Source organism: Vigna angularis, chromosome 8 (assembly GCF_016808095.1).
Source record: "Vigna angularis cultivar LongXiaoDou No.4 chromosome 8, ASM1680809v1, whole genome shotgun sequence".
In the NCBI taxonomy this organism is placed as follows: domain Eukaryota; kingdom Viridiplantae; phylum Streptophyta; class Magnoliopsida; order Fabales; family Fabaceae; genus Vigna; species Vigna angularis.
This window is the reverse complement of record NC_068977.1, coordinates 11,732,155-11,804,243: the sequence shown is the minus strand read 5'-3', so window position 1 is coordinate 11,804,243 and position 72,089 is coordinate 11,732,155. Positions and strand designations below refer to the sequence as shown.

At 32.3% G+C, this 72,089-nt stretch overlaps 6 protein-coding genes across 10 annotated transcripts in view; 4 read left to right on the top strand and 2 right to left on the bottom strand.

Annotated features, from left to right (window-relative positions):
* The first annotated feature begins 16,947 nt into the window (after nucleotides 1–16,947).
* LOC108345070 (NAC domain-containing protein 83) lies at nucleotides 16,948–19,537 on the top strand. The gene is made up of 3 exons (XM_017583637.2): nucleotides 16,948–17,327; nucleotides 17,968–18,200; nucleotides 19,179–19,537. Exons 1-3 carry the CDS (start codon nucleotides 17,141–17,143, stop codon nucleotides 19,368–19,370), a joined length of 612 nt encoding a protein of 203 aa, XP_017439126.1. The 5' UTR covers nucleotides 16,948–17,140; the 3' UTR covers nucleotides 19,371–19,537.
* A 3,818-nt stretch (nucleotides 19,538–23,355) lies between these two features.
* On the bottom strand, nucleotides 23,356–26,965 carry LOC108344936 (mitochondrial import inner membrane translocase subunit TIM14-1). Its single transcript, XM_017583472.2, has 3 exons — nucleotides 26,811–26,965; nucleotides 25,229–25,407; nucleotides 23,356–23,750 (listed from the first exon to the last, which is right to left on the bottom strand). The coding sequence occupies exons 1-3, from the start codon at nucleotides 26,811–26,813 to the stop codon at nucleotides 23,594–23,596; spliced, it is 339 nt and encodes a 112-aa protein (XP_017438961.1). The 5' UTR covers nucleotides 26,814–26,965; the 3' UTR covers nucleotides 23,356–23,593.
* A 4,480-nt stretch (nucleotides 26,966–31,445) lies between these two features.
* LOC108344427 (uncharacterized) lies at nucleotides 31,446–33,920 on the top strand. Its single transcript, XM_017582872.1, has 6 exons — nucleotides 31,446–31,530; nucleotides 31,589–31,691; nucleotides 31,840–33,103; nucleotides 33,289–33,431; nucleotides 33,504–33,679; nucleotides 33,877–33,920. The coding sequence occupies exons 1-6, from the start codon at nucleotides 31,446–31,448 to the stop codon at nucleotides 33,918–33,920; spliced, it is 1,815 nt and encodes a 604-aa protein (XP_017438361.1).
* Nucleotides 33,921–42,572: 8,652 nt separating this feature from the next.
* On the top strand, nucleotides 42,573–45,000 carry LOC108343782 (uncharacterized). Its single transcript, XM_017582168.2, has 2 exons — nucleotides 42,573–42,763; nucleotides 44,158–45,000. Exons 1-2 carry the CDS (start codon nucleotides 42,691–42,693, stop codon nucleotides 44,808–44,810), a joined length of 726 nt encoding a protein of 241 aa, XP_017437657.1. The 5' UTR covers nucleotides 42,573–42,690; the 3' UTR covers nucleotides 44,811–45,000.
* A 12,235-nt stretch (nucleotides 45,001–57,235) lies between these two features.
* LOC108345585 (elongation factor 1-alpha) lies at nucleotides 57,236–59,953 on the bottom strand. The gene is made up of 3 exons (XM_017584194.2): nucleotides 59,801–59,953; nucleotides 58,532–59,009; nucleotides 57,236–58,432 (listed from the first exon to the last, which is right to left on the bottom strand). Exons 2-3 carry the CDS (start codon nucleotides 58,991–58,993, stop codon nucleotides 57,551–57,553), a joined length of 1,344 nt encoding a protein of 447 aa, XP_017439683.1. The 5' UTR covers nucleotides 58,994–59,009; nucleotides 59,801–59,953; the 3' UTR covers nucleotides 57,236–57,550.
* Nucleotides 59,954–70,455: 10,502 nt separating this feature from the next.
* LOC108346007 (protein REBELOTE) overlaps nucleotides 70,456–72,089 on the top strand; it is a 9,901-nt gene continuing 8,267 nt past the window's right edge. For 4 of the 5 annotated variants that reach the window (XM_017584917.2, XM_052867632.1, XM_052867633.1 and 1 more), the window contains exons 1-3: nucleotides 70,456–70,560; nucleotides 71,118–71,250; nucleotides 71,480–71,540. In XM_017584917.2, coding sequence (XP_017440406.1) covers nucleotides 71,142–71,250; nucleotides 71,480–71,540 — 170 coding nt within the window. In that variant the 5' untranslated portion in view covers nucleotides 70,456–70,560; nucleotides 71,118–71,141. The remainder of the gene's footprint in view (nucleotides 70,561–71,117; nucleotides 71,251–71,479; nucleotides 71,541–72,089) is intronic. The other variant, XM_052867634.1, reaches the window with a different exon arrangement.

The window sequence follows — 72,089 nt, the reverse complement described above, 5'->3', positions numbered from 1 at the left end:
GAACTATTTCAAGGTTTGTTTCTACATAGATTAGTTTCCAAAATATGGTGTGCTTGTCTCCAAGATAGTTTCTTTCTTAGTCAAACCTTTCTATTCTACTTTCATAAAAAAATCTTCTTCCATGAAAAGATAGAGAATGATAAGCAAAGACAGTTTGCAGTTCAAAATATTTGAATGCTTTAAGATGAAATCTTGATAACTATTCTTGAATAGAGAGAGCAAAATCCCAGAAAAAGAAAGAGAAAATATTCAAATAAGTAATCCAGATAAAGAAAAGAATAAAAAACAAAGTCACATATACTCACCCAACTATGGAAGTTCTTGAATGTGTGATGATCGATCCTTCTTCTTCAAGATTCGTTTATTGTTTTGGGTTTTCTACAACAGACACAAAAAAGCTATCAAATTGAAATTCAAACGCTGATTATTGAACGATCCTTTATTATTCTAAAACTGTCCCGGTTGGAATTTAATTGCTTTAGTTACAATGATCATTTTGTCATAACACCTCATTGATTCTAGACATTCTTCTAATTTAAATGTATTAGCATGAGAAAAAGAAAGAAAGTTATGATACGTTGTTGATTTTAGAAGATTTCTTCTGCAACTATAGCACTTTACTATGTCAAAAAAAAAAACTACCAATTATTGTACAGTATAATAAGCTTTTTGATTTATATAATAATTATTTTATAGATATTTTTAGAGTATTACTTTATAGGCTATAACACTAATGGTTTGCATTTGAATGAAGGTATAAAATGTTTTGAAATTACACAATTAGTAACCCCGGTTGTGATTAATCAGGGATTCTCACTTTATGCTACCATACGATTACGAATATTTTTTTCTTCAAAAGGTTATTAAATATGTATTCCTAAAGTTTAAATTTTTAATTGATATCCTATTAAATTAAATATTATTGAAAAATATAAATATCATTAATCTAGCTAAGAACCATCATAATTTAGTATATATATATACATATATATATATATATATATATAACTTCTTTTAAAACCAATTGGAGAAATAAATCTCTACATGGAGAAACATTTGTTAAAAAAAGTCAGTTATTTAAATAAATTTTACTATTTGATGTATTAATCCTTGAAAGTCAATTGAAATACACACCCAACAAATCTTATCCAACTTGCATCTTGAATATAGCTTTCAGAAATTATAACATATTTTCTTTTATTTGTAAAATAAGTGTAAAATATAAATTTTGTACTTGAATTTGCTAATATTGATTAAAACCAAGATGGATATCTTATTCCCAACCTTAAAGACAAGTAAAATTTTGAGGATGATAATATATTAAAATAAGTTGAAGTCTAAATAATGATGATGATTTAAGGAAAATTGTTGAAGAATTAAAGAGATTCATGGAGAATTGTTGAAGAGTTAAGGAATTTTTAGATTCAAGAGTTACGTTAAAAGACTTAAGAGTTAGTTCTTGAAGTCTTGTAATATGTAAATCTTATTTAAGATGGTTAAATTAGTAAGTCAAGAGAAGCGCACTGAGAGAGTTTTAGTTTTGCAAGACTTGTTAGAATAATCAATTACTCTTAGGGATAAGTGATTATCTCAAGAAAAATGTTTTTTGAGAAAAGTCATTGGAATAATCGATTTTCCTAGTGTTAATTGATAAGTTCCTAGTATTAGTTGATTTCAATGTTGAATTAACACTTATCTTGTTTTTAATTATGCGTAAAGTTCATGATAATTACCCCAATTTTACTTTTTTTAATAGGAATAGAAGAATTCATAGTCAAAGTTGCATTTTAAAGAAAAACAAAGAAATTCAAACACTTTTCAAACATTTTGATGCAGCACGACTGTAGCACCAACTTGAGGGCTTGAGCCTCGAGAAGAAAACCCAACATGGAAGGAAACTTCATTCCCTAACCTAAGGCTCAAGTCATGGAGAATTCTTCATCATGTAGTAATCTTAGGAGGCTTAAGCCCGAACTTACAACTAGAGCATTGGAGAAAATTATCCTAAGAAAGAAACCTCACAGTTGGATCCATGGACCACCGTTGGAGCCATAATGTTAAAGTTTATAAATACCAGACTTTCTAAACAAATTCAAGAGCTTTCTGGAAACTTTTTTAAGAGACCTTTCGAGATCACTTTTACAGAGAGAATTTAGAGAGTCTTCTCATACACATCCTCTATAATTAATAGAAAATCTCTAGATGATTAGGAGACGGATTTTCTTCTTTGTTACTACTTCTTTCTATCATTTATGAAGATCTAAGTCTCCTATATGCTAGAGTGAGATGTAACAACTTTTAACTTTCTTATATTATGTACTATCTTTCATTTATGTATGTTCACTTTTAATTTAAAGTTTCTTAGTTGATTTATGCTTAACATTTGATGAACTTATCACTCGTTTTACTTCACTAGCTTAAGATTTGTAGGAATTCATCTTAAGTTGTGGTCTAATCAGTTATCGTGTGAACTAGTAGGTTCTACGAATAGATCTAGGGTGCGCAACTAGAGATAGAGTGTTGATCTTAATGTAGGTGATCCGTTCAAGCAATCACTAAGGAATCATACTGAAGGGTGACAATCCTAGGCTCTAGGTGCTAGGAATGGACCTAGAGTTACACCTAAGTGAACTCCCAAGACTTGATCATTTGTAGCCCCATATTTGAGGTTGGATCTTTTGCAAGAGAGGGAAAAGTTGTGAAGTTGAACTCCAACTCAGTTTCAACCATCGAAAATTCACTCATTTAGTAAACCAAATTGTTTTCTAACTTACTTTATAACTTTTTCACCGAGATAAATCTATTTTCAAGATATTTTAAACATTGATACTACCTTATAAGAGATCAAGATAGTTAAAACATTGTACTTTCTGTCAAATCCCTGTGGATAAGAGACTTGTTATACTACAACAACCTAGTATACTTGTTGGTTGGTTGTCATATGACCACAAATAAGTTTTTGGCACCATTACCAGGGATTTGAGTTAAGAAAATCTTTGTTTTTACTAGATTGATCATTGTATAAAGTTGTAATTAAGTGTAGATAAGCTAACAAATTTGTTTGTTTTTCATGTAATTATTTTTTTTAGTTATTGTTACATTGATTTCTACACTTTTTTTTTGTGTAAACCTTTGTGCTTTAACTTGCTCACCACGGTTTTAGTTGTTTTGTATGTAAAGGAGAAGACAAAAACAGGTTTTATTGTTTGATCTAGAGGTTGAACGCTCAATCAAGAACCATAACAACAAGAAAAGAAAATAGAGGCAAACTTTGACACCATAACTACAGTGACATACCGAAGCTGCAAATTCATACATTAATCTGGAAGCAAATTGTTCTAATCAAGTGGTTGCAAGAAACAATAAGAGGATATTAGTAGGTGATTACACTAAAAAACAAGGGTCACACCACTTCTCAAGCATTGTTAGACCTACAAAAGGAGTGGAGATTAAACATGTATTACTTTCTCTAATAACAAGTCCATTTGCTGGATTAGACAAAAAAAAACCCTTTTAATCACTTAGCCACATTCTATGAACTATGTGGAACACATGGGACTGATTCTGATTACAAAAGACATGTATACCTCAGGCTATTTCAATTCTCACTTAGTGGAAAGGCCAAGAGTTGGTTACAATATCACCCAAATCAAAGCTTATCATGTTGAGAGGATGTGGAAAGAAAGTTTCTGGCTAGATTCTTCTCACCATCTAAATGTATAAGTGTTAAGGCTACCATTACAACCATTTCCCAAGGATTGGATAAACATTTATGCGAAGCATGGGAAAGGTACAAGGCCTTGCTTAAAAATAGTCATAACCATGGATTTGATGAAGTAACACAACTCAACATGTTCTATAATGGACTTAGACCACAAACTAGAATGTTACTGAATGCTTTAGCAGAATGAACTATGATGATGAAAAGTGTTGAGGAGGCTACTTCCATCATTAAAAAACTAGCAACTAGTGATCATCAAACATAATATGACAGAAAATAGTCTTCCAAAAGAGGAATACTAGAGCTATGAACGCAAGATGGCATATGGGCACAGAACAAACTCATTTCTCAACAAATGGAAGAGTTGAAAAAGCATATGGCAAAGTTGCATCTTGAGTAGAGATCTCACGACTCCGTGTAGTAGATTTTAAAATGTGATTTCTATACAAGTGAATGTTCGATGTATGATTGCAACCCAAAATATAGCAGCAAGTTTACTAGGCTTTTGTAGTAAAAAATGTTAAGATAAAATCGTCTATAAGACTAAAATTTCTAACCAATCTCATATGTTATGAAGTTTAACAAAACAACATTAAACTAAATGAGCTTATAAAGATTATATCATTGGGTATTAGAATAGCTAAAATATAAGTGATAAATAAAACACTCTAGAAATCAAGAAACTTAGGAAAGTCTTAGAAAATCACCTTGACATAAAATGGGCGTAACACTAAACGATTCCCAAGCTTAAACGTCTATGAGAGTCTTGCTACACACAAAAGTTATACTACTCCAAATGATAACTCAATTTAGTTAAGAAGGTAAAAGTGTCTAGAATATGTTTTTGGAAAAGCCTTTGAAAGTCTCAATTAATATTCTGAAAACATGTGATAGAAGACAATATGCTAAACGCCCTTCCTAAATAAGACAAAACCTAAAAGCTTTTATACAAAATAGATGATATTATGAGTTAAACGATCTACTTCATCCAAAGATGAAGTCTTCAGTTAATTTTTGGTATCTTAGTGAAAAGCTTAAATGATAAAATCCTACCTGAGTGATAGAAAATGTAAAACGCACTTTGTTATTCTAAACAGACATTAAATGTCATTAAATGTTCAACGTTTAAAAACAATAATTGATAAGAGAAAATACATATTTTTTGCATGCATATCTATATTACTTTGTCCAGATTGTCTATATTACTAGTAGGATTTTCTAGTGGAAACCAAGAATGGGTGATACTCAACTAGACGGTGTATTAGGTGGATACCAAGAGCCTGGACACATGGTGAAGAATACTGCACAACTAGGAGTGGGTGAAACTCGTACTAGTTAGGGTAACAAGGGTTATTCGTTGACTATGGATACCAAGAGTAGTAAGAATACTCAGTTGTAATCTTGTTGAAGATTATAATTGAACCCTCTAAGGTGTTAGAGGAAATTGGATGTAGCTCAATGAAGTGAACCAATATAAAAACGATTGTGTGTTTACTGCTTTATTCTCTTAAACACTTCTCTTACAAAACTTGAAGTTGCACTTAATTTTGATATAAATGTTTCCTTCGTTAAACAAGTCATTATTAAAAAGGAAGTTTTATTAAACCGCTGCATCAAAAACATTCTAACAACTGAAAAACACTTAGAAAAGATTTTATTGTTCTCCAAAGTTGAGCATCTAACAATTTATGTAAAATCTTTCAATCCTCGACTAAAGTGTTATTACAGTGTAAAAGTTTTCCATTTACACTATTCAACCCCACCTTCTAGTTCTTTTTCAGATACTTCAGTTGGTATCAGCTAACCTCAGGGAAACGATCTTGAGGCATGGAAAACGAAAGTTATGTCGTCAACCATCCTCCTCTATTCAAAGGAAAATGAATTAAAAAAGAAGAAAATTAAAGAAAAATTATGGTAATGTCAAAATAAATGAAAAGATTGAAAATGATTTAATTGATATAGTATAATAAGTAATTTTTATATATTAATATCTTCGAAAAAATTTGTAAAATAATTTTTTAAAAATAATTTAAATTATAATTAATTTTTAAAATATAATTAAAATAAAAAATTTAATATTTTTTACTTAAGTTTACTTATCATAAAAATCATAAATATTAAAATAATAATCGGTTATATAAAATATGTGGTCGATTATCTTTTGAAATGCACAATAAATCTTCTCATTCTTGTGAGAAATGTTTAACTCGTCAAATTTTCCTTAGTTTACATAAATTTTCAATTTTCCATAGTCAATTTTCATACTTTCATTACTTTAGTTTCCTTTTATATATAAAAGGAATAAAATTAGCTGTCGGAGGACACGTGTCGTGGTAGTTACTAGTACAAAAATTAAAAAAATATAAGTAATTTTATAAACTCAGTCAACTCTGACCAGTTCAGTGTAAACACCAAACCCCAAAATCAAAAGCAACAGGAGTTGAAGTCAAAAGACCGAGTGAACTCGCGGGTACTAACTCTTACTCGGAAACCAATTTGAGAACGTGGTACACATGATGTACACTGTTACGAGAGCATGGTTGTTGACCAAAACCAGGAACAGTACGTGTTTTTTCAACTACAACAATCTAAACACTACACGACAAAAAAAATATAAATAAAAGGTAAATGAGTAAATATTATGAAAATTTAGTAATTGAAATCACAAAAATTATCATCTTATCCTTAATTATAAAAAACGAGTGAGTATCGTTATTAGGTTTTACGATACTACTTTTCTAGTAAACTATACTATCTCTCTTTTTATTTATTGAGAAAAAGGTAACCAATTTATTACAATCAATGAAAAAGTTTAAGTTGGTTATTTTTCAAGGCTTAATTATAATTGTGGTTTCAATATTTTTAAAAATTCTTAATTTGTATTTAAACTTATTTCATGGAATGTTGATTTTTACATCGTATAAAATTTACAATTTCTGTCCTAAACGTTTGTTCTATGTAATGTTTATTTCTTAATTAATTATAACTTTATTGAATTTTTAATTTTCAAAACTTTCATAGTTATACTTAATATTGAGTAATTAAGTGGGTTTCGTTTAATAGTTTGAAATTAGATCTAGATATTTTTTGTTTATCAAAATAAAAAAATTGAAGAATGATATTTGTGTTTACAATATTTCTCCTCCGCTACTTTAATATGATATTTTCCTTTAACACTTAAAAAAAAACTTTAGTGATATCAAGTTGATGTTAAATGCTTACCATGATAATTCATAATTTTGTTTAAGTAGATCTCCATACATATAAAGTATCCTTCTTTATAATAATAGGATGTTTCTAAAATAATATATATGCATATAATTACCAATAATTAAAAATTAGGAGACTAAAATAATAAACAAATGAGGGAGCAAAATTACAATTAAAGTTAATTGTAATTGATTATAGTGTATTGTATAGTTTTAATTTAATTGTAATTGATTATTTGTATAGTTTCAATTGTAATTGATAAGTATTCCTACATAACTTATAGTTATATTTATATAGACTTATACTTATCCAGTTCAAATATTAGGGTTTGTTGTATATCTATTCGATCTAATTTTCAGTCCAAAGTTAATTTAGAGTTGGTTCAAGGCCTAAGCAGGTAAAGTCCTTTATACCTCCAAGAAAAAAAGACCTCAAAAACCATAACTTTTTTTAAAATAAAATTATGATGAAAAGACTTCATCCTTAAGTTTGTTTTAGGTTCTCCAAACCCTTGAGCAACCCCTAAGCCAATCTTTATGGAGTAACCAACTTCTCCAAAACCAGACCTCAAAATTTATGCACATTCTCCCCAAGAGAAACGGAAATCCCCTTCTCCTAAACGTCAAGAAAAAAACCCACAAATAATTGTAAAATCCAAAGAAAAATAATAGAATAAAGTATATAATAATAAAAAACAAAATAAAATAAACTTATTTGTGTGTTTTATAGGAAGCCGTAATATTTTTATGTAATGTCGTGGTATTGTATATGAAGTTGTGGTATTTTTATATGTTGTCATAATGTTTTATAGGAAGTCGTAGTATTTTTATATGATGTTGTGGTATTCACTAGTAAAAAAAGGATTTTAACTCACGCATTTGACACAGGTTTAGTTGAAACCGAAGCAAAAAATGGTGCGGTGGCATTTTTGAAATTTTTTGCAAAGGTATATGCCTCGGTTCAAAAAAAACCGATGCCTAAAACTGGCGTAGTGTCATTTTTGTAATTTTTGGCAAAGGTATATGCTCGGTTCAAAAAGAACCGATGCCTAAAACTGGCGCGGTGACATTTTTGTAATTATTGAAAAAGTCTACGACATCGGTTGTTTAGAGAACCGAGGCATAAAGTAACTAAATTTTTTTTTAGAAGGTTTAGACATCAGTTCTTTATAGAACTAAGGTCATAGACCCTTATTGTCTCGGTTAAAAAAATAATCGAGGTAATAACATCTATTTAGGGTTAAATTTTGCGAACAGATGCATTTTCAAACAGAAGCTTTTCTGTTTGTGGTGTGCGCCGCTGCTCTCTTTCTTCCATTTTCGCAGCCATCCTCTTCAACTTTTCTTATTGTTTTTCTTTCATTTTACGTTAATTAAGTGCTTAGGTATGATTTTCTTTCATTTTGATCGATTGATTTTATGCACAGGTGTTCTTCTGCTCTTCAACTTGACGCTTTAGGATGTTCATTTCGTTTCGTTTCAGCCCCAAACTCACCTTCAAGGTTAGTTTCGCTTTAGGTTTTTCAAGTTTTCGTTTGGTTGATTGTTCTTCATACACCATACACATTAAAACATAGGTATATGTAAAACTGAGAGTATACTCAAACGAACTCTAAATGAAATGAAAATTTGTATGAAGAACCAAAAAATCATGAAATCCCTGCACAAAAATTTTCAGCTCAAAATTCAAAATGTAGTTATTCTAAATATTTTTTAAAGTTTGAAAAAAAAAACAATAAAAAATCCCGATAAATAGAACACAATGTTTTCTGCATTTGTTTGTGTTTCTGGGATTTTTTCATATGTTTTATGTGATACAGAAACAATAATTTTTTTTAAAAAAATATATATTTTAGGCCGCGGCTCTGGTAAAAACTGAGGCAAAAAAGGATCTATTACCTCGGTTCTTGATCCAACCGAGGCAATAGACCCTTTAATTAATTAATTTTAAGGGTCTACGACCTCGATTCAAATTAGAACTGAGGCAATAGACCCAATTTTTTATTTTTTTTAATCGCATTACTACTTCAGGTTTTTTGAACTGAGGCAAAAAGTCTTGACTTTCTACCTCGCCTGAATATACCTCGATTGCAGAACCATTGTTATAAACCCAAAACAACCGAGGCAATATCCCTTAGTTGCATTAGTGGTTGTATATAAAGTTGTAATAGTTTTATTAATTGTCGTGGTGTTTTATAGAAAGTTGTATATTTTTATATGTTGTCTTAGTGATTTATAGGAAGTTGTAGTATTTTTATAAGATGTTGTGATGATGTTAATGAATTCGTAGTATTTTTATATGGTATCGTGACATTTTATAGGAAGTCGTAGTATTTTTATGAGGTCATGGTGTCATATGATGTTGTGTTGTTTTATATGAGGTCATGGTGCTTCTCTATGAAGCTGTGATGTTTTATTTGTTGTCGTGCTATTTTATATGATGCCATGTGGTATGAGTTGTGGTGGTAGGTTGACATGTTGGTTCTTGGTTACCGAGTTATGTATGAACTTGGCTAGTTGTTGGTCGAGTTGTTATAAATATTCTTTGTGGTGTTTGTTGTGATTGTCATGTTGTTGTGATTAAGGGCTAAATTGTTCTAGTATGTGTAGTGTTAATTATATTATATTTTAAGGTTTATCATTTAGGTGAACATTGTCTTGAGGGTTGTGCATGTGAATTAGTTTTGGACATGAGACGCTACATATGTGTTGTGTGTATTGAATGTGCTTTTGGGTTTGGTCATATTTATTTTATAGGGATTAAGGTGTTTTATGCCATGCAACCCTTGGAGTGGAACAAAAAATTGATGGAGAATGAGTTATGATGCTTATGTGATGAACCATAGTGTAGTGTTGGTTCCATGTCATTGTTAAAATTTTGTCTCTTATGTACTCATGGTGGTGTGCTCAAGGAAGTCCTACTTTGGTAAGTAGGTCCTCCTTTAGTAAAGAAGAGAGTCCTACTTTGGTAAGTTGGTAAAAAGAATTGTAGAAGTCCTTCTTTGGAGAGTGGCCATGTTTTGGTAAATAGGTCGAGTGGCCGAAGTACGGAAGAAAACATAATGGGTGGTGGTGATAGCATGGTTTGTCTAGATTGAAGTATTGATTGACAATGTTTTATTGTGTGGTGGATTTGATTTAAGTAGGGGTGTTATGATCTTAGAAAATAACTAGTAATCGTATTATTATATGATGCTTTGATGTTTAATTTGTTAGTTCACCCTTACATTGATGGTTTCCACCTACAATGATGTTATCGATGTTGATGTTATGTAGAGCGAGAAACGGGTGGGGAATTATTATCGATGTTTTCAAAACATTGTTTGACAATTAAATGATTTATGTTTTAGTACATTATTTCAAATTCAAATTGGATTAATTATTATTCCCGCATGTTTTGTTATTTTGTGATAAGGAAATAAAGTTTTAAATTTTCACTAATGTGATGTTGTTAGAGTTGTGCTTTTTCTAAATAATCAACGTTCTTTTACTTATACATGACATCCTAAATTGGAATGTTACAAAAACAATTTGACATAGAGAAAGTTTGCCAAAAGGACAAGAAAGGACAATAGAATCTCATCCCCTAATGTTAACTCGACAATGGCCCATTGAGTTTGTTCAATAAACACAAGATCAAATGAAGAACGATCCCATCCTAGACATGATATCCACCAAGAATGTGACTTCAGGCCGTCACAATTGCCTAAGAACACTAGGGATCTTACCTAGGTCAAGGCCTTCGACACCTCGAGAGTCTCGATTATGTCATGTCATTCTAAGCTCATCCTCCTCCATAGCTAAATGAATCCATGCACACACACCTAAAGGGCCTTCACCCTTCATCTCAGACATTGAAGACATAAATGTCCCTTAAAAGGAAATCATCAATGTTAGAGAATACAAAAAAACAACAAATGTAGAGGCTCATGTGAAGGAATATTTTACTTAGGCTAACATTCTCACTTTAGACATAATGGTCCATGATTGGCTTTTTCCTATCACACTCGATAAACATGCCTTGGAGTGGTACTATGTTGTGTGACCTAACTCAACCAATTCTTTTAACACTTCATATGCCATGTTTACCACATGGTTTGTTAACCGCAAACTAGTGGTAGAAACATCAATCCCCCTTAAACATGTGGACGAGGAGACCACGAACCCTTTAACGATTTATGGAGTGCTTCATAATGACAAATTGATAGATTCTCGACTTACATCTTGTCGTGCACGACCTCCTATGTGAGAACGTGGCCCTTTCCTAGACTTGTTCTTCATTGACCCTAAAAGAATATGGATACTCTACAGGTCCGAGCAACTTGATAAATCAATATCGAGAAAAATATATATATAAGCAAACTAAAAAACGACCATACCTTCAAACAAAGGAAGGAAAGAAAGTATAGTACATGTATGCCTCTAAATGCAAGCTGAGATGCTATTTGGCTACCACATCCAAAGAATTCCCCCAATTCGAAGACCTAAATAACGGAATAGTTATCACCAAAATATAGGTCGTATAATCGAGGAATGTAACCAGTTGAACAACATAATCAAAGAACTCATTCATTTAATGGAAAGGATTAATGATCATGTGTTCTCCTTCTATTTGAGAAGTTTTTGCCTTGGTCTCCAAGTTTGTAGAATTAAGATTTTGCTTCTCCTTTTTATGAGACACGTCTATCATTTCTTAAACTATAAATAGAGGTGTCTCCCCATATATAATAACTATCTTTGAATTTGAGTAAAGTTATGCTGCCCATTTTGTATCATACTACTCCACACATGTCACTAAGGCTAGAGCATCCCTTATAGGTTTCCTCTAGTAACTTTTCCTTAAGAGTTTGTCCAACCTCTCTTGAGAGCACCCAAACACCATCATCTCATCACCATTAAGTCATCAAAATTTGAGTCATACATCACACTTCTTATAGCTTCCGTGCACCATCATCATGTTTGGAGTCTCTAACTTAACTTGTGTCGTATAGCTTGAAAGGAACCTTCCATCACATCTAGTCAAACCTGGCACCTCTCCCCTAAAACCTCTTCATCATTACACTCTTCAAGGTTGCAGGGCTATTATACTATAATCTTAATATAAAATTTTATGGGGAAACAAGAAGTTGAATCTGGCAGAGCCGGTTAGACAACTTCTAATCCATCCAACAATACAATATAATTAAATAACAAGAACAATACATGTCTGGGGAAATAAGAAGTTGAATCTGGCAGAGCCGGTTAGACAACTTCTAATCCTTCCAAAAATTGCAATAAAATAAATAAGTAAAGCAATAAATAGTTTGGGGAAACAAGAAGTTGAATCTGGCAGAGCCGGTTAGACAACTTCTAATCCTTCCAAAAATGTAATAAAATAAGTAAGGAAAGAAATAAAAAAATTTGGGGAATCAAGAAATTGAATCTGGCAGAGCCGGTTAGACAATTTCTAATCCTTCCAAACTACAATAAAAATAAATAAGGAAAACAATAAAATGTTTGGGGAAACAAGAAATTGAATCTGGCAGAGCCGGTTAGACAATTTCTAATCCTTCCAAATTACAAAAATAAACAACTAATAACATACAAATGGCATAACATATTCAACATCACAATTTACAACTATCACACTCGGATATCAACACAAAAGCATACTCTCATTTAAATTCAAGATCATACATAAACAAAATATTCCATATTCAAGATTTAAGATCAAACAAAAGCAAAATATAGCATATTCAAGACTCAAGATAATATAAAAGGAATTAGTCAAAGTTAGCTCCCCTTACCTCTATTCCAGACTTAGTTTCCTCTTCTCAAACCGTTCTCCGGAAACTTCCAGAATTTCCCCTCTTCAACTAGAATTTCCTCCAACTCTCTTCTCTCACAATTTCTCTAGAATTTTGGTGTAAATCTTCAGCCTCCCCCCTTGGCTATTTATAGCCAAAAAATTTACTATTCATTTTTACTATTCATTTCTACTATTCACTTTTACTATTCATTTTTACTATTCAAAAATTATTTTTTATTCACCATTCTTTGATTAATTCTACGTGGAGTGTTCTCTTCCACAATTTATTTTAATATTTTTTTTTAACCATTCACTATTCACTATTTACTATTTACTATTTACTATTCACTATTCACTATTCACTTTTTTAAAAAAATCCTAAATAAGTTATCAAAATTTTGAAGCTCTCCCTCTAGAATTACTATAATTTTATATCCAAAAATTTACATTTTTCTATCCATTAAAATTATTATTACTAATAAAATGCTAAAAATTACTATTAGAAATATATATATATATTTTTTTTATGGGTCTTACAAATCCTACTGGTACTTAGACACAGGTTGCTCCAACCATATGACTGGGAAGAAAGATTTGTTGTTAGATCTGAATCCGAGTATCAAAAGCAGCGTGCGATTTGCCGATGATAGTGTGATCATGGCTGAAGGAGCTGGAAGAATCATGATCAAACGTAAAGATGGACGACCTGCCTACATGAATAATGTCTTGTATGTTCCAAACATGAAGAGTAATTTGCTGAGTTTGGGGCAGCTTCTCGGAAAAGGTTATACAATGACTATGCGCCAGAAACACATAAACGTATTTGACGAAAGACAGTGACTTGTTCTTAGAGCCTCACTTGCCAGGAACAAAACATTTAAGGTAAATCATAATACCATTGTTGTTCAATGCTTGACTGTTGTTGATTCCAGAGAAGAAGCTTGGTTGTGTCACTACCATTTCGGGCACCTGAACTTTAGAAGTCTGAAGTTGTTGAAGAGCAAAGACCTTGTAAAAGGAGCTCCTGAGATACAGATTCCTGACAAAGTGTGTGAAGGATTTTTTGTTGGGAAGCAGACCAGAACAAAGTTTAAACAAACCATGTACAAGAGAGCAAAGCAATCACTTGTTGTATACTCAGATGTATGCGGCCCATTTGATGTGGAGACAATAGGAGGTAATAAATACTTCTTGCTTTTCGTAGATGAGTGGACTAGGAAGATGTGGGTTTACTTGATCAAAGAAAAGAAGAACGTATACTTATGCTTTGTAAAATTTTGTGCTATGGCGGAGAGAGAATCTGGTTTGCAGGTTAAGATTTTCAGAGCAGACGGTGGAGGAGAATTCAACTCACTTGAAATGAACGAGTTTTGCACCAACAAAGGTATCGTGCATGAAGTGGTAGCATCGTACACACCCCAACACAACAGTCTTGCAGAGAAGGAATCGGATGCTGCTTGACATGACCAAGTGCATGCTTAAAGCAAAGAAGCTGCCACACTGCTTGTGGGGAGAAGCCGTTTCTACAGCAGTTCATCTACTGAATAGGAGCCCAACCAGATCATTGCCTAACTGCACCCCAGAAGAAGCTTGGTCAGGAGTTAAGCCTACAGTTAAGAATCTGCGTGTTTTTGGGTTTATATGTTACAAACATACATCAGATGAAAGAAGGAAGAAGTTAGATGATAGAAGTGAGATGCTTATCCTCGTCGGGTATCACTCAACTGGTGCATATAGAATGTATGATCCGAGGAAGAATCAGATAATTGTGAGTAGAGATGTTATAGTGCACGAAGAAAACAACTTTGATTGGAAGACGATAGAAGCCGAACCAGACTATGTTCAAGGCATTTTAGAAGACACTCGTGCTGAAGAAAAACAAGTGGCTGGAGGCAATGAAGGCAACAACAAAAGGTCACAGAGAGCTAGATTTCCCTCAACGAGGCTATCAGGGCACAAAGTGTTTGCAGACAGTGATGTATTGGATTCTGGAGACTTGACTCATCTTGCATTCCTGGCAGATGCAGAGCCTATTACTTGGAGGCAAGCCATTGACATGAAGGAGTGGAAGGAAGCAATGATTGAAGAGTTGAGGTCCATTGAAAGGAACAGAACCTGGGACATGGTTGAACTACCTCAGCATAAGCGGGCAATTGAGGTAAAATGGGTCTTCAAGACCAAGTATAAACCAAGTGGTGAGATAGCAAAGCTAAAGGCCAAACTCGTAGCGAAGGGGTTTCTGCAGCAACAAGGAATTGATTATACATATGTCTATGCGCCAGTTGCAAGGCTTGAGACAGTGAGACTCGTGATAGCGGTTGCTAGCTGGAATAACTGGAGAATTCAGCAGTTAGATGTGAAATCAGCCTTTCTCAATGGCCCTTTGGAAGAGGAAGTCTACGTGATGCAGCCACCCGGATTCGAGAAACAAGGTGAGGAGAAAAAGGTGTATAGGCTGAATAAAGCATTATACGGACTCAAGCAGGCGCCGCGAGCTTGGAACAATCATATCAATGCATTATTGATCAAGCTGGGATTTCAAAAGAGCTTTGTTGGATTTGGTGTGTATGTAAGAAGTGTTGGTTTACAGAACAAGCTCCTAGTGTGCTTTTACGTGGATGATCTCCTCGTGACTGGAGATTCTGAAGAAGAAATAGATATGTTCAAGAAGAAAATGAAGGAAGAATATGAAATGTCCGATCTAGGCAATCTGAGTTATTTCCTCGGGCTGGAATTTGTGGAAACAGCGAATGGAGTTATTCTACATCAAGCGAGGTACATCAATGAGGTCTTGAAACGCTTCAACATGAGTAACTGTAACTGTGCTCTAACCCCAATCATTGCAAATTTAAAGCTTGTAGAACAATCTGAAGAGGAACGTGTAGATGCCTCACTTTATAAACAAATCGTGGGATCCTTGAGGTACATCTACAATAGTAGGCCTGACATTAGTTATGGTGTTGGCTTACTAAGTAGATTCATGCATGAACCTAGGACGTCACACTTGACAGCAGCTAAGCACGTCCTGAGGTACTTGAAGGGAACAATAAATTTTGGCCTTCTGTTTCCCAGAGCATCCAGCAGCACGGAAGGTATATTGGAGGTATGGTGTGATTCAGATTGGAGTGGAGACACAGTGGATAGAAGAAGCACGTTTGGTTATTTCATTCAATATGGTGGGGCACCTATCTCCTGGTGTTCCAAAAAGCAAAGTGTGGTGGCACTTTCAACATGTGAAGCAAAATATATATCATCTGCACAGACAGCTTGCCAGTGTATTTGGTTAGAAGCACTCCTTGGAACTTGAAGTTGAAATGTAGAAGACCCATACAACTGATGGTTGACGATAAATCCACAATAAGCCTGTTAAAGAATCCTATGTTTCACAGGAGGAGCAAACACATTGATACTAAGTTCCATTTTCTAAGGGATTTAGTGAGTCAAGGCAGAGTTGAGTTGCTGCACTGCCCAACTGAAACACAAAAGACTGATATTTTTACTAAAGCTCTCAGACAGTCCAGGTTTGAGCAGCTGAGGGATTTGTTAGGTGTAAATTCTTTCACTAGTTATGTTTAGGGGGGTATGTTGATGTAACTGACTTGTTTCTGTCAGTTGTTGTGTGCTCATGCACACCATATATACTTCACTTTTGATTCTTTCAATAATATAGTTCTAGTATTCTTCTTTTATCCTCTCTCCCACTCTCTTCTAAATACATCTTTCTTCTCTGCATAATCATAAAACTAGCTGCGCTAACATGTCATGTTAAATTAATTAAATTAATTAGTTAAATGAAAAAAAAATCATTAAACATAATGGAATAAAAACTAAAAATGAGTTTACTTTAAACAAATTAAAAATACATTTAAATAAACAAATTAAGAAAGAGTTTACAATAAAAAAAACATTAAACTGAAGTCTGCATAACTTCACACTTAAAAATAAAAATCTAAAATCAACGCTCGAGTTGAAACAGAAAAAAAAAATTACTGAATTCTCGTCATTAATGTGAAAACTTCCCTAAAAAAAAGATACACGTTATTCGTCTTCAACTATCTTAAAGTCTTCATCCCTCTTACAACTTAACCCAATTTCCTAAAATTTAAAAAATCAAACCTCTTTACGTAAATTGAAAAGTAAATTGACCCTAAATTAACCTAAATCTTACTCCCCAAATTAGTTACTAAAAAAATGAGCATTTCTAGTCAACATGCCTATTGAGACCAAGCATTCTCTCTCGTACACGTCCTTTACCAGGATGTTGCGTCTATAAATTGGAAACCTTTGCAACCACGACTTCTGCACAACCCAATTATCCTTTGTTGTGTGCTTCCCGTGAAATAACACACGTGGGTATCGTTCTCTGATGCAAACTTGATAGAGAGCTTCTTTCGTTTATCAGTTTTCTCTTTCGTTCCAAAGATGGAAGGGCTCCAAGAAGGCTTTGTTGTAAAAGGGGGCATAAAATTGCCGATTGGGTTCAGGTTTCGTCCCACAGATCAAGAGCTTCTCCTTCACTACCTCAAGAAGAAGGCCTTTTCTCAACAGTTACCTGCTTCAGTCATTCCAATCTGTGATGTCTTTCAGTCTGAGCCATGGCTGCTTCCAGGTTCGTTTCATTCTTTCTTTCTTACTTCTTTCATCAAAATCCCTTCAATTTTCGATCTATCTTTGTTTCAATTTCGCCAATTTTTTGTAGAAAATATTGCTAATTTAATAGAAATGGATATGTGAGTTTATTTTCCAGAATAGTAATAAATGATATGGTTGGTGGGAATTTGGCTTATCAAGCGAATTCTCAGTCCATTTCTTGGGAATCTGATGGAGATTCAGTAATTCAAAACGTTGAATAGAAAGTTAACATTGAAATGTTTCGGTCAATTTCTAGCATAGACGAATAAAAAATATACTTTAATAGAATTTTTGTCTTAATATCGGAGGGTTTATTTAATATTATTTTTTTAATTTATTTTATTCTTAATTCATTTTTCATTTTTTAAAAGAGTTGATGTAGTTGTTTCAGTTAGATTAATGTTAACATATTGGAAAAATGATCAAGGAATTTTGTAATCTTCCAATCTTTTATCTTTTTTCTGTTTCTACTCACTCCATCTCAAGATGAATAGAAAGAATTGAAATAATACAATCTGAAATAGTATTTCTCTTGAAGTGCTAGAAATGGAAAATATGCTTAGTTTCCCTTTGTTGAAGCATGATATTGAACTATTTTTGGTGAATCGTACTTGTAGGTGATTTGAGGGAAAAAAGGTACTTTTTTAGCAATTGTGGAAAAGTGAACAAGAGAAGTGCAGGTTCAGGTTGTTGGAAATGTGTTGGAAAAGAAAAAGAAATAAGGGTTTGTAAAAACAATGAAGTAATTGGGATGAAGAAAACAATGATGTTCTGCAAAGGTTCCCATGAAACAAGAACTCGCTGGGTCATGCACGAATTGCGTCTTCTAACTTCCTACCCATATCATCAGGTAAACACAAATTAAGGACACTTTTAATATTTTCCGGAAATTTTATTATTTTACTTTATGTTTTTTTTCGAAAAAAATTAGGTGTTGAAAATTTTCTTTTCTGGTTAAAAATTATTGTTATCATAAATATATAATATTTTGTTCTTCTTGAACTATTTAATGTAGGAAATATATAATATATTTAAAATTATTGTTATCATAAATATATAATATTTTATTGTTAAAAATAATATTTTATTCTTCTTGTAAAATATTCATTCCTCTAATAATACTCACTTGAGTAATTTTATTAGGAAATTATTAAGCCACGTAACTGGAATGCTTATAGAATCGACAATGATATATATTCACTCTAATGATATTTATGTTAAAAATATGTATTGAGAGAGATTCGTTTCAATTTTTTACTAATATTTATATAAGTTAAGATTTTCCATTAAGTTTTTTGACTGTCTTCTGCTAAACATTAAAGCACTGATATTAATATTTTAAAAATCTTTTTAATATATCTTAAGACATCAAAATCATGGTCTGTCGATGTATTTTAAAGATACACGAGAGAAACCATATAAAAAACTCAACTAAAAATTTCAAATTCTATTTATATCTAACAATTTATATGCAGTGTCCAAGTATAAAATAAAAGAATAAGAGTTAAATATATTTTTTATTCTTAAACTATAATATAAAATTAAAATTATGTTCCACTCTTAAATTAAATTATAAAATATTTACTCTTTATATTTTAAAGTAATGCAAAACATTTTATATTGCAGAAATTAAATGTTTTATAATTTATTTTGGAGAAAAAAAATATAATTTTTTATAATAATTTAGAAAGAAAAATATTTAACTCAAAAAATAACTACTACTCACCATGAAATATATTTAGTAGCTTTAATTCGAACAAGAGGGTAATGTACCTAAGATGCATTATTGGCTATACTTTTCCATAAGAATTCATCCATTCTCCTGCAGATGGCAGTGGCAGATTTTGCTGTGTATGTCATATTTCAGAAAAGGAAGAAGATGACAAAAGCATCTCAGAAGAGACCCTTTTGTAGCAGCAAACTTCAGAGAGTACATGATGTTGAAGCTAGCATAATAGATTTTGAAATGGAATTTGGCCACGATAATAATGTGCTTCCGCCACCTTCTTCCCCATGTTGATGTGAAGACTGTAGTGAAACTTCTTAAGTAGACTAGGATTTAACTTATAGAGTAGAGCAGTGCTTGTCTCATATTTTATGCAATTGTATGAGATACAATTGCGAAGCCTCTAAAGCACCAAGTACGTTTATTTTACTTTGCAATAAATGAAACCACGTTTTAACTAACAGTCGTGTGTTTGTTTTCCCAGTTTCAACATCGTTCAACCATGCTTGTTTACACTTTTCAAGACAAAAGTACAAGTCATATATTCATAGCGTTCAACTCAAAAATAAAACACACTTAGATTATTATTGTTAAAAAACATATTTTAAGTCTATCTCAATCCTATCAATCCATTTGTAAATTGAGATTTATATATATTTATATACTATGAAATTGTCTTATCTCTATTTAATGTGGAACTTTCAACACACTCCTCTCATGTTAAAGTATATAGATATCGGGCTTGAGACTAGACATTAATGAGTGATCCAATAGTAACTCGATAATGGATGGAACTAGAATAAACTTTATTGCATGACTCTCATACCATGTTAAATATAGTAAAAGTAGATATAGGATTAATCTCCCATGTGTATAAAACACATATAGGGTAATATATTTATAATGAAGAATGATACAAGTATATATAGCAACCAAACATAAATATAACAAATAGAAGATATTGTTAAAAAAATATCAATAATATCTACCAATATTAAACAATAGCAAAAGTTTGTGTTTCCCTAATTAATATAAAATGCAATATATCTAACACTCTCCCTCAAGCTTATGCATATAAATCGTATGTACCAAGCTTGTTATAATTATAATCGATTCTTGATCCTCTTAAATACTCAATGAAAATATCTATTAACTGATCATTTGAGTTATCGAATTCTATTTTTATGTTTCTAGATACAATCTTTTCTCGAATGAAATGACAGTCAATTTCAATGTGGTTGGTCATTTCATGAAAGAGAAAATTATAACTGATATGAAGAGTCGTCTCATTGTCACATATAAGTGTCCTTTGAGTGACATCTCCAAATTGTAACTCTCTAAGCAACTATTTAGGCCAAACAAGTTCACAATGTTAAATATAGTAAAACTAGGTATAAGATTAATATAAGGTAATACATTTATAATGAAGAATGATACAAGTATATATAGCAACCAAACATAAATATGACAAACGTTGTACATCACTAAGCGATACTCAAACAAACTCTCAATATGTCTTAGTAGATAAAAGTGTAAAAATATATTTTTGGAAAGCATGTTCAAAAGTCTTAATTGATAGTCCAAAAACTTAGGATAGAAGACACCATGCTAAACTCACTTGTTGAATAAAATGAAGAAAAATCTAAAGCGTTTACATATGCTAGATGATACCATGTGTATCTACTTTATCCAATAGTGAAGTTCTCATCAACTGCTTGGTATCTTAGTACAAAGCTTAAATGATCAAATCCTACCTGAACGGTAGAATACGCAGAAAGAACTTTGTTGTTTTGAACAGGCATTAAATGCCATTAAATGCCCAATGTTTGAAAACAACAAATGGGATAATCCTCCAACTTCATATCCTTCTCCAATTTGTCTTCCTAAACCACGCTCCACTATAACAAAAGATTTTCTATTGAAGGTCATTAAACAATTTAACATTTTGGTTAAGTAGCTTAAGGATGTTAAATTGAAAAGACAATTAGGAATAAAAAGGACAGACTTTAGATTTAGGGAGGAGATGGGGAGACTTGACCTAATCCATTTAAGGAAGTTTTAAAGCCATTTTGAAGGGTAATGAAATTAGATTTTTCTTTGATAGGAAATGATTGAGAATAAAGGTATTACCATGGATGTGATCAGAAGCACCCGAGTCAATTACTTATGAATTTTGACCTTTCATGGATTGAGAAATGTAAGCTATTGATGAACTTGGAGTTTGAGATGTTTGTGTTAAACTATTAGACTTTAGCAATAGATACTATTGATATTTGTCCTTAAAGAACTTGGAGTTGGTAGTTTCAGCCTAGAGAATTGGTTGTTTTTGAAGGAAAACCATGCAAGGTGTAACAATTTTCTTAGGTGCCCATCCTTCTACAATATGTGCACTAAGAACGCCCTCGACCTCCATGTCCTCCTCCTCTAGTGCCACGTCGTCCTCGTCCATTTGTGATAATCATGACAGATGGTTCTACTAGTTCATAAGCTTCGTGAGTTTGAGGCACCGGAACATGAAAAAGGCACGTGGTCAAGGTATCCTTGGAAGAAATCTCATGACTGATCAGAAGTTGATCTCTGATATGATCAAAGTCTAGATGTAAAGCACAAAATTCATTTTGAGAGATGAAAGCTTGTTTGCATAATCATATAAATGTTGGATATCGTTGGCATAGATGTTTTGAGCTTTCTTTCAAAAAAAATGAAATGTTTTGAAAGCTCTAAGGGACATCAGAAGTCTTGATTCCATGGATTGCCATAACAAAGCACACAATTGAAAATCTTCTTGTTTCCACTGTTCAACTTTTTCAACAAGCACATGGTTTCCATCTTGCTTAAGGTGGTGGTCATGATGTTCTTGGCCAAGAAACCACATTTCAATGCTAGTAGACTATGATAAATAATTTTTTCCATTTAGCTTCTTGGAAGTAGTGGAGGGACCTCCAAAGAAATAACAGTTGTAGTAGCCATTTCTAATCACGAGAACAAAAAAAAACAGTGTGGAGATGCTAAAACAGCAAGGGAAAACAAAAGCCCTAGGGTGACTTCCTTAAAGGTGGCTTCTAAACTTCACTATAATGAATTTTCAAGGATCATAACATAGAGGGGGAGTTTGACGACAACTATGGAGGTGGTGCGATGACATTTAAACCAGAGGACGACGATGCACGGATAGCACACGCCTAGTTACAATGAACAGAAATGGCACATGTGGCAGCATGCGAGGGTAAACTGACCCTCGGTATTGGCAGGGTTGGTCATCGCTTTGGGTGGCGATCTAGATTCGGTAAACACCAGACGAAATTACGACGGTGACTAGTGACAAACGATGGCAGATGACGACAAATCGGCAGATAACAATGGTTGACAACATTGGACAGTTTCAAAAGGCAATTGATAGCTGCATATAAAAGTGGACAACAACAAATAGAGCTAAGCAGTCATGAACAAAAGTAACTAGTGCCTATGAATATGACAAAATAGAAATTAGAACGAGAATCAACCTATTCTAATACCAACTTTAGACTAAAAACAAATAATTATAATTTTAGAGGACTACTTGGACTCTTCTCATGTTCTACTATTTATATAGTAAATAGTGAAAGGTCAAGAAACTGTCCTAGACTCCTAGGTACCATAAATAGAAATAACCCACACATTACTCTCTACTTTAGTCTTTCCAACTTCACTAACCTAGATAGACTCAATAATTATTTCAACAAATATCAAGTTTAACCTAGCCAATTTAATTTACTCTATTTTCCTGGGCTTTGTTCCATCCTGATGTTACATGTCAACTTTACTTGTTGGTTCATGAAAAAGCACATGTTTTTGCTAAAACGACTTCAATCCCGTGCTATTTTACACTTCAAAAGCTCAATGTATAGTGTTTTGCATGTGTTTTTACAATTACAGTGGATCCGTTGACTAAAACTTTACCACCCAAGAGTATAATGATAAGTTGTTAACAATATACATTATGGTTATAATGTTTATATTGCCTGATCGTTGTAATTTCCATTATAGATGTCTCTATTCTGTCATTCACATTACTTGGCATACATTATTGTTTTATTTAGTAAAATGATCGAATTTATCTTGAAAGGAAAATTAAAGATATCTATTACAGTTTGATATAAGTTAGATAATTTTTTATACATGGAAGGAAACTTGTTATTGGATAACTTGTTATACAATACACTTCTCCCAACGAACCACACCGAGTGTTTCATTACCACTTATTATTGCAATATTTGACAGGAACTAAATATCCAGGAGCTTTGAGAAGTCTGCGCCATCTATGTACATAGGAAAGGAAACTTCGGATTTTCATTATCTAAAAGGAACCAAAATCACGGGAAGACTACAATGTTTATAAACTAAATGAATTCCTATTTATGTATTTCATAAGAATATATATATATATATATATATATATATATATATATATATATATATATATATATATATATATATAACTTTGGGTTGATGTCTAGAATTAAGACATTGCAACTGTGTTAAAATGCAGATCCACTTCCTTTTCCCTTCCCTAGCATAACATCTTTTGCTTCATTTATTTTGGAAGCAAGGTAATGACTTCCACCCGCATCAGGATGGTTTGCAACCATTACTCTTCTGTGTGCTTCTTTCACCTTATCTGCAGTTGCACTTTCCCTGATGAATCATGGAACAGTATAAGTTTAGAAAAACATAATGAAAAACACAAGATCAAAATTCTGATCTTGGAGAAGAAAAGCATAAGGATTAGTAATGAACTGATAGGATGAGAGCGGCAGGAGGTTTACTTTTGCCGAAAGCGAAGCAGAAGCAGGGGTTTCAACATCAAGAGTAATTGAATATGACACAAATTAGCATGTAGAGAAAGAATAACTTGAATGATCTTGCTGAATTTTCTTCCAAGAATAGAACACCTTTTATGAGTGGTCAAAGGATGGATAATCCTATATAGTTAGAAGATGCATATGTTTTCAGGATTTACATCCGAACTCTCTGGTCACTGTTCTATGGTTTCTGCAAACATAATTTTGTTTCCCTATATCAATCATATGGACTGCTGCTCATGAGACACTTAAATAGGCTTAATAAAGGAATTCCCATAATTCCTTGGTTTACACTAAATGCATAGGGGATTCATCACCTAGGAATTCATCAAACTCCAGCTTATGGTTGATTAAAAACTAAAGCTAACGTTTATTGTTCAATCACCAGAATTCAAAATAACGACTTTCAGCATGCTATGGTTACCAGTAGTTTTTCCTTTTTTTACAGCCATGGTTAGGTTACTAGTAAAATGTTGGTTTTCTTCGCCAATATTTTAAAATCAATAAACTTGTTGCACCAAAATATATATATATATATATATATATATATATATATATATGACAATATAATGATGAGAACAATCAAAACTACCCATTTTGTAAGATATGAAGATCTAGAAAGTTCATTATTGTTTTACCATCAAGAATAATCAAGCATTCAGACGTACCCCTTCCGGTCAGTTTAAGGTTAGCACAGAGGTTAAGAAAGTTGGTGAATAACATTGATGATAGTAAAAAATGGATTATTTAGTGAAGAGAAATTGGGCCTATAAAAGGTGGGATTTGTGTTTGTGGAAATTGTCTTCAAATTATAGACAAAAAGGATGACCGAAAAAATAATTCACAAAATTGATCTTCTGCTAAAATTATTAATATCATCTATATAAAGTACTTGCCATGAATATACACATAGAAGTGGAAAATCAAATTACTACGACCATGATATTATCACGTTACAGAAAAATTGAAACGTGCTTAAACCTCTTAAATGACAGTTATTTTGTGACAAACTTGTCTCCAGAATCACACATGAAACACTCAAAATCACCAAAACAACTCCCTACCTACCTGAACCAACGAATGTGCATGTAAGGTTACTCTAACTTGGTGTAAGAGTATTTGGTCAATCCGCAAACCTTAAGCGTTAAAGAAGTAATTACGTTCAAAGACACAACTAAGCAAGTAACATAACTACATATCATAATACATGAACATAAACAACATATACTTAATCATTTAACTTCAAGAGTCACTCTCCATAAATAACAAAGGTAATTTGATGCCTGATGAGCAATCAAATATCAAGCTTACCGGATGCCTAATATTAGAGATGCTTCTCTCCTAGTCATTGTAGGTTGGAAACCACCATCGTAGAACCTACGCACTCTGGGTATTGGGGGTCGAGCCTTGAATGCTTGCCATGCTTGGACGCCATACCTTCCTGCAAGTGCTGCAGCAGCTACAGCAAGACCAGCAAGAAATGGTGTAGCCTAATATACAAAGCAGTTTGTTAAAAGTTTGATGCTAAAGAAAACTAAATGAGAAAATGAAATAGTAGTTGATATTCTTTATCCTAATTATGACTTTTAGTTCAACAAGAATACCTGAAGACAGTAATAGATAAATGGGGCAAAATCAGGTAAATGTACCCATGTGGTGTACTGTTTTTGGAAAATACCAGAATGGGCAAAAAAATTTTATTACAGGTTTTGGTATAAGTCATGGTATGAGGAAGCGACTTCATTATAGTCAAAGTAGAAGTCTTGGGTTATGGTGACGAACAATATAAGACAAGATTAATCATATAATCAGCCATCACCATATTTTATTTTATTTTTCTTATTTTTATTTCCTAAAATTCCTTATGGAAAAGCTTGTCCAAGTACACTCAAGAAAAAGTGAATTATCCCGTGATTTGGCTCAAAAATAATTATGGGCTACGCCTATGTATAAATGGAATTATTTACTGTATGGAAGTTGCTAGCCTTGGCAAAATGGGTATTTATATGGTGATGGTAGATTATATGATTAAATCATAGTCTTACTGAAACACAGATGTGCGAGCACGTTTGAACGTGGGGTTGTCTATGCCATGTACATTTTGGAAGAATGATAGATAATTGTGACTTTAACAAGCTTCTCCATCAATATTTCTTAAAAATAAAGAAATAAGGAAATTGAAATCCTCATAAGTTAAAATTCACTTATGCATAAGCTAATGTTTACATTTAACCTGTGTAATAAACTAATTTTAACTTTTAGTCAGAAAATAATTGCATTTTTCTTTCACATTTTTCTCTCCTAAAAGTTCTTATGGGAAACTCAGTCCAAACAAACCCTAAACCTAACACAGTTGTTCAAAATACATAGAAATAAGCAACAGAGTAACCGTGCAAAGAACCTTTACACTATCATCTAATTACAGATAGACATGTATGGTAAATTTGTTGAACAGAACTCTTATCACCAACAATACCTAGAAATTAAATTTCCCCCCTCCATATAACAATATTTCATAAGTCCATATAAATTTTACATTGTTGCATTCAGGCACCTCATGGAGGTGGGGAACAGGCGATACAGTGAGCAGTGATAAGAGAGAAAAGGAGAGTGGGAAAAAAATACATTACAAAACACAAATTTGCTACTGAGACAACAACATCAATAGATCATTTCAATGACAGTCCATTCTACCCATACTCTTCTTGAATGCATTTTCAAACAATTACAAAATTATGACCTAAAACAGATAACCATGAGGCCAATTTGAATATAAAAAGGAAAACAGGAGTCAGCAAAGTTTCTAATTAGTTTCAAAACTACATGAGTCAAATTACTGAGGAGTGTTGCAAGAAAAGAAAACAAGGGTGAACAAGAGAGAGGATCTGCTTACCATTCCCGGGGAAGTTGAAGGACTAAGAAATGTTGGCGCTTTTCATTCACAGGTTCTGAATGCCTCTATCTCTCTGCTAAGGGAAGAAGAAAGGCTGAACACACGACTCCGGGATTTGCTTCAGGGTTCGCGTATATTCGATCTTCTATATTTTCTTGAACGAAGGAGGAAAATTATTTTAATATATATATATATATATATATATATATTTTAATTTTGTCCTAAATTAATTTTGTTTTAAATTTTTTTAATTTGATCTTTTTTATTGTTGTTTAAATAATTAATCCACAGTAAATCATGTCTATTTTTTTGTTTTTTTTATGTTTTAGAATTTTTATTTTTTACTTTTTATTTTTAGTTTTAATAAGTGTCACCTCAGGTTAATATCTTCTATTTAATTTAATTTTTATATTTCTTATTTTTAATTAATTTAGTTTTAATTTTATTTAAAATAGAGTAATTTAATTATCTTTACATTGAAATTAAATTTAATTTTTATTTAAATATTATATTATTATTTTTATTAAAATATATATTTTTATTAAATATTTTAAATTTCAAGTTAGAGTTAGTTTAAAATTAGAATGAAAATTTTAATAATAAGAATTAATATCACTCGTTTAAAATTTTAAGAGGTTAAAAATCTCTTTTACCTTTTAACTTCTTAAAAAATTTCACTTTTTAACGTCTTAAAATTTTAAAAAGAATTTTTCACTTTTTTATCTCTTAAAATTTTAAACCAATAATATTAATCATTATTTTTAAAATTTTCCTTCTAATTTAAACCAACTTTAATTTTAAATTAAAATTATTTAATTAAAATGTAAATTTTAATAAAATATATATAACATTTTTATAAAAAAAAATTAGTATTAATTTCGAAATAAACAAAATCGTTCAGTTTAGAAAAGAAAAGTCAAAGAAAAAAAAGACTAAATTAAAAAGAAAATAAATGTAAAAATCAAATTGAAAATCTTTTATTAAAAAAATTAAAAATTAAAAAACAAAACCATGAATTAACATGTGACAGATTTTGTTCCGTGTCCCTTAATTGTTTAAAAGATATTAGTAAAAAGAATCAAATTAAACAAAATTAATAAAAATTAGAACTAAATTGAAAAAATAATATTAAAACTAAATTGAATAAAAATTAGAACTGAAAAAATAATATTAAAACTAAATTGAATAAAATCTGGATCATGAAACACATTTTGGACACATAACAAACAATAATTTTAATGAGTCAAATAGTTTATAAAAAATATGATTGATTATTTTTCTCATTTTAATATTTTTATTTATTATTTTCTTATTCACATAAAAATATTTAACTTTTGAATTGAATTTCTTAATTGTGTATATATTTGCTTTAGAGGGGAGATTTTATAATTTATATGAGAATCAAAATAAAAAATATCAATATCGATAATCTTTCTGTAATTGATCTTGATTTGTGTTATTTTTTGGTCAAAGTGTTTTAAGATATTGTTCGTGAAAAAATATTTCAATTTTTGTTAAATAAGTTTATTTTTAAGTTATGAGATAATAAATTAGGCTAGATCGAAATAAGATAGCACTAGATCGAGTTCATATAAAATCTAGACAAGTTAGACCACATTAGATTCAAACCAAGTTGATTTGAGTTAGATTGGACTTAAGTCAAGTTGAGTTTATTTGGGTCCATGTCAAGCTAAGTTAGCCTGACCCTAGGTTGAACTGAGTTAGCCTAGGCTAACCTCGAGTGAGTTAGCTCGAGCCTCAATTGAGTTGAGTTAATCGAAACTTAAGTTGATCCAAATCAGTTCAGGCCAGGTTGGTTTAAGCTCAAGTTGAGCCGAGTTAGGACATCCCACACTCAGTCGAGTTAAGGTGAGTCTATGTTCATTTGTGTTGGAGTGATCCATGTTCGGCCAAGTTTGGCTAGGCCTGGATAACTCCTAGCTTGATCAAGAAGTCTCACCTAACCCAAGTAAGACCAAGTTAAGTCAAGTCGAGTTGAGTCTGATCGAGCCCAAGTTGAGTACAATCGAGCCCAAGTTGAGTTGAGTATGCCTAAGAGAGCTAAGTCGAGCCAATTTAATTTGTGCTTAAGTCATACTAAGTTTTTCTAAGCCTAAGTCAAGATAATTTGGAGTGGGCCCATATTCATTCAAGTCGAGGCTGACCCATATTTTGTTGGGTTTGGCTATGTCAAGGTATGTCTTAGTTTGATCAAGATTAGTCAAACCTACCTGAATCAACCTAAGTTCAGGTTAAGTCAAGTCAACTTGAGCCTAGTCAAGGCGAGTCAATGTGAGATCATATTCAATGGAGTTGAAAAAGTCCCATTTTAAGTCAAGTTTACTCAAGCCAAGCTCGCACTTAGTCAAGTTGAATTGGGCTTAGGTGGTATTGAGACAAATCGAGCCATAGACATGTTATATTAAGTTAGGTCGATCCCATGTGAGATTGAATCAAGTCTATCCGGACCTAGGTTGAGTCAAATCAACCTAAACCAAACGCAAACCAAACTACAAAAGTCAAAATATGAATTATAGAATATGAAGAATTTCATATTCTTACTTTTTAGGAGGCATTTGAAATTTTATAACATTAAGTAATCCAATTACTCTAATGAAATTTTAGGATTTCAATTTCCTTCTAATTCTCTCATCCAAACAGTTAATTTTACTCAAAAGAATTTTAAATTCATCAAATAAATGAATTACTCTCTTAAATTGTCTAATCTAATCACATTAATAGTTTACTAAATAATATAAAAGATTATTTTTTTTATGTTATCTTATAAACTTAGTTACATTAAAATAACTTTTGTTTCACTACAAAATTTCCATTTTCTCTTAAGAGATGGATTCATGTAATACTCAAGGTTATTTATATTTTTAGTATGGATTATACATTTTTTTTTCTTATGTGATTTTGTTCAAATGTACATTAAATCTTAGCAATTACAATCTTTAATTTCATCAAATCGATGTATTTTATCATTTTTACTATTTTATGTACTTATGTTGACTTTGTCCTTCTTTGTTATTATGATTTGATATTTATGCAATTATAGTTTCTTTGTTAATATTTGACATTGATGAAAAAAAATATGTATAATTTGATATTAAATTTCTAATAATCATATATTACTTTGGTGTGATTTGTATTTTTTATAAAAAAAATTATTTAGAACATCAAGGAATGAGCACAACAAATGTAGGTACAAATATACCTATCACCAAATATAGATAAAGATGAAATAAATATTTTATATTCATCGAGTATAAAGATAGAGATAAAAATAAAGAATTTTTATTTTGAGGATATAGCATAATAAAACTCATTATCGAAGTCTTCTTGTCCCTTATCATCATGATACATGAAACATATTAATTTTAGTGTTAAAATATAATAAAAATTGTGAAAACATTCTTTGAAGTGAAAAAATGGATTTCTTCTGGTTTATTATGTTAGATAAAATTTTCTTAATATTTTTTTAATTTTATCCTTCAATTCAATTATTTGTTATCATTTTGGTATTTGAACATATATTATATTAGCAGGCCAAGTTCATAAATTACATATAACTCCATCAAATATATAGCAAGTCACTTAAATTTAAAATATACATAAGAATTAAATATAAGTATATAACATGTAAATATCCTAATACTAGTATTTCTACCCACGCTCGAGATTTTAAAAATTATAGGCTTAATATTTTTTATGGTCCCTATTTTCGTCAAGTGCGTTTGATTTGGTCCCAGTTTTTTTTTTTCAATGTTGTCCTAAAGAATGTAAAATCTGTTCAATTTGGTCCTTTTTTTAAACGCCGTTTAAATCGTTAACGGTAGACAGTCCAAGTGTACACAACAGTGTTGAGATGACATTTAACTGTCCACGTGAATTCCCTTCAGGCACAGTGAGGTGGATTTAATCATTTTGAAATTGCAATTGTAGATATTAGGGTTTTTGTTTTCAAAATTAAATTAAGGGTGCTGAGAGTCAAAGTTCTTGCGTGGTTTGGTAGCGAAATCAGGAAGATTGGGAAGAACATCAATGACGTCCAGTTGAAATTGGAAGCATCGATCTTTGGCAGTCAGGTATGCGTTCGTAATCTCGTAACTAAGCTTTGTGTTGTGACATTCCTCTGTAAAATTTTATGCACACATCAAAATGTGAGTGTTAGATTTTTTTCAAAGTTAGATTGTGTTGAAAAATTGTGCGAACTGTTTAGGGCATTGTTGTGTAACATATTATAATTGGTTGTGCGTGGTTGATTGTTGATTGTTGGTTTATTGTTTATTGTTCCCATACGGTTTAGCAGTTAATTTAGCGTAAATAGCAATTACTTTTTGTGTTTCCATAGTGGTCTCATGCCCATAAAGTTGATTTTGTAGGCTTGCGTTTGGAATGTCTGAGGAGAGATTTAATGTTGTGGTCCACCATGGTGGGACCCTGCTAAAGGATATACCTTTTGGATATGTTGGTGGGGAAGTCACTTATTAGAGTGTGGACCCTGACAAATGAAGTTATTTCGAAGTGCTAGATTCCATTAAGGAGTTGGGGTATATTAAAGTGTCTGAGTTATTTTATTGCATTCAAGATATTATGTATAAGTTGTATGATGACAGAGATGCAATGAACATGGTACATGTTGCCAAGTATTTAGGGGAAGTTCACTTATTTGTGGTCCACAGTGTGGATGAGGAGCCAGAGATTATTGTTCAAAGTGAATTAAATGAAGAACTTGTGTCTTGCAAGTATAGAGAGTGAATGTATCCATGTAGGTGGGAATGAGGATGATAAAGTGAAGGTGCAGGGGGAGGATGATGAAGTTGTTGTGCATGTGGAGGATGAAGAAGTGGTTGTGCAGGATGATGAAGTGGCTATGTAGGATGATGAAGTGTTTGTGCAGGTGGAGGATGAAGTGGTTGTGTAGTTGGAGGATGATGAAGTTTCTGTCCATGTGGAGGATAAAGAAGTGGTTGTGCAGGAGGATGAAGTGGCTGTGCAGGTGGAGGATGAAGTGAACATGCAGGGGGGAGGATATTGTTGAACAGAACGTTAGGGTGGAGGAGGAGGAAGTTGTTATTGAACAACATGGGCAGGGGGAGGAAGAAGCAGTCATTGAAGAATTTAGTTCAAGTGAGGATGATGATGTGCATGGTGAAGTTCCTCATGGAGTAGTTGATGAAGAAGAAGTGGATGAAGGACTAGTTGATGTTGATGTTAATATTGATGAAGGACTAGTAGATAACAACATAGAAGGCTCTGTGTCAGTAGAAGTTAGTGAAAATGAAATGAACTGTGATTTAGACACACATGACAGTGCACATAGGCACAGAAACCCAAATGACAGGGGGTTGTCTGATGATGAGTGGGACTCAAAATTATTGGACAGTCTAGAAGAAAGTGGAAGTGAGGATGGAGTTGATGAAAGGCAAAGTTGTGGTCCATTTGGGACATATGTTAAGCAAAAAAATATGTCAGAATACAAGTGGAAAGTGGGAGCAAAGTTTAGTGATAAAAATGAGTTTATGGAGGCTGTTAAAAGTTATGTCGTCCATGCGGGGAGGAATTTGAAGTTTGTTAAGAATGACAATAGAAGGGTACGAGTGAGATGCTTGGGTGCACAAAAAAAATGTCCATGGATGGCTTATTGTGGATATTTAGAAGGATGTATAACATGGCAATTGAGAAAAATATTGGATACCCATACTTGCAGTAGGCAATTCAATATCAAAATGATGAATCCTAAGTGGTTGAGTGAAACATTAGATACCGCGCTACTTGAAAATCCAAATTTAAAGATAAATGAAATACGGTCAAAAGCTTTGAGGAAATGGAATACAAATGTCACAATATCTAAAGCTCGTAGGGCAAAATTAATGGCATCATGCAAAGTTGAAGGTTCATTCAAAAATCAGTTCACAAGAATATATGACTATGCACATGAATTATTAAGATGTAATCCGGGATCAACGATCAAAGTTAAAGTGGATAGTGAAAATGGTCAGACCACATTTCAAAGGTTCTATGTTTGTTTGAAAGCTTGCAAGAATAGCTTCGTCTCTTGTAGACCCTTTATTGGTTTGGATGGATGTTTTCTGAAAGGAAAGTGCAAGGGGGAGTTATTAAAAGTTGTTGGTAGAGATCCTAATGAACAGATGTTACCTCTGGCATATGTAATTGTGGAAGTAGAGAACAAAGAAACTTGGTCTTGGTTTTTGGAATTGTTGATAGAAGACCTTGGGGGCATTGAAGTATGTGATGAATGCACTTTTATGTCTGACCAACAAAAGGTATATTTATTTCTTATATCTTGTTGTATTGGTTTCTAATATTAGTTATGTATTTTTATGTCCCCATTTTATTTTAAAAATGTTCACTTTGGTCCCTACACACAGGGTTTGCTGCCAGTTATGTCTGAACTTTTACCTAGGGCAGAGCACAGATTTTGCATGAGACATTTATATGCAAATTTCAGAAAAAAGTCAGAGGGCACACCTTGAAGACTCTAATGTGGAAGGCTGCTACTAGTACCTACCCCCAAGCTTGGGAAAGAGAAATGTTGAATATAAAAGAGGTCAATATAGAAGCTTACAAATACCTAATTGTTATTCCCCCAAGGTATTTCTTCTTCCTTACTGCAACCTCTTATATACTTTTAGCTACCTAACAATTTCTTATTCTTTGTAACAGGTATTGGTCTAGATCTAGATTTACAGGTCGAGTAGTAACTGATACACTACTAAACAACATGAGTGAAGCTTTTAATAGTGTTATTGTTGATGCTAGAGGAAAGCCCATTGTAACCATGCTAGAGGAAATTAGAGTTTACATCATGAAAAAATGGGCAACCAATAGAATCAAGATGTGTAATATGAACTTTCATATCTTCCCTAAGATTAGAAAGAGACTTACAAAAGAATCAAATTTATCCAAAAATTGGATCCCTAGGTAAGCATTTCCTTTCCAGTATTAATTCATGTCCCTTGGTCTGTGATAAAATTGTTGATATTCATCACTTCATATTTAACTTTTAATCTTTTAATCATGTATTACTTGATGACAGTTGGTCTGGAGAAAAAATGTTTGAAGTTAGACATTGTGCAGTGATTACAAACAAGTTTGCAGTCAACTTGGACAGTCAACAGTGTTCCTGCACGAAATGGCTCATTAGTGGCATCCCTTGCTGCCATGCTATTGCAGCAATGAGATTCTTAAATTTAGATCCAGAAGACTATGTACTCATTTGGTTCAGAAGGTCCACGTATGATGAAACATATGCTTCAATTATATTTCTAGTGAATGGGCACCTTTTATGGGAAAGAACACCATGTCAGACGTCCTCCCACCATTTCAAAGAAAATTACCTAGTAGACCAAAGAAAAAGAGAAGGTTGGAGAGTTAGGAGCTAAGGAGGGATGAAACCCAGATGACCAAAGGTGGCCACCGCAAGAAATGCAGCATTTGTCATGTTCTTGGGCATAATAGAAATCAATGCCCTTTACGTCCTCAAGATCAACCAGACCTACCACAGCCATCTGAAGCAACACCACCCCAACCAACACAGGAATCCACAGAGCAACCAACTCAACCAATCAGAAGGGAGAAGTTACCAATTAGGAGACCATCTCTTTTATAATGTTCAAAATTTGGTGCACTTGGCATTGTATCTATTTTGAAATACTTTACTAATTAAAACCTGATGTCCTTTGTAATGTTTTGAAATACTTTATAACGTTTTGATATATTTGGCACTGGATCTGTTATGATGTGCTATTATGTAACTTGATGGTGTAATCATGAACTGACTTTTGATTGTGAAAATACATTGATGTACCCATGAACTTAATGTTTTCACGTACCCATGTTTTGATATTGATTTTGACCACTTCCATTTTATGCACACATCACTCATCATCATGAGGACCACATTTGCACATATTTAACTAAAACGAGGACTAATTTGAACAATTAATGTTAAAACACAATTCATTCATTCATTTAATACAAAACACAGTCGTCCAACCTTAACAATGGGACCACCTAACAACCTCAACCTTCAAAACACAAAAGTAAAGCATATTGGGACCACCTAAAAACACAGAACACATCAACCTAAAAACACACTTTCAACACATCAACCTAAAAACACACACAACATAGCTATGATCAGTACAGTGAGAACACACACCACTGCTACTAAGAATTGGATCCTTCTCTTCAAAGCTTTCACTGTCTTCTCCATATCACAAATCTTCCTCCTTTGACTACCATTGATAACATCCCTTTCATCAACCTTTTCTTCATTGCACCACTTGAAATAGTTACAAGACATCACATTACCAGCTGCACTCTGTTATTCATCAAACACATTGTTAATTACAAACACAAAGAAAATAGGCTTTAATTAGAAATTCTTTTATTCACATCACCTTGTAGTTATCACAACCCCAAAAATTTCTTCCACGATTCTTTGAAGTTCTAGCCATTTTTACTACTGCCAATTCACCACAATTGCAAATGGGGACTATCCCTACCCCCATTGAACCACCACCATGTGAGGAATTACAACTTCGATAGCCGAAGCTATTGCAACAAGAAGAAGAAGATTGGGAACGAGACATGGTTCATCAACCACCAAGATTGGGAAGAAGAATGGTTAACCTCGAACCTTACTTTCGCTTTCACTAAAGTAAATTAAAAACCCTAACCCTAATTTCACTCTCCACCCTCATCAAAATTGGGTTTCATTAAATAAATGGCATTTCTTTCATAATCCACCTCACTGTGCCTGAAGGGAATCCACGTGGGCAGTTAAATGTCATCTCAACACTGTTGTGCACACCTGGACTGTTTGTCGTTAACGATTTAAACAGCGTTTGCAAAAAGGACTAAATTGAACAGATTTTACATTCTTTAGGACAACATTGAACAAAAAAAACAGGGACCAAAGCGAACGCACTTGACGAAAATAGGGACCATCAGGGGTATTAAGCCACAATTATATTATATTTATTATATCAATTTTAGTTTATAAAAATACAATTACAATTTAATATACGTATTTTATTTTGTAAAATTAAATAATAATATTTTCATTGTTTTCATGATAAAAATGTATTTAAATCATTTATATATATTATATAATTACTTTAAATAATATATTAAGATTGAGTTAACCAAAATTAAGAATTTAAATTCAATTTTAAATGAAACATTGTTTAGATGATATAGAAAAATGTAAATTGTAGACTAACTAATAATAAAAAGTTTAACGATACAAAAAATATCCAATAGATTTTATAAAAATATAAAGGTTAGATGATATATAAAGATGTGAAAATAGACCATATAAAACTATAAATAGTTGACCAAGTAGAAAAATGTACAAAATGATACAAAAATATGTAAATAGCAAACATCTAAAACTACAAAGAATATATGTACAAAATGATACAAAAATATATAAATAGTTATCTAGTTGGCTTTTTCTATGGTGTATTGAAGTTTAGGAAAAGTTTAAAGTTTCATAGAGATATGTTGAAAGACTCATAATTCTCAGAGAATAGGAAGAGATATTAATTAAAGTTAATTTTCTGTCTGATTGTTATGGAAAGTACCTATAGTAAGAGGGTTTTGTTGTGTTAATCCAACTAACATAATTGTCAATATGACAGTTAGCTTGTTTTACTATTCGTATATACATCTCTTTTATAATATTGTTAGTAGTGGTTAATGAGAAATAAACTCATTTTCTCTCCTCCTCCTTCCATACACTTTTCTCTCTACATAACTCTGTCAAACAGGTTAAGGGGCTAGCAGTGGTATCAAGAGCTAGGTTGTGAGATCTGGTGGAGAGTTGTAAAGCCCAAAGAAGACGTTTCAAGAAGAGAAATCTCGTGGAGTAGTGATGGCTAGAATGATTCACAACAACTTGCCAGTGTTTGATGGCAAAGGCTACGATGATTGGTGCGTTAAGATGGATGCGATTCTTAGTTTCCAAGAAGTGGATGAAATTTTCAAGAAAGGTTTCAAAGAACCTTCGAAGGGTGATTTAGAAGAGGTGAAGAAATTGTACAAAGATAACAAGAGGCTGGACTGCAAAGCACAAATGTTGTTGCACTAGTACATATCTGCGGCAATTTTCCAGAAAGTATCGAAGGCTGCCACGACAAAGGAAGTATGAGATATACGACAAGAGGGCTATGGAAACTCTGGAAATGTCAAGAAGATTAGGTTGCAATCTCTACAAAGGTAGTATGAACTCCTGAACATGGGAGAGCAAGAAACAGTTGTTGAGTATGTTGGAAGAATCCAAGTCGTGGTGAACGCGATGAGAGCTTGTGACAAGATAGTAAAAGACAAGAAGATTGTTGAGAAAATACTCAGAACCTTAATACCTCGGTATTATCATATTGTTGTAGCCATAGAAGAACGTAAGGATCTTGAAACGATGAGAGTGGAAGAGTTGCAAAATTCTCTTGAAGCGCATGAGCAGAGATTAATCGAAAGAAAGATTGCAGAAAATGGTGTAATTCAAAGCACAAATCAAGCCTTGCAAGGAAAAAATAATCAAAGTTTCAAGGGCTATGGAGCTGGAAGGGGCAGAGGGAGATCACGAAGTGGATGAACTAAGGTAAAAATGTAAAACCCTTTGAACAAATCGTGAACGACTATGGCAGTGAACAAAAGGAGGGAAACAAGAGAGGAGGAAGGCAATTTAGAGGTAGAGGCAGAAAAGGCTATGATAAAAGAAACGTTCAATGCTACACTTGTAACAAATACGGGCACTATTCTGTAGAGTGCTAGCACAACGAATCCACGAATAAAAACAAGAATGATGAAGCGGCTAACCTTGCACAAGACACTTGTGATTCAGAGTCTGATCATGTATTATTAATGAGCAAGGTGGAAGAGGCTGAAGAAGATGTGTGTTGGAGGTTGATGCAAGACAGGTGTGAAAAAGAACAAGATCGCGTGCGAGATAGGTGTACCCAGGATGTGAGTCATACACTGGACAAGTATAATTGTGAAGATGACCACGTGTTGTTGTCGAAAGAATCGAACCATGCAGAGGATGAAACGAGTTGGTATTTGGACACGGGGTGTTCCAATCACATGACAGGTAAGAGAGATTGGTTGATCGATCTAGACACGAGTATAAAGAGCAGTGTAAGATTTGCAGATAATAGTGTGATCATGGCTGAAGGAGCGGGCAAGGTCTTGATCACACGCAAGGATGGCAGATCCACGTACGTGAATAACATGTTGTATGTTCCGACGATGAAGAGTAACTTGTTGAGTCTGGGACAGCTGCTAGAGAAAGGCTACACAATGTCAATGCAGCAAAGGCACATGGACGTTCAAGGCTCCTCTTGCCAGAAACAGAACGTTCAAGGTGAATCTAAATGTTGTTGATGTTCAGTGTTTTGCTGCTGTTAACGTTGAGGATGAAGGATGGTTATGGCACTACAGATTAGAGCATTTGAATTTTAAGAGTTTGCGTTAGTTGAAGAGCAAAGAATTAGTAAAGGGAGTTCCTGTGATCACTGCACCGAACAAAGATTTGTGAAGGTTGTGCAATTGGGAAACAAGCTAGGAAGATGTTTAAGAAGTCTGCTCCTAAGAGAGCAAAATAATTGTTGGGCGTTGTCCACTCAAATGTGTGTGGCCCTTTTAACGTGTCATCCCTTGGAGGTAACAAATACTTTCTAATTTTTGTAGATGAATGGTCTAGGAAAATCTGGGTTTATCTATTAAAAGAAAAGAAAGAAGTATACACTTACTTTGTGAAATTCTGCTCTTTAGTGGAGAGACAATTTGGCTTGCATATCAGAACCTTCAGGACTAATGGTGCAGGTGAATTTAATTCTGGTGAAATGGGTAGATTTTGTGATGACAAAGGAATTGTGCATGAAGTGATTGCTCCATACACACCCCAACACAATGGGTTAGCGGAGAGAAGAAACAGGATGATCTTGGATATGATCAGGTGTATGATCAAAGGAAGGAAACTACCTCATTATTTATGGGGAGAAGCGGTTTCTACAACAGCCTACTTGTTGAAAAGAAGCCCGACTAAAGCTTTTCCAAATTGCACCCCATAAGAGGTTTGGTCAGGAAACAAACCCGATGTGCATCACTTGAGGATCTTTGGATCTGTTTGCTATAAGCATGTCCCATATGAGAGAAGGAAAAAGCTGGATGATAGAAGTGAGACTCGCATCCTAGTAGGCTACCACCCAACAGGTGCTTACAGGTTGTATGATCTAGAAAAGTAGCAAGTCGTGATCAACAAAGATGTGTTAATAAATGAAGCTGTTACATTCAATTGGGTAGAAGCAGAGGCAAGTTTGAAACAAGGTATTATGTCTAGCTGGTTAGAAGAAAAGAAACCTGATGATGTTGGACAGGTTGTTACTGATGTTGAAGCTAATAACATAAGATCTCAAAGAGCAAGGTTCCCCTCAACAAGACTCGCAGGTCATGAGGTGTTTGCAATAGTGAAATAGCAGACTCTGATGACATTGTTCACCTTGCTTTCTTAGCTGATGTTGAAACACTTACATGGAAGCAAGCTATTGACATAAAAGGATGGAAAGAGGCTATGATGAAGGAGCTTAAAGCAATTGAGAATAACAAAACTTGGGAGATGGTAGAACTACCTCAACACAAACAGGTTATTGAGGCTAAATGAGTGTTTAAAACGAAGTACAAACCAGATGGTAGCATAGCAAAGCTGAAAGCTGGACTGGTAGCAAAGGGCTTCTTGTAGAAACCTGGAGTTGACTTCACGGATGTCTTTGCACCAGTTGCAAGACTTGAAACCGTGAGACTTGTAGCTGTAGTGGCTAATTTCAATAGCTGGAAAATATGCCAAATGGATGTCAAATTAACGTTTTTGAATGGCCCTCTAGAAGAGGAAGTTTATGTGAGACAACCACCTGGATTTGAGAAGAAAGGTGAGGAGCTGAAGGTATATAAGTTGAACAAAGCCTTATATGGGCGTAGACAGGCACCTCGAGCGTAGAATATTCATATCAACGCGTTACTTATTAGACTTGGATTCCAAAAGTGCACTATAAAGTTTGGAGTCTATATGAAACTTGTTGGGCAGCAGGGTGTTTTGTTGATTTGTTTGTATGTAGATGATTTGCTTGTAACAGGAAATTTTGCAGAAGCAATTAAAGAATTTAAGATGAGAATGAAAGAAGAATTTGAGATGACAGATCTCGGGAGTCTGAGCTATTTTCTGGGGCTGGAATTTTTGCAAACAACTGATGGTATGTTCGTTCATCAAAGGAGATATATTAATGAGCTGTTGAAGATATTTAGCATGGAAAGTTGCAACGGCGCCAATATACCAGTCATGGCAAACTTAAAACTATCTATTCAAGCAGATGATATAAAGGTTGATGCTACTTTGTTTAAGCAGATTGTGGGATCACTCAAGTCTGTCTGTAATAGTAGACCAAATATCAGTTATGGAGTTGGGCTGGTGAGTAGATTCATGAGTGATCCAAGGCAATCACATGTTGTTACTGCCAAGCACATTTTGTGTTACTTAAAAGGAACTGCAGACTTCGGTCTTTTCTTCCCCAAGAAGTCTGACAGCACAAATGGAATGTTGAGAGCTTGGTGTGATTCAGATTGGTGTGGAGACCAGGTGGATACAAAGAGCACATATGGCTACTTGTTTAAGTATATGGGAGCACCAATTTCCTGGTGTTCTAAGAAGCAGAATGTGGTTGCACTCTCCTTTTGTGAAGCTGAATATATAGCTTCTGTTGAGACTGCGTGCAAATGTGTTTAGCTGGAAACAATCCTTGATGAACTAAAGATTGATTATAGAAAACCAGTACAGCTCTTAATGGACAACAAATATGTTATTAGCCTGTCCAGAAATCCAGTTTTCCACGGCAAAAAGCAAACACATAGAAACCAAATTTCACTACTTAAGGGATCAAGTTAGTAAAGGGAAATTGGAACTGATACATTGTTCCACTGAAGATCAGATTGCAGATGTTTTTACAAAAGCACTAAGACAAGTCAGATTTGAAAAGTTGAGAAGCTTATTTAATGCTAAAAGTTTAAAGAGTTTGGATTAAGGGGGAGTGTTGTGTTAATCCAATTAACATAACTATCAATATGACAGTTAGCTTGTTTTATTGTTCGTATATACATCTCTTCTGTAATACTGTTAGTAGTGGTTAATGAGAAATAAACTTGTTTTCTCTCCCATCCTTCCATACATTTTTCTCTCTGCATAACCCTATCAAACATGTTAAGGGGCTAACACCGTCGTTGTCAAAAAAATTATTAAAAAAACATTTTCCATAATAAAAACAACTTAAACCTATAGGCCATCCATCTAACGAAAAAAAATATTTAACTTCATATGAGCCCTATTTCGTCAAACTTAAATCTATTAGAAATAACACTTGAAAATAACATCCATAAATGATATATATATATATATATATATATATATATATATATATATATATATATATATATATATATATATATATATATATATATATATATATATATATATATATATATATATATATATATGGAATATGGTTCTATTAAGACTTCAACTAATTCCTTTTAGCTAGAAAGACTCGTACCTTTTTCATAGGATTTTCAAAAATGCATGTATAAACCACACAAAACACACTATATACAAATAAACCAATAAAAATATAAATTTATTTATCAAAATTTTTATCACAAATCCACACAAGATTAATTTATTTTATTTTATTATTTTTTGGGTTTTACATAACCCGATTCATTATCATGAGGTGTTCTCGGTTACATATACTACAATTCTATATAATTCATCTATTAAAATAATATGAACTAATATAATCAGTATCCATCAAAATTGAAACAACCAAACCAAAAAAATTAAAAATAAAATAAAATAACTAATTTAAAAATTCAATACCCATCAGAATCGAATCTTCTATCGTTTTATTTTTTTTTTTCACTTAAACATATATTTAAAGTTAATCAAAATTAATAAACATAGATAGTTATCTCCATTAAATTTTCTTTTATGACGAAAATACATATTTAACAGAATCTCTCTGTTTAAAATTTTTAAAAATTTTATAGCAACACATCTTTTCAAAATGAAGCATTCCTAGAATTGAACGCGGGACCTCTCACACCCTAAGCGAGAAACATACCACTAGACCAAATGCCCATATCTCATTTTATGCCGGCTAATTAATTTTTTTAAATATATCATAAATAGTTGTACAACACTTAAATTTTTAAGTTAAAAAGTTTTAATTACAAATAAGATTAATCTTATATATTTAATTTAATATAGCTTGGTGATGATAGAGGTACGAGTCTTTCTAGTTAAACCCTTGATATTCTAATTACAAATAGGAATAATCTTATATATTTAATATAATAAGTTTTAATTTCAAAAATAAAGTAAAATAATAAATTCCATTTAATTTTTTTTCAACAATCATTGCTTTCTCATTTTTAATTTATCAGTTAATTTATTTTTTTCTTTTTTAATCAATTATAATTTACCGATCAACTTAGAATAATTAAGTTCACAGCAGAATTGAAGACATAAAAATAGAAAATAATGACTCGAGCATTTCATTCATGCGAATAACAGGATAATTCAAAAAAAAAATTAAACATTTAATAAAACAAAAACTTCTTACAAGTGCTGCGATTAAAACTTAATTATGTGTTTATTTCATTACTAGCCTGATTGAATCACTGACTTTGCGGACCTTAACCCGATCTTAAACGGGTCGGGCAATTCAGCTTCCCCCACCCATGAATGTGGTGTGGCCCTAAACTTAGAGTGTCTGTGGCACGGTAATTTGTAAGCGCAGCCATGGCAAGCACCTCTCTCCTTCACTTGCTGCGATCACAGAGTTCCCGCCACTTCTGCAGAACAACTCCTTCAGGTTCTCTTCCTTTGTTATCACTATTTATGCTCTCACTTTCACCAGTCTTTTGCATTCTCAACGAGACCTTGCAGACCAACCCAAAAGTTGTAAACTTTTCACGATCTCTTTGTAGGGTCTTCATTTTTTTGTGGTATCCCTTGAACCGGGTTATATGGGCACCACAAATATCTAACTTTCAATCTAAAGATTATAATTCTACTACCTTTTTATCGAATGAAAGAGAAACATTGCCTCAAATTTTATGTTAGATTTGTGAAGCGTGCTGAATATCAATTTTTAGGTTATTTGTCCCATTTACGGATCTATAGTTGTTTGGCACCTGAGTTGCTTGATTTTGAGGGTTAATTTTAATGGAATTTGAACGAAACTCGTTCCTAGTGGTTTTGAATTTCGGAAAGCAAAGTAATTCGGTGTGATAAGTACTGGTTCAGGATGAAAATATATGAAGAATTGTGAATTAGGGTTTGTTTGGATGAACTTCTTCCTAACTAATTTATGCAAAAGTTTAAAATCAATACTTGATAAAGACTGATTAATTGGGATAACTTCTACAGATTAGTTTTTAGATAAGTAGGTTTAATTTTTGGAACACTAATTTCATCACTTTTTTTTTTCATTTTCTGCTAACAGAGAAGTTTTTGTAAAATGAAAGATTAATTTTTTCATTTCTCTGGAGTAGAATGAAAGATGAATCTAGGTGTTTGCTTCTATCTAGTCTTATCCAGGCCAATCCTTTTTCAAATGAGAAGATGAACATCCACTCCTTATGTCTATTTTATTTCTACATTTGTTATCCTGCCCTTTATAACTGCTTAAGGCTGACCTACTGTAGAATTTTTCCAACTAACAGGGTTATAAGGTTATTTGACACCTCTGACTCAATTGAATCATATGTTATGGTATGAATTTTTCCAACCCATGGTTGATAATGGTTTCAGTTCTTGCCAAATGCTAATATTCTGTTTGCTATAACAAAAGCCGTCAAATGACACAAAGTAGTAGCAAGTTGCAGAAAAACAATGCTTCATACATTAGTTCAACTTAGGATCCAATAAATAATTTTAAACACCAAACCCATGTGGTTGCTTCACGTAGTGCTGTCTTGAGGAAATATCCCTTACATAATATTTCGTATGATCTGAAGAAATCTGTTGTTAATTTTCCGTTTTAGTCTTGTAATGTGCGTCGCTCCTCCCCCTTAAAATCATTCTTATTTACCAAAACTAAATTGGTTATGTTCTATAACTTATATAGAGCTCTTGGATGTTTATGATTGCATCTTGTTAGAATTCCATGCCTATCAGAGTTTTTTCTTAATTATTATTGTCGTAAAACAATATAGCTATTAACTATTTTATGTTTACTTGTATACATTTGTTTCCATGGTTCAGCATACCAATGTTTTAGGTCCTCAACTTGTGGACGGCCCATTACACCCAATCCATCTCTTAAAACTTCCTCCCATCTTGCTGTTTTCCAAAGAAGATGCGCATCACCAGCACCAGCTACAGAGGAAGATGACAAGATTAGCATTGGACCTCGTGGTGGAGGACAATCGGTGGAACCTGACAAGGAAACTGGAGTTGTTTATCATGGCCCGATCTCAAACACCATAAAGAAAGTAAAACTTTTGTCTCTCTCAACTTGCTGCCTCTCAGTGTCCCTCGGTCCGGTCATAACCTTCATGACATCCCCCGACATGAATGTCATCCTGAAAGGTGCAGTGGCATCATCTGTAATATTCCTGAGTGCTTCTACAACTGCTGCCCTTCATTGGTTCGTTAGCCCGTATATTCACAAACTCAGGTGGCAGCCAGGTTCAGACAGCTTCGAGGTGGAGATGCTGTCCTGGCTGGCAACTTCAATTCCAAAGACTATCAAGTTTTCCGATATTCGCCCACCGCAAACCCAGAGACCTTTTGTGACATTTAAGGCCAATGGGAACTTTTACTTTGTGGACGCAGAGCACTGTCACAATAAGGCGCTTCTGGCTAGACTCACCCCACAAAAAGGGACTCATGATTCGGCTTTCAAAAACTTGTGATCTGAAAATACTGTTTTGAGCCTTCAGGTTTTTTACTGATAGCATTAGAAGAGTAAGGTATGACCCTGCATTAGTTTCAGTCTGCGTATGGAATTTTGTTTTACACTCTCGAGATTTGATCTCGTGTTCTGATACCATAAACTGTCAAGTCTGCTGAATAAATTTGTAGCAGTAGTTGCAAATTCTGGAATTTTTGCAAGCTTTTTGTTAGACATGATGAATGCTCAAGATTGTCTTGTTTTTCTCTTCATGAACACGGTCCACACAGAATACCAAAGCTGGCAATCAAGGACACTAATCTGCAGCTCGTTGCCAGCCAAACGTTATTTTGAGACACTATGATCTTGTTTAATTCTATCTTATCTTGACTCTATTTTTTTATATATGGTCTAAATTAGATTGTGTTACACATGTCTCTTATTTGGAATGCTTCTGCCTTTCTCATATATTTAATGAGTGTTAGCAGCCTACATTTTAATAATATTTTTCCAACATGTTGAAATTAATAAGGATTTCATTAGTTAGAGAATGGAACCTCTGTTTAATGGATATTGCTTGAATTTTATCTAATAGGGTGTGCGAAAGAGTATTAGAAGGTGCTATTAGCATCTGTATGTATTTCTGTGATTCTATATCAGGTTGATGCTATATCTTGCAATATAATGATAATAAAATAGTTTAAGAGTAATACATAGTGATAAAAAAAGTTTATAAAAGGATGTATTTTATAAGTTATTGAAGCTGTAATTTACACTGATGTTATTTAATTTCTTGTCTCTATAATCTATTAAAAAAGAGAATGCCAAGAAAACATAAAATTTGGGGGAACGAATTTGAAATTGATTTGTATTGACAGAAGGCTGTGATAAGAATATTTGATATGGTTCATATGCGATAATTCTGAGGCGAGTTGTGGTGTTGCAATTTGGTCGAAAACAAAGCAATTCTGAATGGATTTTATTTTCTATGGTGGTAATAAGTCGTCACAAATTATGAATCTATATATAATTAATATTTAAACATTTTTGTTGCTTTCGAATATCTAATCTGTACAAATTGCAAATCTATTCAATGATGTGTTTTCGTAGTTAATTGAGAATTGTGGTGTTCGATAATTTGGAAGTAGAGAAGCAGAGGATGGAAGAGGCGAGTTGTTCCAATGCCAAAGAATGAAAATTTTAGAGAAAAGTTGTGGGACACGGATTAAAACAACCTTCTAACGTGGATTGAAAATCCATTTGAAAGAAATTTCATCGGCTTTTTCAGCTTATTAGAAATGAATATGTATCAAATTTGGAAATCTAGCGACCTAGTATTATACTATTAAATTAAATTTGTTGAAATTTTTTGATATATATATATATATATATATATATGTGTGTGTGGATTACGTTTTAGTTTTATTAATAGTGACTTGTTACGCATACTTTTATATTTTTTGGCATTTATAAACACTCTAAAAATATGTTTGTTTTTTGTAAATATTTTATTTTAAAGATTTATGTCTGCTCAGTTTTTTCTATTTGTAACACTTGTACATTATAACTATTTGACTAAATAATCGTCTAATTAATATCATATTAAGATATTTATAATTATTGTGAATAAAAAATTTTAAAAAAAAAATTGTTGGTAAGCTTGATGGTTTTGAGTCAGATATAGTTTACTACTAGACAACAAAACAACAGTGGCTATCATATCTATGACCCTTGTTATCTCACTCATCTCAGCCATAAGGTTGGGATGGAGAAGGTGGTCTAAGAGCTATTTATGTTATCACAGAAAAGAAAGGCTTAGAGATAAACTCAAACTTTTAAACAAACAACATATTACTAACACCATATTAAAAGCATTTCTCCTTATTCTATCACACCTTTTTTCCTACACCTCTCCATTCCCTATTTATCTCTGACAAAAATTTAAATGTTAGTAGTTAAAAAATTACTTTTCCCCAAAATTTATATATATATATATATATATATATATATATATATATATATATATATATATATATATATATATATATATATATATATACCCCACACTCCACGAAAATCACATTTCTTCTTTATCCTTTCCTGTGTTGGTGTGCTTCTTTGTGATTTGTGGTTGTGGGTGTGGTTACTGTGTTGTGCTTGTTTGGAGGTGACAGAAGAGCTTGCTAGTGTAACAAGGTGGTCCGGTGGTGGTGGTGACAGGAGTAGCTCATTTTAGGTCTGAAAGCAATCAAGAATAGATATGAAGCCCTTCAACGAATATGGAAATCCGTCAAATGATATCGACATCCATTGAAAGGAAAATAGATATCGATATCCAACTCCTCATTGGTTGCACGAGCTTCTTCAAACTCCAACTCCTCCATGTCACATAATTAACCTAAAACTAGGAGGTGAAACAACATCGAGATGTCATCAAGAGTAAAAGACATTTCACCTACAGGAAGATGGAAACTACTCATCTCGAAATGTCATCTCACAATGAATCCAAGCAATAAACCATTAGACGAAGTCATAAGAAATGCACGTGAGAGACATCAAAGTAAAATTCAACACAATTTGTTGAATTCTCTCGTGACACGGTCCTAATTTATTTATTTTTTGCCATGGGAGATCAACTTCAGGATCTCCCCTCGATTCTACACAATAATATTTAATATATATATATATATATATATATATATATATATATATATATATATTGTATTCAAAATAAACAATAAAAATTATAAATTCAGTTTTTCACTCATTCAGCCCTACGAAATAGCATACGCAACATGCTGAACATAGTGCATCAGTAACGAAGAATCACGTGGACTTCCAGGAAATCCACCAACAACCTCATCTATATAAGGAACATTGTCATGTTGCTCGTCCTCCTCAACATGGCCTCAAATGCCTCCTCCTCCTAAAAAGCCTCCTCCTCAAAAGCCTCCATATGAGCTACAAAGTCATCCTCTACATGAGCATCAATAGCAATTTGACACCTTCAAACTGAAGTTTTCAGTCTTGTCCTTGCTTCGCCTGCGAAGAACTCTGTTGAGGCATGGGATGTGGTGATGGAAGCATGGAAAAATGTCATGGATTGTGAACATAAGTCCCTGTTTAGTGACTATGTTGATCACCTTTAGTATGCTTGTAGTTCATGGCCTTTATTCTTTGAATATGTGAATTATACTTAGATTATTCTGTGTAAGTCATACTTTGTAGAGGCGTGGACAAACAAAGTTGTGCATTTAGACAACGCAACAATAAACAGGTGTTTCTTAATGTTATTTTATATAGTTGCTTATGGTATATATTTTATGATATTATTCATGTAATTTCTATCAAGGTTAAATCTGTTAAGATATGCCAAATATTCTATTAAAGGATATTAGGCAATCAAATATTGTGTTAGTTATAATTTAGATATTATTATAATTTGTGGAGATTTGTGCACCTGTCATTCCTTTAATAAATGAAGGATTATAGGATCCTTAAATGTATATATATAGTACTCTACTCTTTGAAATAATACATCAGAATTATTCTTTAAATCTTTTATTATGGTATCAAGAGCCAACACTGATATCCTCTAAGATATAGGAATCAGTGCTTTTTTTCATTAAATATTTCTGATGGCTTCTTCCGATGACAATCAATCGGAGAAACATGATTTTGGAACTTCCGCTGCTTCCAAGAGTTATATTTCTACGGCTGCCGGATTTGTGACCAAGTCAGGTATATCTAACTCTGCCCTTAATCTTTCTGTTGTTACTAAGGATAGTGATTGGATAATTGATTCGGGTGCTACTGATCATATGACTTGTGATCCTCATATATTTACTAATTTTTCCTCTAATTGTTCTAAAACTGTTATTATTAATGCCAATGGGGTCTCATCTCCTATTGAAGGTATAGGTACTATATCCCTCTCACCCTCCTTATCGATTCCTGATATTTTATTTGTTCCTACATTAAACTGTAATCTCGTCTCCGTCAGCAAGTTAACCAAATCACATTCTTGTGTTGCCTTATTTTACCCAACCCATTGTCTTTTTCAGAACATCCATTCCAAGGAGAAGATTGCTAGTGGTAGAGAGAGTGAAGGACTGTATTATCTTGAAAATGTCTCACAATCAAACCATAAAAAAGGATTGACTTGTCTTGCGAACGATCACATACAAGATAAAAACAAAAAAGAAATTTGGTTGTGGCATAGACGGTTGGGACATCCCTCTTTTGGTTATTTAAAAAAATTATTTCCATCACTATTTCATAAATGCAATATTTCTGATTTTTTTTGTGAAACTTGTGTTTTGGCAAAAAATCATCGTGTTGTGTTTCCTTTAAGCAATAACAAAACTAATTTTCCTTTTTCATTAATTCACACAGATGTTTGGGGCCCTGCCCCGCAATCTACACATAATGGAAAAAAATAGTTTATCAGTTTTGTTGATGATTGTACTCGGATAACCTGGTAAATTTGCTTAAATATAAAAGTGATGTGTGTGATGTGGTTCGTTCCTTCTATCATTTTATTGTTACACAATTTAACACATCTATTAAGGTCATTCGATCAGACAATGGAGGAGAATATTTTAAGACTGAATTAATAGAGTTCATGAACTCTAAAGGCATCTTGCATCAAATTACATGTCCTTATTCACCACAACAAAATGGAGTGGCTGAGAGGAAAAATAGACATATATTAGGGGTGACAAAATCATTTTTGATAGATGGTAATGTCCCATCTCATTTATGGGGTGAGGCTGTGAGCTCTGCCGTTTATTTAATTAATCGAACTCCTTCTAGTGTGCTTAACTTTCGAAGGCCTTTTGATGTGTTATCTGATCATTGTATCCTTCCTCCCATAGTTTATTTACCACATCATATTTTTGGATGTGTTATATATGTTCACTTACACCCACATCAACGTACAAAGCTTGAAGAACGAGCGATCAAATGTGTTTTGTTGGGTATGGATCAACTCAAAAAGGTTATCGTGCTTACCATCCACCATCAAGGAAATTTTATATTTTTATGGATGTGACATTTAATGAGCATGAATTTTTTTATGTTGATTCTCCACTTCAGGGAGGCAATGAAAGTGAAGTGCATAATCATGATGTTGGTATGTTTGATTGTGAAGATAAATTATTGTGTGAGGATCATTCTGCAGGAAGTGAGCCAATCCTAAATATGGACCCTTCTTTTCTAGATAATACAGTGTCTTCTGATCATAACCAATTGGCTCAATCTTCTCCACAGGTTCAACTTGACTCTTCAGAGGTACCTTCTGATCCTATCTCTGATAATACTAATTTAGATGAAATTAATCATGGAATTGATTCTTGTCTGCGTGAGACCACCAGCACACCAAACACTGAGTCTACTACTGTTCAATATATTCTTCCACCTCGTTCTAACCGTGGTCAACCTCCAGTTAAATATGAACCAGACCTCCAAGCCAAAGTTAAATATCCCATTAGTAAATATGTGCCATCTCACAGGTTATCTCAGTCATATGCATCATTTGTATCTCAATTATCTTCAATTTCTATTCCTAGTAATGTACAGGAAGCTTTGGCAGATCCTAGATGGGCCGAAGCAATGGTTGAGGAGATGGCAGCTTTAGAAAAAAACAACACTTGGGATCTTGTGTCCTTACCAAAAGGGAAGAAAACTATGGGCTGTAAATGGGTCTTTACAATTAAGCATAAAGCTGATGGAACTATTGAGAGGTATAAAGCACGACTTGTGGCTAAAGGTTACACTCAATCTTATGGTGTAGATTACCAAGAGACGTTCGCACCAGTAGCCAAACTCAATACTGTGAGAATACTTTTGTCGCTAGCTGCAAACCAAGATTGGCCTCTTCTACAATTTGATGTGAAAAATGCTTTCCTACACGGAGAAATTTCAGAAGAAATTTATATGGATTCTCCACCAGGCATGACTGATTCAATTGGAATGAAGGTTTTCAAATTAAAGAAGGCTCTATATGGATTAAAACAATCCCCAAGAGCATGGTTTGGAAGGTTTACCAAGTCTATGAAGGCTTTTGGCTATAGAGCAAGTAACTCTGATCACACCTTATTTTTTAAGAGAGGAAAAGGAAAAATTACAGCTTTGATTATATATGTAGATGACATGATTGTTACAGGAAATGACCAAGATGAGATTTCTAGTTTACAAAAATACCTTGCATCTGAATTTGAGATGAAACAGCTTGGAAACCTCAAATATTTTTTGGGTATTGAAGTAGCTAGATCAAAACATGGTATTTTTCTATGCCAAAGAAAATATACTATTGATTTACTGTCGGAAACTGGGCTGCTTGGGAGTAAACCAGCTGATACACCAATTGAACAAAATCATAAACTTTTTCAATGCTCAGATTCAGCAAGCATAGACAGAGGAAGATACCAAAGGCTGGTAGGAAAATTAATTTATTTGTGCCACACACGTCCAGATATCACCTATGCAGTGAATGTTGTTAGTCAATTTATGCATGACCCACGGAAGCTTCATATGGATGCTGTTGAAAGGATTTTGAGATATTTGAAGTCCGCTCCTGGAAAAGGAATTTTGTTCTCAAATCATGAAAACTTAAAGGTAGAAGGGTACACTGATGCAGATTGGGCAGGTTCAAAAGATGATAGAAGATCTACCTCTGGATACTTTACTTTTGTAGGAGGGAATCTTGTAACTTGGAGGAGTAAAAAACAACCTGTAGTAGCAAGATCTAGTGCTGAAGCAGAATTCAGAGGCATGGCACTAGGTGTATGTGAACTTTTGTGGATTAAAAATGTGCTATCAGATTTGGGCTTTACACAAAATGAAGCTATGAGTTTGTACTATGACAATACTTCGGCTATAGCAATTGCTCACAATCCTGTGCAACATGATAGAACAAAGCATGTGGAGATTGATAGACATTTCATCAAAGAGAAACTTGAAGCTGGAATAATTTCATTTCCTTTTGTAAGATCAGAATTGCAGTTGGCTGATGTTCTCACCAAAGGAGTATCAAGAAGATTGTTTAATGAATCTCTATTCAAGTTGGGAATGTGTGATATACATGCACCAACTTGAGTGGGGGTGTTAAGATATGCCAAATATTCTATTAAAGGATATTAGGCAATCAAATATTGTGTTAGTTATAATTTAGATATTATTATAATTTGTGGAGATTTGTGCACCTGTCATTCCTTTAATAGATGAAGGATTATAGGATCCTTAAATGTATATATATAGTACTCTACTCTTTGAAATAATACATCAGAATTATTCTTTAAATCTTTTATTAAAATCTACTCATTAGAGACCTTTGTACATGTTGGCATGTTATTCATAACGTCATTATCCTCCAACATAATAAGACAAAGGCATCATTTGAAAAAAGTCTTAATTTTATGAGTGAAGATTATAAAGAAATCAAATATAAAAAAATCAGATATAAAGGAATCAAATATAAAAGTGCTAATATTATTTTATTTAGTTGCTTATGTTATATATTTTATGATATTATTCATGTAATTTTTATTAGGGTTGAATCTACTCATTAGAGCTCCAAGAATGTATTGAGAGCAATATGGGAGACCTTTGTTCATGTTGGTATTCTATTCATAACGTCATCATCCTCCAACATAATAAGACAAAGGCATCATTTGAAAATGTCTTAATTTTAGTCTTAATTTTATAAGTGAAGATTATAAAGGAACCATATATAAAAGACTTTGTGGATATGTATCGAGTAAAACATATAAGATTAGACAGTGAAAGTTGTAAATGCATTCTCAAAAGAACGTACAGTTTACCATGTACTTGTGAAATATATAAAAGACTTTGTGGATATGTATCGAGTAAAACATATAGGATTAGACAGTGAAAGTTGTGAATGCATTCTCAAAAGAACATACAGTTTACAATGTGCTTGTGAATTAACATGATATGATCTTGGGATAATTCCTTTGACTAATATTGATATTATGTGGACCAAAACGAGCTTTTCAAATATTATATTAAATGAATCGCATTCAGAGTTATGCATTCAATATAAACTTGATATGGTTTAAGAACGTTTCAAAAAAGTTGACATTGAAGGAAAAGTAAATCTCAAGCACAAGTTACTTAAAATTGCTTGTTTTCCAATGACATCTATGAACCCTATTAAAACAAAAAATGCATAAAAGTTTAAATTTCAGTCCATTTCATATATATAATATATATATATATATATATATATATATATATATATATATATATATATATATATATATATATATATATATATATATATATATATATATATATATATATATATATATATATATATATATATATATATATATATAACTTTTTACATCCAATCCCACTAAATATTTAATTATATTTTATATTTTGAATTTTAACTAAAATATCTCTATTTTAAACTTATAACTTTTATTAAAATATTTAAATATATTAACACTTATCATATTATTACAATTTAAAAGTTATATATATTACTTTACACTTAATTTTTAAAAGTATATTTTTCTAGTTTAAAGACTCAATTGAAATAAAATTTCACAATATAAAAATTTAATTATATTAAAATTTAAAACAAAAAGACTAATTAACAAAAGACATTACGTGACATTACTATCGTCATAAGGACAAAAAACATTACAACGTGACATTACTATTGTCATTGACAATTTTTTTTTAAAAAAAAAGTTAAAAAAAGAAATTGAAAATATTAATATGATGAAAAAGATTAAATTAAATATTTAAAAAAAATAATTGAATAAAAAATTCAGAGATGGAATTGAATAATGTAATAAAAGAATACACGAACCAAAAACCAACTCAGTTATAAGGAATCAATTTTACCCAAACCAAATATCAGATTCAAACTTTTATCTTAATAACTCTAAATTCAATTTAACAAAATTACTATCTTATTGGAACAGATTCAACAAAAAAATCAGATTTTATTATCATCTTAAGAGAAAAATTACAAAATAAAAGTATGTTTAAAGATTAGATACTTAATTAAAGGTTTAATAGTTTATTTTGTACTAGTTTTGCCGAATTTTGTCAATTAAGTCCTTCCTTTTAAAAGTGTGTCATTAGGGATGGCAAGAAAATTCGCGCCCGCGGATATCCGCGGATAAAATCCGCGACGAATAGTTGATACTCACGGATATTTACTACCCGTAACCCGCAGATAGCGGATATTTTAATACCCGCTTATAAACGGGTCGAATGCGGATATTATACTATCCGTACCCGCGGATACCCGCTACCCGCAAAAACTAAAAATAAAAATTTAATTTATATTTTATTAAGTTAAATTTAATTAAAATTAAAATTAATTTATATTTTACAAGATTAAATTTAATTAAAATTGAATTTAAATTTATATTTAATTTAATTTATATTATATTTTATATATTTTTTGTAATTCTATTTAAATTTTATTTTAATAATTTATTAAAATATATTTTTTTTAAATATTTGCGGGTATCCGCGGATATCTACGGGTATCCGCGGATTTTAAAATACCAGCGGATATTTTTTAAGCGGGTATCCGTGTGGGTAGCGGGTCAGATAGCGAGTCAAGTAACGGGTGAATTTTTTTTTGTCGGGTCGGGTTGCGGGTAGGCACTATCCGTGCCCGACCCGACCTGTTGTCATCCCTATATGTCATATTGATTTTCACTTAGTTAATTGTCTCAACGTCGTCTCTTTCGTTAAATACTCACAAAAAGCATTAACTTTTTTCTTTCTCTCTTCTTTCTCTCTCTCTTCTATGCTCTTATGTAACGGAGCAGACTTTCCTCTTTTTCTTTTGTTAGTGTTTACTTTTCATACTTTTGCAAAAAAAATTGTAATTCAAGACATCCCTTCTAAATCATATAGAAAAACATTCTTTTACATTTTTATCACTTTTTAACTTACCTTATACTACGTCTCATTAAATACATGATTAAAATTATTCAATTAAAATTAAAAACTTTTAAATATTATACTTGAGATTACTCTTTCATTCTTCCACTTAGTTATTAAATAAAAATAACAATATTTATTATTATTATAAATTTTAAGAAATATGAAAGAGTATAGCTAAAATTAAAACGATTTATCTTAACGAAATAATATTATATTGGTGTATGTCAGTTTGAGATAATATAACTAAATAAAAGAACAAAATGAATTTAAGATAGTATAATTTAAAAAAATAATCTTTTAGCTTTGATTAATTAGTTTTAGTATATAACAAAGGAACTAAAAGGCAGAAAAAGATAACAAATTAAATTTATAATATTGATATAGATTATGTACTATAATTACATTTTTAGTTAAGAATATAATTTTCATATTTTTATTATTTATGAAAACTATATTTCGTTTTTAATTAAATTAATTATACATTTGTTTTGTTTCTATATGTAAATATTATTGTTGATATACGAAGAAGTTTAATATTATTTTATAAAATTAATAGATATGAATTTGAAAGATATGAGAGAGAAATTACAGAAAGAAAAGTGAGAGTGAAGGTGTTTGACTAAAAAAATACAACAATTGAGAAAAAAGTTAAAAAAAATTTTAAACAATTTGATAACATAAAAAATTTATAAAACTTTGTAAACAGTTTTTATATAAAAAAATCCTACAAAATAAATATAAAATTGTCAAATATTTAATATGAGAAAAAAATGTTTAATATTATAATTGGGTATCCCAAATAACAAGTAAAACTAAATTAATAATTAATTTCATTACAATAAATTTTAATATTATTAATTTCATTTTAATAAATACTTGTGTAATAATATGTTAAAAGATATTTAAACTTAACTCAATAGTATATAAATAAATTATAAAATAAAATTTGTGATTCTTTAAATTATCAAATAATTTTATTCTTAACAAGATATAAAATTTCTAACCATTTTTATTATTTTTAATTAAAAAACATTAGTTAAAAAAATATTTATAAAGATTGATTAAAAAGAAAACTTAGGAATAAGATACGAAAAGTTTTGAAGAGTTGAAGAAAGAAAACCGGGAAATACAATGGTAAGTGGTAATGATGCAATGAAAAGATTTTGGAATTTGCAAAATATGAAAAAGTAGCACAAAAGAAAAAGAAATTTTTAAAATAAAAAATAAAAAATAGTTTATTTTTAGAAAAATATATAATAAAAAGTAATTATTTCTTGTCGTGAACCAATCAAGATGATAAAAATAACATTTATACATATTTAACGACAAAATTTACGACAAAATTTATTAAGTAAAGTCAATTTAACACACTTTTAAAAGAAAAAACTTAATTAACAAAATTAAATAAACTATTAAACCAACTCTATAAGAATCAATTTTACCCAAACCAAATATCAGATTCAAACTTTTATCTTAATAACTCTAAATTCAATTTAACAAAATTACTATCTTATTGGAACACATTCAACAAAAAAATCAGATTTTTATTATCATCTTCAGAGAAAAATTACAAAATAAAAGTATGCTTAAAAATTAGATACTTAATTAAACGTGTCTTCTTTTTCAAGAAAAAGATTGATAAATTATTTTTATGTAACTAAGTTTATTATGAAACCGAAAATCAGGATCCTCTAGTCAGTCCTTTATTCCCAAAAACTTAGATCTGTATTTCATAACTTCCAGTGATGTCTGTTCAAATCCAGCCTTGTCACCTTCAACAAAATAAGGTTGCTTATAAATTTATGTAACTTAAGTGTCACCCTGCAATGCTTAAAAACCAGTTTTACATTTTACAATGACATTGTTGTCCTTTATTGGTTATGAAAACAAAATCAATAAAACTTTATCACTGCTCTTAATTTGTTAATAAAAATAAATCAATAAGCATCTCTAAATCACAAATGAATCAATTGACAATTATAATAGATCAATTTTACTAGTAAGACCAAACACAACCATACACTGGATGGGATCTGGATCCAATTGAAATTCAACATACCTCCTTAACCCATCTTTATAAAAACTCACTGAGAAAAAATTCACCAAAATATCAGTATTTCATCTTTACGAAATAAAACATAATTTTAAAAACACATTAAAAATATTAATAATGTCTTCCACAAAGACACCCAATTCTAAAAACAATACCGGGTTTAAAACTTATATACAATCGCAAAATATAAGTTAAATCATTAACAAATTATAAGTTTACTAAAAATATTCTTGATGAATAATCCTTTGAAAAATATTATTCTCAATTTACTAAAATATACTTGGAATTTGCAAAATCGAAAAACACCTGAATTTGGTTCTCCGTCTTCATATTTTTCAACTGAAAAAGAGGAAACATGACTAGACAAAGTGACCAACGCAAGGAATTAAGAGTTAATATTTAAAATGCAAACAACAATCATCGGACTAAAAATAAAATTCAAAACAGGGATATAAAACACAAATATAAAAAGTCTGATATTTAAAATGCAAACAAACAACACAGCAAAGCGGTAAAACTTGCTGCGCTTACAAAAATGTAATCAGGGGTCCTCACAAAATCACAAAAACACATAAAAACACATAATAATAATGATAAAAGAGCCGCCACCGTCGATCAAGAACCCAATTTTGGGAACAAAAGTTGGGAGATGATGGTGGAAACTTCAAACTAAGTACGAAAAACAATCTACCTAGCGATGACACAAGAGTACAAGCAAGAAACCAGCATTTATTGTAACCATCCCCTGATGAACCACCCAGCACGATTCACTTCTTCTTTTGGGCAGCCTTGGTGACCTTGGCTCCAGTGGGGTCCTTCTTCTCAACGCTCTTGATGACTCCCACAGCCACAGTTTGACGCATGTCCCTCACAGCAAAACGTCCAAGAGGTGGGTACTCAGAGAAAGTCTCCACCACCATTGGTTTGGTTGGAATCATCTTCACGAAACCAGCATCACCATTCTTCAAGAACTTAGGCTCCTTCTCGAGCTCTTTGCCAGAACGCCTGTCAATCTTGGTCATAAGTTCTGCGAACTTGACAGCAATGTGGGAGGTGTGGCAATCCAGAACAGGGGCATAGCCATTTCCAATCTGACCAGGGTGGTTCATGATGATAACCTGGGAGGTGAAGTTAGCAGCCTCCTTAGCAGGATCATCCTTGGAGTTTGAAGCAACATAACCACGCTTGAGATCCTTAACAGCAACATTCTTCACATTGAACCCAACGTTGTCACCTGGGAGAGCTTCTGTGAGAGCTTCATGGTGCATCTCAACAGACTTAACTTCAGTTGTCAGTCCACTTGGTGCAAAAGTCACCACCATTCCAGGCTTGATGACACCAGTTTCAACACGTCCGACAGGCACAGTTCCGATTCCTCCAATCTTGTAGACATCCTGAAGAGGAAGCCTGAGGGGCTTGTCTGATGGCCTCTTGGGCTCAGTGATCTGGTCAAGTGCATCAAGCAAGGTAGGTCCCTTGTACCAGTCGAGGTTTGTGGACCTCTCAATCATGTTGTCTCCCTCAAAACCAGAGATTGGAACAAAAGGAATCTTGTCTGGATTGTATCCCACTTTCTTCAAGTAGGAGGAGACTTCCTTCACAATTTCATCATACCTAGCCTTGGAGTACTTGGGTGTAGTGGCATCCATCTGATAAACAGAAAGACAACATCAGTAAAAACAAAATAAATTCAAAAATAATCGATCCAAGAGAAATTATTCAAAGGCTTAAAATTCAAAAAAATTTACCTTGTTACAGCAACAAATCATCTGCTTCACACCAAGAGTGAAGGAAAGAAGAGCATGTTCACGGGTTTGCCCATCCTTAGAAATTCCAGCTTCAAAACCACCAGTGGTGGAATCAATGATCAGCACAGCACAGTCAGCTTGGGATGTCCCTGTAATCATGTTCTTAATGAAATCCCTGTGTCCGGGAGCATCAATGACAGTGCAGTAGTACTTGGTGGTTTCAAACTTCCACAACGCAATATCAATTGTGATCCCTCTTTCACGCTCAGCCTTAAGCTTGTCAAGCACCCAGGCATACTTGAATGACCTCTTGTTCATCTCAGCAGCTTCCTTCTCGAACCTCTCAATCACACGCTTGTCAATTCCTCCAAGCTTGTAAATCAGATGGCCAGTGGTAGTAGACTTCCCAGAGTCGACATGGCCAATGACCACAATACTGATGTGAACCTTTTCCTTACCCATAATTGCTTTTGAGTATCTGCAAAAAAACAACAGTCAAAACAATTATCAGCATCGTTGCAAATCAATATATAGCCACAGACCACAGCAATGGTGCATAGCCATAGAAAATATCAGGTAATATCTATAAAAGACAACAAATGTATTACACAAAGTGATGGGTAATACCTAAAAATATCAGACCAAAAGATAACCATAAAATTATCTCACAATATCTAAAACCCCATCATACAAAATTGTAAAACATGCATAAGCATAAAAAATATCAGATAATAACTAAAATCAAATAAAACAGCACATGAAATCGGGTATAATCAATTAAAGTGAATCAGACCCAGCACTTACACCCTAACGCAGATCAGATTATAGACAAATCAAATTAAGATACAACATCACATGCAATCAAGATTCATGACAACCACACATTAAAACATGTCATCACATAAATAATCACCAAAACCTGGTAAAATCATCGACTTGAATCGGTTAAAACGAAAAGTTCATAGATCTATTCATCAGAAATAAGAAAAATCGAAAACACAACATTTACCAGATCTGGATCTGGAATTTGAATATGCGTAGCACACAAATCAACAAAAATCGATTCAAATCTAGCTATTCCAAAGCTTTAAAAGTAAACGAAAAAAGAAACATTTTTTGAAGGCATCTCACCGATTATAACCATCAATTCAAACAAAAATCGAAAACAACATAAAATTCATATGGGAAGATAAAAATTTATCAACAAAACTTAAATAAATTGAAGACATCAGCTATAGATACCGATTAAATCGGAACAAGAGAACGTACCTAGAAGCTGCGCTAAAACCCTAGCCGCAAGAGAAGAGAGGCGAACAATAGAGTGAAGAGAAGTGAGGGAATGAGGGTTAGAGGGTTTATTTATAGGCTCCAAGTGTTTCCCTATGTTGACAAAAGTACCCTCAGTATTTTAGGTAGTTCCATTTGTGTCCTCTTTGCTTTCGCTGGCGGTGCGGGAGGGTCCGAGAATGTCGTGACGAAGCCCTAGGTTAGTTCAATTATGCGGCTACCGAAACGACGCCGTACAGTACAGCAGTGATGTTTCTCTACTCAAATAAATCTTATACATTCACTAGCTGTGTGTGGACCGTGAATTTTTTCTTTTTAGGGCAAATATCAACAGAAAATCTTTTTATAATTTATTTGCTTTTTATTATGGATATTAGTATAAGAGATTAACGTATGTTAGAAAAAAAAAATAAATAAATATATATATATATATATATATATATATATATATATAATATTCATATTTCATGTACGTTCATCTTAATCCTCCATTTTGTTTTAAAATAATTATGAATTAATTAATACATTTAATTCTTTTAAAAAAAATCATTAATGTATTTTTATACATTTAATGATCATTTAATGATGAAAAAATATTAGGAAAAATTTACCTTAATGAAATATTTAAGTTTCAAACAATATTATTTTAAAAAAATATTTCTTTGTTTTTATATTTATACCAATATATAAAGAGATGTCTATGTTTATGTACATAATTTTTATTCTCATGTTTTACAATATATTTAATGACTGATTTTATAAAGTAATATAATTGTTAAGTGAGTTTTTTAAACAAACGATTATTTTGAAATCTTTTTTTTAGGTATTTGTAGGTAAAAAATATTTTGTAAAAAATTATAGTCAAGTAGAAATAATTTAGTATTAGCTCGAATTGGAATTAAATATCTTAGAGTTGTCAATTTGACTCATGGTCTATGGACTAAGAGGGATGCTTCCTGCATCGCACCTGTTTCTCCCTGCACCTCCTATTTTACATATTTGTCATTTCATTTATTAAAGTCAAATTGAAATTAATGATGCGTTAATGACATGGAAAAATTAAAGATATGGAAAAATAAATAAAAAATGCAGGACAAAGCTCATAAATGTAATTTAGATTTGATGCAACAAATTTTCTCTTCAAAAATTTTGTAAGGGATGCCTCGCCACATTGTAAGTTCATCCATGGCATTGCTAATTTTTCTAAATGCAAGACCTCTATACGATCCTTTCCTGGTGAAAGATTTTGAGCACCAATTGCTTCTGAAAATCGTATAAAAAGTTTATGGTTCTGATGGTAAGGATTGGGAAGATCAAGCTTAAAAAAAAAGACAAGCCCAAAACTTACATCTGATGCAACAGATTTCCTTTTGAAAATTTTATATGGAATGCCTTGCCACATTTTAACTTCATCAATGGATTACTATTTCTTGTTGAACAAAAAACCTCTACATCATCCTTTCTCTCAAACCAAAGATTCTGAGCATCAGTTGCCTCTTAATATCATTATTTCATTTCGCAGTTCCAATACATATCATGTATCAGTGGCCAAAAACATACAACAATTTATTGTCCTTGCAGAAACAAAACTAAATTTAATATACTAACATAACATAATAAAGCAAAAAATAGAGTAATGAACAAAACCTAAAGCGTAGATCCAATTGTAACAGCGAACGCAGATCCAACTACGGCTAACAAGAAACGCAGGTCCAACTGCGGCGACCTCTCTCTGCACTTCTAAGTGCGACTCTCATCACCCAACTACGGCACCCCCTATCCGCACTTCCAACTACAATGGTGCTTAACCACATTTCCCATTGATATGAGTGAGGAAGGGAGGAATGGAGGAGCGCCTAAGGACAACACAAACAAAGGGGTATAGGCTTTTTTAGTTATGAACTGCGGCAAAGAGAGGAATGGAGAAAAAATGGGTGTAGGGGTTTTTTATATGCGACACAGGAGGAGAAAGGAAGGGTTGCGGCGAGGAGGCAGGAAGGGCTGGTGGTGCTTCATTATTTTTATTCTTCAAATGGCTCAGCTTTTTCTAAAAACAAAATATTCACTGATAGGTATGAGAGGGGTAGAGTTGGAAATAGAAAAAAATAGGGAGGTGCAGGGTGAAGTGAATGAGGTGTAGGAAGAAGCACTCATGGACCAATCTTAACCCCCTTTTGAAAAAAAAAAACTCCTCTAAGAAAGTCTCTCAAGTGGGGGTCAAAAAAAATCTCAACCTTCAAAGTCCCCTCTCAAATGGGTTAGAATCAGGTTAAGGTGGGTTCAGTCCCACTACAAAGTTTTAATTAACTTTTAGAAACAATATCATTTATATATATGTATAAAATTATATTTTTTTATATAAAAAATCTTTTATTGCTTAAGTGAGTTGGAAAATTCTTATTTATTTTTTGTAATTTGAATTTATTTTTAATTAATCATTAATATTTCAAAATTTATTTTTATTAGTCTAAGGATAATTTAATATATCCAAATTTGTCTAGTTTAGTCATATATAAAAATTGTAAATTTCCACAATGTTTCAATTTCAAAACCCTAAAGTCTTATTATAAAGCAATTTTTATATTTTTTATAAATTAGTAAAAAAATATAAGAATATTTTATATTATTCCTTTTAGATTGACCCACAATTATTTACATTAAAATAAAATAAAAAGGAAACATAATTTTCTTAAAAGTGCAAACTATATATAACTCTTTTATAACTATATAAAAATAGTGTAATCTAAACATTAATAATAAACGGGCTTCATAAATACCTTTTTTTCTGTTTAATTCTGTTAAATTATTAATGAGTGTGAGGGTCGCGTGATTATACCATTACATGAATAGTGATTTAAGGGGAAAAAACTTGTAGATGAATATTTTGTTGATATTAACACCATGCAAAGAAAACAAAACACGATGATCCATAACAATTAATCGTAGATTCAAGTTCAATCAATGTCATTATAAAAAAAGTGAATCAAAATAGAAAATAAAAATAAATAAATAACTAAAAGTATTTTGATTAAAAAATAAAGAATAGTAACCTGCTTTAACATTTAAAACCAATTTTATCTTATTTTTATTTTCTAACCAACTATAACTATTTTCGTTTATTCTCCTCTTTATTTTTATTTTTCTCCTCTTATTTATAATTTTTGTAAGTTCATTGAGTAAAAAGGACTTCAATTTATTTTTTATAGCATCTATTTTTGCAACAAATTAGGAATTAATTACATTTTTTTATTTAAAATGAATATTTTTTCTAAAAAAGAATTCATTGATTTGCCTTGATCCATAGGACTTTTGTAGATGTTTTGGCCTTGTGAACTTTTTCTATGAGGAGTTTTTTGGTCTTGTGGGCTTTTTTTTTCCCCAACTCACATGGGTCAAAGTTAAACCATGTAAGGAGTGTTGGAAGTCCCACATCAACTAGAGATAAGACCAATTCATAGTTTATAAGTGGGTGTAAACCTCACCCTACAAGCCGATTTTGTGGGGTTGAGTTAGGCTTAAAACCCACTTACTAACATGGTATCAGAGCCATGGTTAGAGTCTATTTCTAAGTGGGCATTCTATTCTTATCGGGCCGTTATCAGACCATCCAATTTCTACTATCACGCACGAGATGTCTATACCTTAGCGTGAAGGGATGTGTTGGAAGTCTCACATCGACTAGAGATAAGGCCAATTCATAGTTTATAAGTTGGTGCAAACCTCACCCTACAAGCCGATTTTGTGGGGTTGAGTTAGGCTTAAAGTCCACTACTAACATGGTATCATAGCCATGGTTAGAGCATATCCTAGTGAGTTCTAAGTGGGCATTATATTCTTTTATTCCACTCGCAATCGGGTCGTTATCGGACCATCCAATTTCTACTATCACGCACGAGATGTCTATACCTCGACGTGAAGGGGGTGTTGGAAGTCTCACATCGACTAGAGATAAGGCCAATTCTAAGCCGGTTTTGTGGGGTTGAGTTAGGCTTAAACCCACTTTCTAATAAGGAGAGCCAAATTGACGGATCTAAGTATCATACTACTCGTACTTATGGGTATCTATTACCCGTTAAGAAAAATGAAATTACATTTTTATCCTTATTATTAGGTCTAAGTTACTGTTGAGGTTTTAATCATTTTGCTTAATGTTGTGCTTGAATTTGTTTGAAAAGACATGGTATGATGCAAGGCCAATGTGGTGAGTGTTGAAGAAGGAGGTGTTCAAAATAGAGTTGCAGCATGGTGGTTGTCCTGAAGAAAGTGAGTATTAAGTGTGGAGAAGGGACTGACTTTGTATTTTCGCATTCCTCATGTAAGTCAACTTTCGCACAAGGGAGTTTAATATAGATGATTTCTATCTCTGAGTTAGAGTTTAAATTGAAGCTTTTGCCTATGGTTGTTAAACCCTCGACAAGTGTAACCGAATCGTATCAAGTAATAAACTTGGTAAGACCAAGTATCGTTTCCCAAAGGACTCACGGCCTAGATAGTTATGTGATTTATTCATTATCTAAGACTTGTACAAACAATTACTTGAGATTTCAATGCAAAATACTAAAAAGTAAAGATGTATGCATGTGTTGATCAATGGGCAAGAAGAAACAAAACACGTGATTTGAATTATATGGATAAATATGTTGTTGGGGTTTATCAATTTCATCCTATCCATTCTCATGTATTAAGGAATTCATCATTCTTTTCATTAATGTTAATGTCACTCTCTAAATTACCTTAAACCCGATGTCTCGGCGAAGAAAGCCCAATCATAATCACTAGTTTACAATGTCTTGTCTCCCTAGCAATTAATCATGCATTATAGTGAACAGAAGCTTAAAGGCAATCAACCATCATACTCCTATGTCTAGGTTTATACTACTGTTGGGAGAGATTCCCCAGATCTAGATTTCCCTGTATGTGTTTATATCAACAAAACCAATGATCATGACATCGAATGAGTTAAACAATACATGCTATGAGCAAAGAGGAAAAACGCTAACTATTAATGAAAGAAAGCATGTATCTAATAAAAGATCTTGAAGAACAAATTTCATTACATGAGAGTTTCTAAGGATTTACATTGATTCCCCAACAACAAAATAAGTTTAGTTCACCATATTCATGGTGAAACTATATGAAATACAATGAAAGAGTGAAAAGATAGAACCCTAAAAAGTGAGAAAGGAGCCTTAGCATCGAAAATCCTCCTCCAAGGGGTGAAAAAGTGCATTTTTGCTTCGTCCCAGCCAAAGATGACTGACCTAGGTTAACTAAAACCTTATATAATATTCTAAAAAATACAAAAAAGTAAGCCCAAGCCCAGAAAAGTGGCGCTCAGCGGTAGTAGCGCGTGATTAATTCTTCCCCTCAGCGGTGCCAACGGGTTCTTGAGAGTGTCGCTCAGCGGTAATTGGCGTTGAGCGGTACTTGCAGTTTCTCTTCTTTTGCACTTTTTGTGTCCTTTTTCTGATTCCATCTCTATCCCACTTTACTTCTTTCATCAATTTCATCTCAAAACCTGCAAAAACAAGGAAATCAAGCATAAAACCTGTCCAACTTTGTTATTTCCAAAAACATAAGCAAAAAGTTGATTTCAAGCTATTTTCTAAGTCTTTAAGGTTGCTTTTAATATATATTTTAAGTGTAAAAATAACAGTTTTTCAACTGTTATCAATGGTCCCCCGAATACTAGGTCTGTTGAGTAGAGTGGTGATTGTAGTTGAATGCTCTTGCCATATCACCATTAGGATCTAGTGTCCTTTACCATGAAAAAGGAGGAAACATTGTGTTTAGTTTCCCTACATCCATATTCCCCCACTCACACTAACACACTGGATTTTTCATTTAAAATCTCATAAAATAATTGTTTTTAAATTTTTTGTGGGTATCCAACAAGTATCTGCGGGTTGAAAAAATGTATGGGTTTTTTTAAGTGGGTATCCAACGGATAGTGGGGCGAGTAATAGGTACGATTTTTTCATGGGGGTCAGGTAGTGGGTATGCATTATTCGTGCCCAGCCTGACTCGTTGTCATACATAATCATATATTTAGTGTTGTCAAAATGGGCTGTAACCCGCGAGCCAACCCGGCCCACCACGGGTTTGAGCGGGTAAGGTTTGAAAAAAATGTAATTTTTTTATGCAGGTTAGTTTTCAACCCGGCTTACTTAAAACCCGGCTCACCTGGATTGGCTCACTAACCCACCTAATTTAATTTAATTATTTATTATTTTGTGTTTCAATATTATTAGTTAGCATTTTTTTATTATATTGTAGACAATTCAAATAGGGTTAGCTTTGCACATTCGCATATAATCAGGAAGACCCTATACTTTATAAATCATTTTAGTGAAATACACCCTACTTCAAATCGTCATAGGACTAAACTCAACAAGTTTTATTATCCCATATACAGCCCCACTACTTGGTAACATCTAAACCAACATTGTGAAAACTAAAGCCAGACCTTACAAACAACATACAATAAGTTACAAGGTTACATAACAAAACCAAACACCACAACAATCAAAATACAAGGCACATAATACTTCACACTTCAAAGGAGCACAACTAAAGCTAGACGAGCTCACTCCCCAAAAGCCCCAAAAGTTTTTTCGAAAACCTGGCTCTGATACTAAATGTAACACCTCAATTTTTGGGATGCCAAGGTTTTAAAAAAATAGGTAAATTTCAAAACTTTATCATAGCGCAAAAACGTCTTTTTCAAAAACCTTAACCTTTCAACATACATAATTTATTCAAAACATAATAGTTTCAAAAATCTTGTCTAATTACATTATTTCAAAAGTAATTAAAATGACTAAGAAAATAAAACAACTATAATTACTTTTCAAAAGTCTATACCAAAAGAAATTTTTAAAGAAACCTAATTATTTCCCCCATCATCTCACGAATCTATCGTTCATTTGGAACGTCTGTAATATCATCTGCTCACATATAACACATTATACGATCACTGTCAATAATTTCCTTCACAAACACATAAACACAAACATGTATTCGGGTAAGCTACAAGATACATATATACTCATTATATCAACCATAATCAAACTCCTCGTGCATGGAAGTAATAACAATATGACTCTTAATCTTCTTACATAAACAATTCAAACATAATGAACTACTCGATCCTCAATTCTCGATCTTCAATTCTCGATCCTCGATCTTTGACCATTGATGTCATCTCTAAGATCTCACACTTAGACCCTTAGTCTATCTACCCATTAGCACCTATGTTAATTACCTACTATAACCATTATAATAACACCACTATCAACATAGCAACACCTAAAGCATCTCAAGTTCCATGATCATCATCATAGATACGCCACCATCATGATTATCCCAATCATGAACAACACCATGAGCATCAGCTTACCATAACACCATACTGGAAAGAGTCCACCTTACTCATGTACCCTACCTCACCGATTGTAGTCGCTCCTACAACCCACTTATAGTCTCCCCTATAAGACATCTGTAGCATGCCCTACAGATCATCTGTAGCCTCCCCTATAGATTTGTTCGAGTAGTCCCGCAATCCATTTAAGGAACATGTAGTCATGCCACATAAGGACGAGGAACACACCTTTACCCCTACACAAGGAAGGTTCAATACTCGAACAACTCTTCTAATGTACACAAGGCAAAATGAAGCACCTATCCACAAATAGAACCAAGATTTACAAGGTACAACAAGTAGACTTATCCTCCATTCTCATGTTCATCAATCACATACTCAGGTACATCCCAACACTCACCCATGCTCCACTCTCAACCATAAGTCAAACTGACCCTAAACATAACCATTAACCTCAAACTTTAATTATCATCATGTTCCACAGCTCCTCGGGCTTGGTCAACATCCATTCTTCATCAAATTCACCATTTTCAACAAAATGCATTGTGACAATCGATTATCACTTAAGATAATCAATTATAAATTTACCAGAAACATCACGCATAAAGGGATAATTGATTATCATCCTAGGTAATTGATTATTCCTGAAACAACACTCAAAACCAACGTGCATACAATTGATTATTATCAAATCGAAATACATTCTAGACATTCTGCAAGCATTCAAACATACATACATTAACCCTAAATCACGTGGAAACATACTTAACACATCATACATCCATTCAAGTATCACATACTCACGTAAACATACTCAAACACATATAATACATCACTTGAATCATCCATATTCAATCATTGACGTGTTATACCCCCAATAAACCCAATTATACTACATATGATTATTACCACACCCTTACTGATGGGAAAAATGGCCAAAAACAATAACACCTTAAGAAAGAGTAATAACGCAGCGGAAATTCAATCCCCCTTCTTGTGAGAATATGCAAGGAAAACCAAACAAATAGAGGAAAAACAAAATCCAAAACGCAAAGAGATACCAACAATTTTTAACGTGAAAACCCCCTCAATGCAAGGGTAAAAATCCACGAGTCATCCAAACCAAAGAAAAATCCATTGTGTTAATAATATGGTGCAAAAGAGTCTCTGATAAAAGCACCAAATGGGGTTTTCATTTAGTGAAACTAATTAAGCATAAATGCTTACAAATGAGAACAATGAAGATGAAATTCTCCAAAACATAGTTGCTGATGTGAGGCTGTTTTCTCCTAAACTAGACCTCTGATTGACGATTTGAACGATCAGAATCAAGAACCATACGTCTGAAACCCACTGTCCAAAAACCAGCTCAATCCAACGGTGAATAACTTCACAACGATGAAAACACCAGTGCATGTTTTATGTTATGCGGGAATGTCTTCTTCTCTTCCTTTTTCTCTCACTTGGCTTTTTCCTCTCTTCAAATGACTCTAATGTGCCCTTATTCTTTCTTAGTATCAAACCCTTTGTTGGGATAACCTAACAAAACACACATAATACATTCATAGGGAAAACCCATAACAAATATTACCAAAAGCCTATTCCAATGCACACACAAATCCTTACCCAACAATAGCAACACATAATCATAATCATAATCATATAACACATATCAAACAAGTATTTTCGTGCAAGTAAATCGAGAATGCATAGCATACAACAAACAATGGTAAGCTTCCCCATACCTTGGCCAATACTAAGGTTTTATGTAACTTCAAAAACACCACAAATTCTCCTTTGCACTAAGGTTTTCTGCAACTCCCTCTTTTCTCCTAAAAAACGTCTTTTCTCTCCCTTATCTTTCTAATTTTCATTTTTTTGATTTTAGGGTAACAAAATGCAGGGTAACAAAATGTAGACCCCTTTTTATTCTTTTCATTTTTATCTTGTTTTATTCTTCTTTATCTTTTTTAGTTTTAATAAAATCTCCCAATTTATCTTTAAAACTACTAAGATTTTCTCTCTTAACTACTTTTTAAAATATCATGGACCACAAAATCTTTTAAAATATCTAGCAATATCTAATAATGATTTTCTCTAATAATAGTATCTCTTTTTAATCTTTAATCCCACCAATATTATATCTCCTATTTTCAAATAACTAATTTTTAAAACAACAACAACTAAATCTTCTAAAAGATTTACATAATATCATTTAACTACTTTTTAAAATATCATCAACCACCAAATCTTTTAAAATATCTAACAATATATAATAATGATTTTCTCTAATAATAATATATCTTTTAATCTTTAAATCCACCAATATAATATTCCTATTTTCATTTAACTAATTTTTAAAATAATAACAACTAAATCTTCTAAAAAATTTACATAATATCATTTTATTAAATATTCAACTTATTCAATTTGATGCTTTTCATTTATACATTTCTTAATTAATTTTTACACCAATAAAATAAAAGTAAAATATTCTTATTTTTCCTAAGTAAAAATATAAAAATAAAAAAATAACATAACAATTATGTTCTAATAAAAATATACACGAACTATAAGAGTAATTTCCAAAAAAAACCTAAAGCCTAAAAAAAACTACCTTATTGTCAAGATCTTACATTTACACCTTTTTTATGTTTATTTTATAATATAAAACTATGATAACTTTTATAAATAAATAAATTTATATATAATAATATATATACTTCAATGCTATTCATATTTTGGGGTATATATTTCGTTTTTTTGGCCGCATGTGTGTTTTTATAGTGTATGATAAAATTTATAAATTACTTAAACACTATCATTTATATGTTCAAAAGTATACACATTATAACATTATACAAATTATGCACATCATAAACTATATTAATAAAATTATAAAGTTAATTTATATAACAAAACCTATGAAAATATATAAAAATAGCAATAAAATTATATAAATTAATATAAAAATGTAAAATTGTATAGAATTATAAATTGATTGTATAAAGTATTATAAAATTATAAATTGATTATATAACATATTTTAAAATTATATTAATCATGTAAAAGTAAAGTTATGTCAAGTATATAATTATGTAAAATTGTAAATTATATAAATTGTATGATTAATTTAAATAATTTTCATAAATTGTAAAATGTATAAAATCTAATTTTGAATGATATAATAATTTTATTTCAAACTAAAATAATTCAGTTTTAGTTTTATTAAAATAGTAAAGTTGTAACACACAAACAGAGTATTTCGTTAAACTTTAAACCCTAAAGTATCTCTTCCTATCTCCTCCTTGTTGCTCCAGCCCTACCAGTCCTCTGGGTGTTCCATTGCAGCCTCCACAGTGTGAGTTTTCTCATTCTCACGATTTTGCAGTTTCCATCCCTAACCAAACTTTCATGTTCAATCCCTAACCAACTGTATACTTGAGTCTCTCTGTTATTTCTCTCTTGGTAAACTTTAAAAGAGAATTAATTTCAGTTTTTTCAATACTTTTGCATCCTTTCTGAACTTCTGCTGATTCTTTTACTTGAAGTATTCTGCAACCTTCTGTTAATTTCTTGTAGGCAGCTATTTTTCGAAATTGTTTAAAACACATTTTATCTGCTACACTGGGTTAGGCTGAATCCTTTAACCTTGACCCGATGATATTTTGGTTCTCTTTTTCGGTGATTACTGAAATATTTTCCTTACCTGTATTATGAAAAGTTTTCCAATCACCTATGGACATTTAAATTCCAATTTATTGTCCAAATAGGTGTCAGATATGAAAATACTAGGCATGACTGACATAAAAGTATAAAGATTATATCTTCTGTCCTTTTTTATGGATAAAGTCTATTATGTGCTTTGAAACTGATTTAAATCTTTTACTGAAATTTTGTAAATTATTTTATGTCTAGAATCTCTGTTGATATTGCTACCTAATGGGAAAGCTGGGTAAGAAAGCCAGGAAGTTTGCGAAAAAGAATTTGCAGTCAGTTTTGAGGAACAAAAGAAAGTTAAATTCCAAGTTCAAAAGGAAAGCTTCAAAAAGTAAGAATTTTCTAGTATTACATATATGATGATTTGATTACTCTATAGCACATCTTACCGGTGTGTACATGTGATTATTGGTTAGGATTCATATGTTTTATTATAATTTATTTAGTAGTTATATTATCTGGGAATGCAATTTGCTTTTATGTGGGGGCACTAAATTATGGGCAAGATGTGTAATCATCAGTTTGAATTTATTATTTTCTGGAAAATTTGATTGTCACAGGAGATAGTCATGATATTGAAGAAAACTTAGAGAATGATACAATTAATCCATCAAATGAAAGGTAAATGGTTTCCTAAGTATAATTATCTGTTGATTTTATTGACATATTCACTTTGTTTCTGTTTCTACTACACTCATTTCTATGTTTTTGTTTTCAAACAACCTTTTTCTTTTATTTGGTAAATTTTGAACTACGTGTGTAGTTCACACCAAAACATTGATTTCAAAGTAATTAAAAAGTCCATGAAATTTTATAATTCTAATAGATGAAAATGATGGGTGGTAATTTGATAGCAAAATTTCAAGAATTAAAAAAAAAAGAAAATGCAGAAAAAAGGTAAATGCTTGCAGCCAATTGAAATTCTTATGGCCCCAAGGAAACTGAATTTGAAAACATGCCTTTCCCTTCTCTCCTTCTGAATTACCTATATAACAAAATTGTTCTTACTCCTTTAACAAACTTTCTTATTTTTTTATTTAAGAGCAAGTCTTTTTCCCAAATGGAGAATCAACCCGAATAAGCAGATCACTTGGATTACTCATAACTAACAAAATCATAAGCCTATCATAATCCATGGGTTTTAATACAATCAAATTCTTTAGCTGGTTG

What these genes read in the sequence shown, in the direction of transcription:
- LOC108345070 (XM_017583637.2), top strand. Translation starts at nt 17,141, where the DNA reads ATGGAAGGGCTCCAAGAAGGCTTTGTTGTAAAAGGGGGCATAAAATTG. An exon ending in TGAGCCATGGCTGCTTCCAG is followed by an intron (nt 17,328 to 17,967) that starts GTTCGTTTCATT and finishes TCGTACTTGTAG; the next exon opens with GTGATTTGAGGGAAAAAAGG. An exon ending in CTTCCTACCCATATCATCAG is followed by an intron (nt 18,201 to 19,178) that starts GTAAACACAAAT and finishes ATTCTCCTGCAG; the next exon opens with ATGGCAGTGGCAGATTTTGC.
- LOC108344936 (XM_017583472.2), bottom strand. An exon ending in TCTCTAATATTAGGCATCCG is followed by an intron (nt 23,751 to 25,228) that starts GTAAGCTTGATA and finishes ATGATTCATCAG; the next exon opens with GGAAAGTGCAACTGCAGATA.
- LOC108344427 (XM_017582872.1), top strand. Translation starts at nt 31,446, where the DNA reads ATGGTACATGTTGCCAAGTATTTAGGGGAAGTTCACTTATTTGTGGTC. An exon ending in CTAATTGTTATTCCCCCAAG is followed by an intron (nt 33,432 to 33,503) that starts GTATTTCTTCTT and finishes TCTTTGTAACAG; the next exon opens with GTATTGGTCTAGATCTAGAT. An exon ending in AACCAATAGAATCAAGATGT is followed by an intron (nt 33,680 to 33,876) that starts GTAATATGAACT and finishes ACTTGATGACAG; the next exon opens with TTGGTCTGGAGAAAAAATGT.
- LOC108343782 (XM_017582168.2), top strand. Translation starts at nt 42,691, where the DNA reads ATGGCAAGCACCTCTCTCCTTCACTTGCTGCGATCACAGAGTTCCCGC. An exon ending in CTGCAGAACAACTCCTTCAG is followed by an intron (nt 42,764 to 44,157) that starts GTTCTCTTCCTT and finishes TCCATGGTTCAG; the next exon opens with CATACCAATGTTTTAGGTCC.
- LOC108345585 (XM_017584194.2), bottom strand. Translation starts at nt 58,993, where the DNA reads ATGGGTAAGGAAAAGGTTCACATCAGTATTGTGGTCATTGGCCATGTC. An exon ending in TGATTTGTTGCTGTAACAAG is followed by an intron (nt 58,433 to 58,531) that starts GTAAATTTTTTT and finishes TCTGTTTATCAG; the next exon opens with ATGGATGCCACTACACCCAA.